Genomic DNA, 72,089 nt, shown 5'->3' with positions numbered 1-72,089 from the left:
CAACATGATTCAACCCACAATTCAACCATAACCAATCATCAAGCATATATCACAACATGCATATTCCTCATACATCATACCATCAAGGCATCATTAACCATCATCACATATATGACCACATCATATATCTCAATCATTTAACAACATCAACCATTCAATGCCTATCTTAGGGCCTCTAGCCTAAGTATTTCCTACCACATTACATATTAGATACGGGAAACCGAAACCATACCTTAGCCGATTTTCCCAAGCTCAACCGGAGCACTTCCAAACTACTTATCCACAAGCTCTCAAGGCCTCAACACATCCAAGAACAGATTTTTCACCACCAAACCCTTTCCAAGCTTTTCAAAATCACCAATCAAGCTCCAACATCCACACATACAAAACCTAAGCCACAACCATCATACCCATACACAACATCTCAAAACCCAAACATCATAAAATCACAAATCACACTAGGGTTGAGAATCTTACCACACCCAAGGTCCAAGGAGACAAGATTAACCTTCTCCTTCAAGAGAGTTGGGTCCTATAACATCAAAGAACCCAAAATCTCAACATTTCACCCATGAAACTCGAAAATAAGGGCTGGGATTTCGAACAGAAACTTGTGGCTTACCTCAAGATTGATTGTATGGGTTTTGTAGAGCTCTCCGCGGTGAACGCGTGGCCGCAAACGGAGCGGCAATCGGAGCTCTAGATCAAAAGTTATGGTGGTTTGAAGATCAAGTGAGAGAAAGAACTTGAGAGAGTGTTCTTCCTCCCCTCTCTTCAATTTCAGCATGTATTAGTGTTGTGTGAGGAGAGAGAGTGCTGAAAACTAGGGTTTTGGTTTAGTTTAGTTGGGCCAAGGGCCCACTTTGGGTCCGGTTGGTCCGGTTTGACCCGTTTGGTCCAATCTTGGCCCGAATTCTATAAAATTAGTACCAAAATTCTCGTCTCAATCTCCTCTATCACATTTAGCCATAAAAATCACATTTTAGGCTTTCTAGAATAAATTCTCATTTATGGGTTAATTAGCCGTTAATTAACCGGGTCTTACATTCTACCCACCTAATTGGGAATTTTGCCCACAAAATTCAAGTGCAATTACCTGAGAATAAATGCGGATAATCCGTTCGCATCTCCGACTCAAGTTCCCAAGTGTGTTCCTCAACACCGCATCGACTCCAAGCCACTTTGACTAATGAAACATCTTTTCCACGCAACCGTTTAATACTAGTATCATCAATTCTGACTGGAGCCACTGGAAGCGTCAAATCTTCCCTTAACTGAACTGACTCAGGTTCTAACACATGGCTAGCATCAGGAGTGTACTTCCGAAGCTGCGACACGTGAAACACGTCGTGCAGGTTCGAAAGATGAGGTGATAGAGCCATCCGATACGCCACTGGTCCAATCCTCTCCAGGATCTGAAATGGACCAATGTATCGAGGATTCAACTTCTTTGCCTTAATCGCCCTACCTACTCCCGTAGTCGGAGTAACCTTAAGGAAAACATGATCTCCTTCCTCAAATTCTAAGGGCTTTCACCTCTGATCGGCGTAACTCTTTTGACGACTCTGTGCCGTAAGCATCCTATCACGGATTTTCTTGACTTGTTTAGTAGTCTCAGCTATCATTTCCGGCCCTAACAAGCCTTTCTCTCTAGCTTCATACCAACATAGCGGAGATTGACATTTCCTCCCATACAAGGCCTCATACGGAGCCATTCCAATGCTCACATGATAACTATTATTGTATGCAAACTCCACTAATGGCATATACCGATCCCAACTCGCCGGTTGGTCCAAAACACAAGCTCTCAACATATCCTCTAGTGTTTGGATCGTCCTCTCGGATTGACCATCGGTTTGAGGATGGTAAGCCGTGCTCAAGCTTAATCGGGTTCCAAAAGCTTTCTGAAATGCACCCCAAAACCTTGAAGTGAAATGAGGATCTCTATCAGAGATTATAGTAGCAGGTACACCATGAAGTCTCACAATCTCCTTTATGTATAACCGTGCTAGCTCCTCAAGGGTGTAAGTCATCTGATTGGGCAAAAAGTGAGCTGACTTCGTCAGTCGGTCCACAATCACCCAAATAGCATCAAAACCAGCCCTAGTCCTTGGCAATCCCGACACAAAGTCCATTGCAATACTTTCCCACTTCCATTGTGGAATCTCTAAAGGTTGCAACATCCCGGAAGGTCTTTGATGTTCAATCTTTACCTTTTGACAAGTTAAGCACTTTGAAACATATTCCGCCACATCATTCTTCATACCCGGCCACCAAAACATCGCCTTTAAATCATGGTACATCTTAGTACTTCCCGGGTGAATGGAGAATCCACTTTTGTGTGCCTCCTTTAAAATATCTTGCCTCAAAGTGCCAACATCCGGCACAATGATCCTACCCTTGAATCTCCATAACCCATCTTTTTCTTCCGACACTCTCCACTGTTTTCCTTGCTCAATAGCCGGTAACACCTTCCATAACGCTTCATCATTTAGATGAGCCTTTAGGAGTTCGGACTTAAAGTCACTTGAGATTTATAATCGGCTCAAACACAAGGTTCCAAATACTTCTCGAGCACCAATTTTCAGACTCTCAAATCCCTTGAGCAACTTCTCCTCTTGAAGCATCATCCAAGCCGCATATAACGACTTTCGACTTAAAGCATCCGCTACTACATTCGCTTTTCCCGGATGGTAATGCAACTCAAAGTCGTAGTCCTTCAACAATTCCATCCACCTTCTCTGCCTCATATTAAGCTCTTTCTGATCAAAGAGGTACTTCAAGCTCTTATGATCAGAGAAAACTTGGAACTTAACCCCATAGAGGTAATGCCTCCACACCTTCAAGGCAAACACAACTGCAGCGAGTTCCAAATCGTGCGTAGGGTAACTAACTTCATGAGGTCTCAACTGTCGTGAGGCATACGCCACCACATTACGATGCTGCATCAGCACGCACCCTAGACCCTTCAATGAGGCATCACAATACACCTCAAATGGCTCATTCGGCTCGGGTAACACTAACACAGGTGCAGTGGTCAACTTTTTCTTCAATGTCTGAAAGCTCTCCTCGCACTCAGGAGTCCAAACAAATGGAGTGTCTTTGCGGGTTAACTTTGTCATTGGCAAAGCTATCTGTGAAAAGCCCTTGATAAACCTTCGGTAATAGCCAGCTAAACCCAGAAAACTCCTTATCTCTGTTATGGTGGTTGGTTGCTTCCAATCCATCACAGCCTCCACCTTAGTTGGATCTACAGCTATTCCCTTCTTACTCACCACATGGCCCAAAAACTTCACCTCACTCTTCCAAAACTCACACTTCGATAGTTTTGCATAGAGTTTCTTCTCTTTTAGAATCTGCAACACGGTCCTCAAGTGTTCCGCATGCTCTTCTTCAGTCTTGGAGTAAATCAGTATGTCATCAATGAAGACAACAACAAATTTATCCAGAAACGGACAAAAAACTCTATTCATGTAATCGATGAACACCGCAAGAGTGTTCGTCAACCCGAAAGACATTACAGTGTACTCGTAATGACCATAACGAGTCCTGAAAGCGGTCTTAGGGATATCCTCACCCCTCACCCTTATCTGGTGATAACCGGATCGCAAATCGATCTTGGAGAAAACTCCAGCTCCTTGTAACTGATCCATGAGATCATCAATTCTCAGCAATGGGTACTTATTCTTTATTGTAACCTTGTTCAACTGCCTGTAATCCACACAGAGCCGCATACTCCCATCCTTCTTCTTCACCAGTAACACTGGAGCACCCCACGGAGAGACACTTGGTCGTATAAAATTCTTTCCCAACAAATCTTCTAACTGAGACTTTAGCTCGTTCATCTCTAACGGTGACATCCTATAAGGAGCACTTGAGATTGGTCCCGCCCCAGGCACCAATTCAATCGCAAACTCAACCTCTCGGTTAGGTGGAAATTCATCAATATCATCAGGAAACACTTCCGAAAACTCACACACAACTGGAATCTGTTCCAACCTTTGATCATCACCCAAAACGCCCGCGGTTAACAACAGGATACCCTGACATTCGGTTCCGGAACAGTTCACCATCATCGAATTCAAGTAATAATTATTCACCACGACCGGCCCTTCAGTATCTTCCGGCATAAAGTACACTGACTTTGTAGAACAATCTAGCAGAACATGGTTCTTAGATAACCAGTCCAATCCCAAGATAAGATCAAGACCGATCATCGGCAAGCAGACTAAATTATGAACAAAATCACGCTGCTTGAACCTAAAGGAAACTTCCGGGCATCCTAGCCTAGTTACCATGGCTTCATGGGTAGCATTGTACACTCTTAGATCATAACCTAAAGTTACAATCTTCAGTCCTAACTCATGGGCTTTCTCAAATGCAATGAATGAATGTGATGCTCCCGAATCAAATAAAGCATTTAAGGTTTGACCATCTATTTCACAGTTACCTCTAATGAGTGTCTCAGATCCCTCAGCTCCTACAGCTGAAGTGGTGAACACCCGACCAGTCTGTTGTGCCTTCCCAGCACCTTGTTTCTGCCTCTCCGGACAACTTGCGGCTTTATGCCCCACTTTTCCGCAATTGTAGCACAAACCCCATCCGGTCTTGCATGGTGCTCCCGGATGGTGACCTCCACACCTAGTACAAGCTTGATCATTCTGAGGCTGCTTCCCAAACTTCTTCCCTTGGAAATTGTTGTTGTTGCTGGGCCTCCTAAAAGAGCTTCCCCTTTTGAAAGACAGACCTCTAGGTGCAAAACTCTTCCCTCGGTTCTGTGGGAATGATCCTCTGTGAATCCCTTTCTCAGCAGTTGCCCTTTTCACACACTCCTCAGCAACCCTACACTTGTTTACCAGCTCGGAGAAGGTCCTAATCTCCATTGGTCCCACTGAACTGAAAATATCACTCCGGAGTCCTCCTTCATACTTAACACACTTCCATTCCTCATATTCCACCGGAGTCCCTTGGCACATACGAGAGAACCTGAACAGCTCCTCAAACTTGTCAGTATACTCTGATATGGACATAGTACCCTGCTTCAGCTGTAACAATTCAAGTTCCTTAACCGTCCTAGCAGAAGTCGGAAAGTACTTCTTATAGAACTCCTCTTGGAAGACATTCCAAGTAATATAGTCATCACCCTGCTGCAGAAGACGTCGGATACCTTACCACCAATGCGATGCTTCACCTGTGAGCATATAGGTGGCAAACTCGACACGCTGCCCTTCAGGTACCACTTGTGCTTGCAGTGCTCGCTCTATAGCCTTGAAACCATGTATCAGCCTCAGTCGGACTAGTAGTTCCCTTGAACCTAGGTGGATTAACCTTTAAAAAGTTTGCTAGTGTCATCGGGCCCTGAACTCCACCTCCATCATTACCATGGTTGTTCATCTGTTGACCAAGAGCCTCAACAGTGGCCTGCATAGCAGCAGCCATGTTCTCCAACGCAGTCATAAAGTTCACCGGGTCATTAGGGTTATTCTCCGGCGCACGAGCATTCGTACGACCTCTCGCACTACCTCTACCGCGTCCACGAGGCGCCATCTGGTTCCTATACATACCAAACAATAGATATTAAGTTGATCAGTCTCAATATCGGAAGTCTAGTACTTCAAAGTCCCAAATGCATGCTCATGAACGTTTATGCCAAATATATCAAGCAGATATACTAATAGCACATAACACACACAGAGAATGCACAGAAGCATAATCAGTCCATCCCTCAGGCTCTACAGGAACGAACTGCTCTGATACCATAATGTAACACCCTACCATACAGAGTCTTATGCTTAAGTCATAATTCAAAGATGGCAAGGTATTACGACCTCTAAAATAAAAGTTCAGTACATATAGTAGTATGAATGATTGACTATAACTAGGAGCCTTTGTAGAAAAAGGGTAAACAAAAATCGCAACTCGAAAGCGCAACACTCCGATCGATAACGTAACGAACAAGGATAACCAATGCGTGATTATATATATACAAAGGAGTGTCAGAAACAGGAATATCAAGACTCAAGATCCGGCTGCGAAGATAACCGGTCCGAGCATAACAATATATACATATGATAAAAATAAGGAAAACCCAAGGAAACCCAAAGGGACACCAATACATAAAACCTATTCTCCAAAATTCTCCCATAAGAGGAGTCATCACAGTTTGTATTATTTAATGGAGATAAAAGTGTCTAAGCAAAACATATAAACCAAAACATAGCCCCGAGAACAAGGATCTTCGCAACTCTAGAAGTCTCCAGCATGCCTCAGCGAGAAACCTCACGTCCTGCATCTGAAAACCACAAAATCCGCATGGGTGAGAACCAGAGGTCCCCAGCATGGTAACAACTTCCACATATATAATACATAATAATGGAGGAAAGCCGAAGGCAATCCTAGAACTTCCTCCAGATAATATCAAAGCTTATAAACAAGCTAAACCATAAAGGGCATCTGACTAAAGATACTTCAGTCTAACTAATACTTCCCTTTCCAATTCCTTCAGACCTCCCAACCACCAGCAGGAGTATAATGTAGCAAACACAGTTATATCAAACAAGAAATATACAAATAGGAGCAATTAAGGCATTTAGACAATTAGTAAATAGTATGCAGTCAAGTAGGCAATCTCAAACAATTCATATAGTATGCATATGATGGATGCCTGTCCCTAGTGGCTGATGATATCATCTTGTCGGTTATAGAGCCAACCCGACAAGTCTTGGTCGCTAACCATTGGACTGTCCCTCTGTCATGCATCCCCAACTCGAGTTATACTCATCATAAACTTGATCATAATCATGATCTATATCCATCACCTTCACTGGTGAATATTTACGGGGGCGAGCTCATCCGGGTCTTTCACAGTGCCCGGCCACACTTACGACATAGGGTCAGCAGAGTATCAAGTCTCAACCTGGAGCACGTGGTGGCTAGCCACTGCTACTACCCAGGGAAACTCGTATCTCAGATAGTGGAAGTGCAAATCACAATTATCAATAATTCAGCATAAACATGCATGAATTCTCATCCATGGATCAACATCCATATCAGCCATCCGGCTCACGGTTAAATCCATAACCAGCCAATATTCATAGCATACACAGCTATTCCGGCTCACGGTTCAATCCAGAACCAGCCAATTCATAAACAATTACGGCTCTTCGGCCAATGGCATAACAAGCACTTCCACCACCATCCTCCACATCTCACATAATCATCAATGATCCTCATTGATTATTCATTTTCCCTTGCTTCACTCGCAAGTTACCACATCCACTAGCTCCTTCTCTCATAGCTAGGCATATCATAATGATTTAAGATATAAGTGGTGAGATCGGAGGCTTAGAAGTATGAAATTTGGCTTTTAAAACTCAAAAATCAACTTTGGGATGAACACAGGTCCACGCGTACGCGCACTCCACGCGCACGCGTGAATGGCCTCAAAACTTCATCGATGCGCAAGCGTCATGCATGCTAACGTGTGGATTAAACATTTGCCAATCGACGCCTACGCGTCAACCACGCGTACGCGTGGGTGTTCTCGTGCCCCAGGCACAACCCTAGCACAATTCTGGCATGACTCTCTGGAAAATGGCTGGGCATTGGGTGCAGCACCATCGGCGCGCCCGCGCACATCACGCGCACGCGTGGATGGCATTTTTGGGAAGAACGGCGCGCACGCGCCAAGCGCGCCCACGCGCAAGGGGTCATTCTGCTAAAGATTTTTCTAAGTTAAAAGCTGCAGAATTCACTAATTTAAACCCCAATCTTCTAACGGACATAACTTTCTCATTTTAAATCGTTTTTCACTCGTTCTTCGAACGGCACGGACATTCCGGATCCAATTTCATTTCTAAAAAGATTTGGTACAAAACAGAGATCCGTAGTCTAAGTTATGTCCCGCCAAAATATGCCCAAAAACCATGTTTTTCATAAAAACCACAAAGTGCCATTTGCAAACAAGCCATTTCCAACTCTTTTCAAAATCAATCAAAACATGCCATTTTCATCCCTTTTCTTTGAAATCAATCAAAAATATATCAATTTCAACATCAAGCCTCCTCAACCCACACATTGAGATTTTACCACAATATACAAAATCACTATTTCATCATTCTAACCCACTTCACCCAAGTGGCTCAAACTCAAATATATTGACATATCGTATACTCTTACTCATGCCAATTCTCAACAACACCAATTCTAATAAATCATCATTGTACACAATCAATATCATACTCACCATCAACATGATTCAACCCACAATTCAACCATAACCAATCATCAAGCATATATCACAACATGCATATTCCTCATACATCATACCATCAAGGCATCATTAACCATCATCACATATATGACCACATCATATATCTCAATCATTTAACAACATCAACCATTCAATGCCTATCTTAGGGCCTCTAGCCTAAGTATTTCCTACCACATTACATATTAGATACGGAAAACCGAAACCATACCTTAGCCGATTTTCCCAAGCTCAACCGGAGCACTTCCAAACTACTTATCCACAAGCTCTCAAGGCCTCAACACCTCCAAGAACAGATTTTTCACCACCAAACCCTTTCCAAGCTTTTCAAAATCACCAATCAAGCTCCAACATCCACACATACAAAACCTAAGCCACAACCATCATACCCATACACAACATCTCAAAACCCAAACATCATAAAATCACAAATCATACTAGGGTTGAGAATCTTACCACACCCAAGGTCCAAGGAGACAAGATTAACCTTCTCCTTCAAGAGAGTTGGGTCCTATAACATCAAAGAACCCAAAATCTCAACATTTCACCCATGAAACTCGAAAATAAGGGCTGGGATTTCGAACAGAAACTTGTGGCTTACCTCAAGATTGATTGTATGGGTTTTGTAGAGCTCTCCGCGGTGAACGCGTGGCCGCAAACGGAGTGGCAATCGGAGCTCTAGATCAAAAGTTATGGTGGTTTGAAGATCAAGTGAGAGAAAGAACTTGAGAGAGTGTTCTTCCTCCCCTCTCTTCAATTTCAGCATGTATTAGTGTTGTGTGAGGAGAGAGAGTGCTGAAAACTAGGGTTTTGGTTTAGTTTAGTTGGGCCAAGGGCCCACTTTGGGTCCGGTTGGCCCGGTTTGACCCGTTTGGTCCAATCTTGGCCCGAATTCTATAAAATTAGTACCAAAATTCTCGTCTCAATCTCCTCTATCACATTTAGCCATAAAAATCACATTTTAGGCTTTCTAGAATAAATTCTCATTTATGGGTTAATTAGCCGTTAATTAACCGGGTCTTACAGCCTTTAATGAAAGGCATGCTACCAAGAAACAAAAAGGAAGTGGACATTTAATTTATTTTGCTTAAATTCTTTAGTTAATGTTCATAACTTCCTTTCTTCTCTCTTTTGCTTCTAACCTTCGGTCATAACACAGAGAAACCATGGAAGCTAAGCATAGCCACCGAAGAGAAAAAGAAGCACGCAACAAGACCATCAAAATGATGGCACGAAAAAGAAAAAGAAAAGTATGTTGTGGCTAAGATCTTCTTCACTTGTGGTAAGATTTTGTGATGAGATATTAGCCTCTTCATACCAAAAATGGTAGAAGGATATTCGGCCAGCAAGGAAGATCTTTGGAGGATGGCTTGTCTCTGATTCTGCTCAACCACCACAGAAAGTAGCTAGAGTGGCGAAGTGATGGAGGAGGCAGAGATTGGAGCAGATGAAGCCATCATCATCATGAAGCATCAAGGGCCAGAAATCCATCTTGGAGAGCAAGCCAAGGATGGAGCACTCGGATTGATGAAGGGTGATGACCAAGGAAGGACTAGAGGTACTTGCATGTTGGTTTTTGCATGGATAACCTCCTCTCTCTTTCTGGCTGAACCGGTTTGTTCTGCATGGAGAAGAAGTTAAGCTTGGTTTGTTTGGTTTCAACTGTGGAGGCTTCACTCTTCTATAAAAAGGGTGAACAGCCATGGTTTGAAGCAAGGAAAGAAAGTGAGAGTGCAAGGCACAGAAGTCTCATAGCTACCTAAGCTTACAGATTTTCTTCTCCTTCAATGTATTCTGTTTAGTATTTTTCTGTTTAATTTTGTCATGTCTTGAGTCTCATGGAAAAAGGCAAACAGTGAGGTTTGTATGAAAAAGCCATAGAGCGGAAAAAGGCAGAGAGTGCAAAATTAAAAGAAAAAGCCATAGATGTCTTAGAGTTCCTTTGTACGTCTATGTTGTGTTTCATGATTCTGTGGGAATCCCCTTGTAAGTTGGGTCAGCACTTCACAGTTTGTAATCTAGAAGATTATAGTGAAATTCCATCATGTTTGTGATGGAGACTGGATGTAGGCTGCACTGCACTTAGCGGCTGAACCAGGATATATCTGGGTGTAATATTCTCTCTCTACTTCTTCATTTCTGTTTCTACTACACAGGAGCTAAAATCACAAATGTCTCGTGCCAAGTGACGAGACAAAAGTAAAAAGTCTCGTGGCTAAGGACGAGACAAAAACAGAAAAGTCTCCTCAAAGACCAGAAAGTGTAATCAAGGAAAAGGGGGCTAAGATTCAACCCCCTTCTCTTAGCCACTAAAACCATCAATTGGTATCAGAGCTTTGTCTCAAAGAGATCAAGCTTTGCAACTTGGAGAAAAGATCCTCATGGCAGAAAGCAGTGGCTCAAATCTGGTATCCTACAATCTCACAGAGGGACAGTCAAGCAACAGACCTCCTCTTTTCAATGGGAAAAACTATACCTATTGGAAGGAGAGAATGAAGATCTTTGTGCAAGCAGTAGACTACAGGCTTTGGAAGATCATCCTAGAAGGACCACAGTTTCCTACTAACACAAGTGTTGAAGGAGTAGTCACTCTTAAACCAGAAGCAAGCTGGACCGTGGAAGATAGGAAGAAAGTGGAGCTAAATGCCAAGGCCATAAATCTACTCAACTGTGCTATCAGCTTCGAGGAGTACCGACGGGTATCACGACGCACAACGGCAAAGGAAATCTGGGATAAATGACAAATCACTCATGAAGGAACCACCATTTTAAAGAAGACTCGGATAGACATGTTAAACATGGAATATGAAATGTTCACAATGAAGGAAGGAGAATCTATTGATGAACTGTTCGAACGGTTCAATACCATCACTGTTGGCTTGGATGCTATGGGAGTAACACATTCCAATTCTGTGCTTGTGAGAAGAGTGCTGAGATGTCTCACTAAAGAGTGGGAAACAAAAGCTTTGATTATTTCTGAGAGCAGTAATCTTGATTCCATGACACTTGATGATTTGAGAGGAAACCTTCTTGCTTTTGAAAACACTTATTTGAAAAAAGAGTCAAAAAAGAAAGGAATTGCATTTTCTTTTGTAACTAATCCTATGGATGATGAATCCAGTGATAACTCCTCTGAAAATGAATTTGTGTTGTTTGCCAAAAAATTCAGGAAAATGGTGAAGTTCAAAGGCAAAGGTGGCAGCTCAAGGAAAATGAAGAAAGACCTTAGCAAAGTGACTTGTTTCAACTGCAAGGAAATGGGGCATTTTAAATCTGATTGTCCCAAGTTAAAAAAGGAGGAGAAGAAAAAAGGAGGAAAGAAAAAGGGTCTAATGGCATCATGGGAAGACTTAGAAAATGACTCAAACAGTGATGAAGAATCTGAGACCAAGTCACAGCCTTGCCTCATGGAAAATTATGTAGATCAGGTATTTTTTCAAAATCCTGACACTGAAGACCTTCATCTTATGATAGATCACCTTTCTGAAAAAATAAGATGTTTTCTGACTGATAATCAAGATCTTGAACAACAAATTTTCATTCTTAAAGCTGAAAATGATTTTCTCAAAGAAAAGCTAAGGGAGGCTGAAACTGCTTGTGATCTTGTGGAAGAAAATAAGCAGTTGAAAGCTCAACTTAGAAGCTGTAAAAGTGATCACTCGGTAGTTGCATATGTAAACTGTTTAAAGGAAAATGAAGAGTTGCTGAAAAAGGTCAAAAGTCTTGAAAATGACTTAGCCAAATTTACTCAAAGTTCTGAAAATCTAAATCAAATTTTGGCTAGTCAAAAATCACTCTTTGATAAAGCTGGTTTGGGGTTTTATAAATCTGATAGGAAACCTTCTTTTAAAGATAAAGCTTCTTCATCCAGTGACACAAGGTTTCAAGATCCCACCAACTTTAACAAAACAGCAACTCCAAGGTTTTGTAGGTTGTGTAATCGAAGTGGTCATTTTCCCGTTCAGTGTTTCTTTGGTGAAAGAATGATTAGTGATAAAGTTTACAAAGTTATTTTTGATTACAATGATTTGGGACATAAGAGATGGTTTAATGTGAAAGGATCCAAGAAGATTTGGATACCTAAGGTCACTTGAGCTTATTTTGTAGGTATGCCTAGCATCCAAGAGGAAGGAAAATATGTGGTATATGGACAGTGGATGCTCTAGGCATATGACCGGAAAGACAACCTTCTTCATAAAGCTTGATGAATATGATGGAGGACTTGTCACTTTCGGTGATGATGGTAAAGGAAAGATAGTGGCCGTTGGAAAAGTTGGTAAAAGCTTTTCATCTTGTATAAATGATGTTCTTCTTGTAAATGGTTTGAAACATAATTTACTTAGTGTAAGTCAATTGTGTGATTTAGGATTTGAAGTGATTTTTAGAAAGTTTGTGTGTTTGGTAGTTTGTGAAAAAATTGGGGATATTCTTTTTGAAGCTAAAAGATGCAACAATGTGTATGGATTAACTCTTGAGGACTTGAAAGAACAAAATGTAACATGTTTTACATCTCTTGAATCTGAAAAATGGCTATGGCATAGAAAGTTGGGTCATGCTAGCATGTACCAAATTTCTAAGCTAGTAAAGAAAAATCTGGTTAGAGGAATTCCTAAAATTAAATTTGATAAGGATCTTACTTGTGATGCTTGTCAATTAGGCAAACAAGTCAAATCCTCTTTTAAACCAAAAGATGGAATTTCAACCAAAAGGCCATTAGAGATGTTACACATTGATCTTTTTTGTCCAACTAGAACACAAAGTCTAGGAGGCAAACACTATGGCTTGGTGGTGGTAGATGATTACTCTAGATTTGGTTGGGTAATTTTTCTTGCTCATAAAAATGATGCTTTCCATGCTTTTTCAACCCTTTGCATGAAAATTCAAAATGAAAAGGATTTAAAAGTAGCTCATTTGAGAAGTGATCACGGAAAGGAATTTGAAAACCAAGACTTTGAAAAATTCTGTGATAACTTTAGAATTTCTCATAATTTTTCATGCCCTAGAACACCTCAACAAAATGGGGTTGTTGAAAGAAGGAATAGAAGCCTTCAAGAAATGACTAGGGCTATGTTATGTGAGAATGAGGTTCCTAAATTTCTATGGGTTGAAGCTGTAAATACAGCATGTTATATTTTGAATAGGACAATAATTAGAAAAGGGTTGAAAAGAACTCCTTATGAGCTATGGAAAGGAACCCTTCCAAATCTTAAGTACTTTCATGTTTTTGGATGCAAATGTTTTATGCTTAACAACAAAGAAAATCTTGGTAAGTTTGATCCAAAATCTTATGAAGGAATGTTTGTTGGATATTCTACCACTAGCAAAGCCTATAGGATTTACCTTAAAGAACATAGAACCATAGAGGAATCCATACATGTTACTTTTTGTGATTCTAACTTAATTCCCAGTACTGTGATAGATAGTGATTCGGATTGTGAAGGAGCTAGAACAAGCAAAGAAAATCCCAAGTCTGCCCAAATTGAAGAATCTGCCAGTCCAGAATTGTGTCGTCAGATTGGATGAGACATTTCTATTTTGTCTCCTGAGCCAGCACGAGAAACTGAAACAATGAGACCAACAAAAACTCATCAAAGTTCAACACCACAAAGGAAGCCTAGAGAATGGAAGTCTATGAGGGGTTATCCTCATGACTTCATCATTGGTGATCCCTCCCAAGAAATGACAACATGATCCTCAACCAAAAGACAATCCAAACCAAGCAACTTTGCACTCTTGTCACAATTGGAGCCCAACAATGTCAAATAAGCTCTTGAAGATCCATCATGGGTCAAAGCTATGCAAGAGGAGCTTGCACAATTCGACAAGAATGAGGTTTGGACACTAGTACCTCATCCGGATGGTAAGAAAGTTACGGGTACTAAGTGGGTGTTTAAAAATAAACTTGGTGGGAATGGACAAGTTGTTCGTAACAAGGCTAGATTAGTGGCCCAAGGTTACGATCAAGAAGAGGGAATAGATTTTGATGAGTCTTTTGCTCCAGTAGCTAGAATGGAAGCAACTAGGTTGCTTCTTGCCTATGCTGCCCATAAGGGTTTCAAAATGTTTCAAATGGATGTCAAATGTGCTTTCCTCAATGGCTTTATTGATAGAGAAGTGTATGTGGCCCAACCCCCCGATTTTGAACATAAAGATTTTTCAAGTCATGTTTTCAAACTTTCAAAGGCTCTTTATGGCCTTAGGCAAGCTCCAAGAGCTTGGTATGAAAGGCTTAGTGCCTTCCTATTAGAAAATCAATTTCAAAGGGGTACCACGGACACAACTTTATTTATTAAAGCATCTAATGATGATATTCTTCTAGTTCAAGTTTATGTGGATGACATTGTGTTTGGTTCGGCCAATGAGTCCTTGTGTGAAGAGTTTGGAAAACTCATGACTAGTGAGTTTGAGATGAGTTTAATGGGAGAGCTTACTTTCTTTCTTGGCCTCCAAATTAAACAAACTCCTAGTGGTACGTTTATTCACCAAGGAAAGTATGCAAAAGAACTTATCAAAAAGTTTGGCCTAGAAAATTCTAAACCTATGGGAACACCAATGCATCCAAACACTAAACTTGAAAAAGATGATAATGGAAAAGATGTGGATGAAACACGGTATAGAGGAATGATTGGTTCACTAATGTATCTTACATCCTCTAGACCGGATATTGTTCAAAGTGTGGGTGTATGTTCAAGATTTCAATCTCATCAAAAAGAATCTCATCTTTCGGCTGTTAAGCGCATCATTAGGTATATTAAGGGAACAAGTGATTATGGCTTGTGGTATCCAAAATCTGATGACTTTTGTGCAGTAGGGTTTTGTGATGCAGATTATACGGGAGATAGAGTGGATAGAAGGAGCACCTCCGGCATGTGTTGCTTCCTTGGAAGCTCACTCAACATGTGGTCAAGCAAAAAATAAGCCACATTAGCTCTATCCACAGCTGAAGCTGAATACATATCTGCTTCTGCATGTTGCTCTCAATTAATTTGGTTAAAAACACAGTTGGAAGATTACAAATTAAAAATCAACAGTATACCATTATTTTGTGATAACATGAGTGCTATAAATATTTCAAAAAATCCTGTTTTGCACTCAAGAACAAAGCACATTGAAATCAAATATCATTTTATTAGAGAACATGTGCAAAAGGGTACTATTGATATTCAATTTGTAAAATTTGAAGATCAACTTGTTGACATTTTTACAAAATCCCTCTGTGAAGACAGATTCTGTTCACTAAGAAAAAGCTTGGGAATGTTTGATTTATGTTCTGTTGATAATTTGTGAATCCTTTTGATTCTGTTTGGTTTTGTCTCGTAGGAAAGCAGGAGACAAATTTCAGGATGTGTTGAACGGGCCATGATACAGGGGGAGACTGAACTGAAGTTAATTATTTTAGGCCCCACCAAATCTCTTTGACCTCAATCGGACCAATTCCTCATTTTTTTAAATTATACTTTTGGGAAGTTATCAAATCAAATCAAATCATTATCCTTCCCTCATCCCTTGATTCTAGGAACCTTTTTCACTTGTCCTGAATTAGTATGGACTGCATTGCTTTTTTCTCATTTTTTTTGCAGGGTCCCTCCTTGATAAAAAAAAAGGCAGAATTGAAACTGTTTTGTTTCATTGATTTGTTGCACTATTTTACAGACCTGTTTTGCTTTATTTTATGATGCTTTGATCTGGTTCTGTTTTGAGAACTTTTGTTAGTGGATTAATTTTGAGTTAAGCTTTGATTATCATTTGCTCAAATGCATGTGTTCTGACTGGACCATTGTGTTTTGATAAAAAACAAATATTCTGCCTTTTGTATGTTGTTTTCATTTATTTTGCAAGTGCCCTTTGATGCCAAAAGGGGGAGAAATGGTGCTGAAAATTAAAATGGAGAAAGTGCTGAAAATTGAAAGTGAAAAATAAGGGATGAAATTCTCTTGTCAAGAGAATTCATGATCACCTTTTTTAGAATAATTTACTTGATATGCTTGATTGATGCATCTGTTTTGATTGTGATGATGATTATAATTGTGATGCATCAGTTTTGAATATATGCTGCCTGATTAGTTTGCTTGTGATTTATCTTGATGAATATTCTATCTTTGGCAGTTTCTTTAAAACATTAAGCATGAAAATAATTGTTGAAAGTTGCTGTGGTCTTGCTATGATTGAAAATATTTTCTTACCATAAGTATGTTGCTCTATTTTGAATGGAAAATATTTTTTCAAAAGAATTTTGGTTGAATTAGTTTGAGCAGAAAATTAAACTTGTGATAGCAAAAAAGGTTTTGTATATCATTCAAATCTGCTCATAAATCAAGCATTTAGCATCATGGAATGAATATGCTAAATAACATTGTTACTTGAAGCTTGATTATATTGTTACAGGTATAAAGCTTCCCTTGGTAAATATGACATATATTAAGAGGGAGCCATGTGACAATTTGAAAGGGGGAGAAATTCAAAATATTTAAAGGGAGTATTCTATACTCTAATCTTTTAATTTCTTTTCATTTCAATTTTTAATAATGTTTGTCATCAAGGGGGAGATTGATGAGTTTGGAAAACTCTAAATTACTATTTGTGATGACTAAACATTATTAATTATATTAATTACAAAATTATTAATTTGATTTTCATTTAACACATGTTAATTAATAATTTTGTGATGCAGTTTATTATTGGGCCGAAAATAAAATATAATTGCTACAAGCCCAAGTGTGATTTTATTTCTAATTCAGCTTTGATTCAAAATGTTCAAAGAAGTATGGCTGAATTGTTGTGATATTATTTAGGCCAAATTGAAGCAATTATTGTTACAAGCCCAAATTAATATTGATGTTACAAGACCCAATGCATGATCCGAATCCACTAAGCATAGAAAGCAAAGTTCCATTGCTTCCAACGGAACTCTTTTACTCATCATGAAGTGGAATTCAAAACTTTATTAAGTAAAGCTAATAAATGCATGGGAAATATGAGAGAGAAAGTTTCATTGATTTGATTGATGGCCTTTAATGAAAGGCACGCTACCAAGAAAGAAAAAGGAAGTGGACATTTAATTTATTTTGTTTAAATTCTTTAGTTAATGTTCATAACTTCCTTTCTTCTCTCTTTTGCTTCTAACCTTCGGTCATAACACAGAGAAACCATGGAAGCTAAGCATAGCCACCGAAGAGAAAAAGAAGCACGCAACAAGACCATCAAAATGATGGCACGAAAAAGAAAAAGAAAAGTATGTTGTGGCTAAGATTTTCTTCACTTGTGGTAAGATTTTGTGATGAGATATTAGCCTCTTCATACCAAAAATGGTAGAAGGATATTCGGCCAGCAAGGAAGATCTTTGGAGGATGGCTTGTCTCTGATTCTGCTCAACCACCACAGAAAGTAGCTAGAGTGGCGAAGTGATGGAGGAGGCAGAGATTGGAGCAGATGAAGCCATCATCATCATGAAGCATCAAGGGCCAGAAATCCATCTTGGAGAGCAAGCCAAGGATGGAGCACTCGGATTGATGAAGGGTGATGACCAAGGAAGGACTAGAGGTACTTGCATGTTGGTTTTTGCATGGATAACCTCCTCTCTTTCTGGCCGAACCGGTTTGTTCTGCATGGAGAAGAAGTTAAGCTTGGTTTGTTTGGTTTCAACTGTGGAGGCTTCACTCTTCTATAAAAAGGGTGAACAGCCATGGTTTGAAGCAAGGAAAGAAAGTGAGAGTGCAAGGCACAGAAGTCTCATAGCTACCTAAGCTTACAGATTTTCTTCTCCTTCAATGTATTCTGTTTAGTATTTTTCTGTTTAATTTTGTCATGTCTTGAGTCTCATGGAAAAAGGAAAATAGTGAGGTTTGTATGAAAAAGCCATAGAGCGGAAAAAGGCAGAGAGTGCAAAATTAAAAGAAAAAGCCATAGATGTCTTAGAGTTCCTTTGTACGTCTATGTTGTGTTTCATGATTCTGTGGGAATCCCCTTGTAAGTTGGGTTAGCACTTCACAGTTTGTAATCTAGAAGATTATAGTGAAATTCCATCATGTTTGTGATGGAGACTGGATGTAGGCTGCACTGCACTTAGCGGCTGAACCAGGATATATCTGGGTGTAATATTCTCTCTCTACTTCTTCATTTCTGTTTCTACTACACAGGAGCTAAAATCACAAATGTCTCGTGCCAAGTGACGAGACAAAAGTAAAATGTCTCGTGGCTAAGGACGAGACAAAAACAGAAAAGTCTCCTCAAAGACCAGAAAGTGTAATCAAGGAAAAGGGGGCTAAGATTCAACCCCCTTCTCTTAGCCACTAAAACCATCATATCTAATTAATGATATAAATCAAGACAGGACTAAAGGAAAAGTTTTGTAGGCATAAGATATGAGAAATATGATATAAGGTACACTTCTTTATAGATGATAAATAAATTAAAAAATAATCAAATAATAAATATCTAATACAATCAATATTTAATCTTTAATATATTATTTTATAAAATTCAAGTTTTTAATATATTTATTTTATAATTATGAAAGTTAAAAATTTTATTTATGATAATTTTTGTGTCATAAAAATAGATATTAATTAGTTAAACGCATAATATAAATATAAGTGAATTCATAATTTAGATTTAGCTTGAGTTTTCTCTTTAATACTAGGTCAAGTGTATAATGATAGAATATTTCTAAGTCAGCAGTTATTGGATTTAGGAAGAAAAGATTGATGAAATGATTCAATATGCTTGTAAAGTTGGTCACGGAAAAAAAAGTGGAAGGTGATTTTGAATCGTTTCTTTGTCAAGTATAATAATGTTATTTGAATATTAAAAAAATACTAAAAAGTTAGTAGAATTTATTATTTTTTATATTTATTTAGTTAATAATATTTAAAAATATAAGTTAAAAATATGTTATTGAGTTGCTAGATTAAAGAAAGTAAACTAATAATGTCTAAAATATTAGTAAAAAATAATAAATTCTGTTAATTTTTAAATTTTTTTAATATAACATTATTTATAAATAATATATAGTATCAATATATTTTTATTATTATTAAATAAGATATCTATAAAATCTAAATTAATATTAATAAACTAAAATTGTTATCTCTTTGTTTAATAATTAATAAAAATTATATTGATAGGAAACCATATTGGTAGAAATCTAAATTGATACTATATTTATTAATAACTAACATTAATATGAATGACATTTTTTATTATCAATACAAGCAAAGATCAAAAGGGAAGGGGTAACAAGGGAACATGTAAGCTGATGAGATTTTTGTCTGTGTGAGCAAATCATTTTGATGGATATGGTATGCAGAAATGTGTGCTGAAAACTTTGAATGACACCAAAAAGAGATTTTGACTAAAATGGCGACATAAATGGCCGACATCTTTTTCCCCGGACCCCATATCCCTTTCATCTCTCTTCTTCCCTCCTTTCCTAGCAACTATCAGTTCTCTCCTCTCGGTTGGTGACCTCTCGTTTTCTCTATTTGCCATCTTTTCTTCTACAAAGTTTTTACTTTGATTTTGATGTGTATATGCTTATATATCTTTATATATAGCTGGTTCAGTGAGTGGACTGTGGACTATACTTCTGTGTCAGGAAACGTTGAATTGATGATTTTGAACACGAACCATACATGCTATAGTCGACCACCTATTTTAATTAAGTAATCATACTTTTCGGGATTGCATATCATCATTTAGATCACAGGATTAATGTTGAACGCCACATGTGAATAACAAGCTAGGGGATTATAGTTACATTCCCCGTCACAATTTATGAGAAACTTTTCAATAAATTCTTCATTTATGAAGTTCAAAATTGTTAACACTGAATGCAGGCGACAATATTTTTTTAGTATTTCTTGTAGCTTTTGAGAGAAATTATTATTACGATTATTTTTTGCTTTAAGTACGTAGGTATTTACAGTTTCTTCGATATTTCAAGTGAACTTTTACATGTAAAATGTTATTATTAGTTTCAGGTCACTATTTAAGTGTCCTGTACTACTGTTCATCAATTCCATTATTTTTCCATGACTTTTAAAATGGTTATATTAAAGTATAAAATACTTTTGATAATAGTATATTCGATAATATATTCAACAATGAGAAACACCAAATTATAGGTTCGCCAAACATTTTTGTAATATATCTATAGCTACATTTCTTATGAATTTTCTATACATCAAAATACAATATTTTTATTTATTGTTTTATTTAAAAAATATTTAATAAAAATACGATTGTACAGAAAGTGTCAACAAGATGTTAGTCTACATTAAAAGAGAGACTTTATGATAATGGAATATACCTCCCATTTGAGTTAATTGAATTATGACTAATTGTAGACAAATTTTTAGACGGTCTTTAATAAATAAGAATTATTTCGCTTCTTTTTAATTAAACAATTTTTAAACTTTTTTTTTATATTTTATATCAATGGTTTAAATTTAGCTTTTAGAATTTAGGATTTAAATTGAAGAGGAATCTTATAGTATCGATTAAGTTATCTCTGTGTGACTCCAAAATTACATGTTCAAGTCATAAAAATATTCACTAATTTAATTATTAGGTTAGACTACATATAATATACTCATTGAGTAGACCATTTTTTACAACCTACATTAATACAGAATGTTTGTGCACCAAATTATTTTATTTTAGAGTTTAGAGTTTAGATTTAGAATTTAAAGATATTCTATATTTTGTTTTTTTATTTTTTTTATCTTTAATAAAAGATTAATTTTAAAGAATGTGTACTTCTCATTTTTTTTAAATATATTAGTATTTGTCCATTTTATTTAACCTTATTAATTTACTCATTTATTTAAATAAATATTAAATATTAAAATTTTAATTTATGTATACAACAGTTAACTCACTACCTACATATTTTTAAATGAAATTTTAATTTATGATAAATTAATTTTTGGTGCATTAGATTGAGAAATACTTTGAAAAATAAAACATTAGCATTTGCCATAATAGTCTAATTATATTCTAAAGGTCCCTAAAATTTAGGAATTTTACTATTTTAGTCACTCATATTCAAAATTTACTATACTGATTTCCGAACTTCAGACACCATATTAATTCTTGGACTCTTTCTAACATTGAGTTAATGAATAGAATGCTGAATTAGCTCTTACTTGCAACGTTAGACACATAGTTAAATAATGTCTTTTCGTTTTAACTCTTAAAAAAGATAAAATTGAGGTTATTTTGAAGAATGGAGGAAGATATAATGATTTGTACATCATATAAACTTTTTTTTGTTTTTTATTTTATTTAAGTGACAAAATAAAATAATACTATTTAATCATGTATCTAGTACAACAAGTCTGAGTTAATTCAGCATTAAGTTCGATTTAGTACTAAAATAAATTTAAAAACTAATATAATACGCAAAATTAAATCTCAAAAATTAATATAAATAATTTTAAATTTAAAAAATTAAAATAATAAAAATGATAAATCTAAAAGACTACTTTACAGATTTAAATACTCCCAATATATCCATCAAATCAGCTATAGGAGGAATGGTACCGATGGTGGATTTGGTATTACCGTATTAGTTAATTTAGAGACGTTTATGCTTTTTTAAAATATGGCTGGATCACTAGGAGGTTTTGGCTTAATAATGTTTCTTAAATTCCGCATAACAACAACAATCATTCATAAGCAAATTTTACACTTTTGGAGAAAAAAATGAGGACTTTCTTGAAAGGGAAAGGAATAAAGAAAAAAGAAAAGAAAAAGATGATTATTATATACTGTATTTATGTAAAGCAACATTATTATCATTATGTTATTATATATTATTGTGTTTAGTCGGCATTCCCTTGCTGCATTGGGCTAAAGACATATGTGTAATTCCCTTAAAAGCACATCACACACACAAATATCCGAGAGACTTCATTGTTATGCATTTCAACTGATTCCTCCTTACTGAATGACACATACTTTCTGTCCCCCTCCTTTTACTACTTGCCTACTTGCAATAAATTTAGGTTTAATTATTCTGTTATTTTTTATAATTTTGTAAAATTTTTAATTAAATTTTTATATATTTTTTTAATTAAATTTTTATATTATTTTTTTTAATTAAATCTTTTTTAATAGTAATTAATTTAATTGTATAAAAATTCAATTAAAAAAATTGATACAGAAACTCAAATAAAAAAATATATAAAAATTCAATTAAAAAAAATTTGGTGTAAAAATTCAATTAATAAAAAATATAAGGACTTAATTAAAAATTTTACAAAATTATAGACACAAAGTAATTAAAAGTAAAATTAAGTAATTAAAGATTTTTATTTTTTAGATAATTCAAAGTTAAAAATTTTATTTTTACATTTTTCCAAAAAAATACCTTGATTAATTCCTTTTAAGTATTCCTTTATTATTTGTTAATTTTTTTAACTAGCAGATTATGACAAACATCCAACTAATTGTGGTGTGTGAAGTACCCGTAAGGAAAAATATTAAGAAATCAATATTTTTTTATTAATATTAATTAATTTTTAAATTTATATTTTATTTATATTACTAAAATTTAAGATTTAAAATTTAAAATTTTATAGTGTTTAAAATTTATTATATTTTTTAAATATTACGGATAAAAACAAAAAATAATAATATTTTTTTTGTCATATAGCATTATTCTCTTGTAAATTTAGATAAGGAAGAGTATGATAAATTATAGATACACAACAAACTATTCATAAACAAGGCAGGACGAATACTCATAAATATCATAAAATGAAATACAGCAAGTTACATAATTTTCTAGAATCAAGGCCACCCTATATTATCCTTGCTTTGAAACCCTTATAGCTGGTGCTCAAGGTAAATAACTTAACCACAAAAATATATCTTATTAGACTTAGTCCTACTAAAATGTGATCAGAATATTATGATACCAATCCAAATTTCTTAATTTGCTTGTATTTATTAGGGATTGGATAGATTCAAATGCTAGCTAGAGGAGAGGGAATGGATAGAGCTGATGACTGTATCATTGCGTTCATACTTATATCGAAAAAAAAAAAGAAGACTTTCAATATATAGAAGATAAAAGGGATTAATAATAATAAGATTTATTAGTAGTTCCACAAACTGTCTCCTCCGCCGGAATAATTTTCCGGCGAGTCGGGCGACGACGGACTCATTCTGGGTGGAGAAAGCAGCATTCCCTCTGCCATATCGACCAGCAAACTCGGCAAGGAGAAAATTGCTTCTTCGTCCAAAAACTCAACCGGTCCATCATCATACAAAGGAGCAGCACTATCATTATTAGTGTTATTGTTGTCATTATCATTATTATTATTATTATTATTATTATTATTATTGTTTTCATTATCAATATTAGGCTGAACTGCATTATTGTTGGTTGGTGATGCAAGTTCAGCCATAATCAGCTGCGCCGCGGCGGTGGCAGCGCTGCGGATGTCAGCTGCGGAACTAGACGCTGGCATTGGATACTTCCCTACCATGGCAGGGAAGTTCAAGGGTGCTTCTGCACCCTTGAGTGCCAGTGCTGCCACGTCATAGGCTGCCGCAGCCATCTCCGGCTTCAGAAAGGTGCCGAGCCATATTCGGGTCGTCTTTCTCGGCTCTCGGATCTCGGATACCCATTTCCCTCCTCGGCACCGGATTCCGCGGTACACTGAATCCTTCTTAGAAGATGAAGACAAAGAAGAAGAAGCAGAAGCAGCCATTATAATTAAGCTCAAGGAAATGTTGACCTAATTGAATATTTGGCCTTTTCAAATAGATATAGGTTGGTGTTTGTAGGAATATGAATGAAATTTTTGTGAGACTAGTAATAAATAGGGTCAATGCAACTACATTTAATTATATAATATGAGAGTGGTAGGTAGAAAAGGATTGTGGATTTAAGAGGCAGTAACGAACTAAAGAAGATGATTATATATATGATATGAATTCAACTAGGGATATAATAATTTATGTATTGGAAGTGAAACCGTGGGGATGTCGCGGATTAACTGAGTAAAAGAGACTTTAGTTTGTTGGTATGTGAAGAATGGTGGCGCTTAGTTGGGTTCCAATGTATAATTGCTATTGAATTGAATGAAATCTTGGAGACCAAATGAATGGAGATAAGAGACTTAGTGAGAAGTAATTGTGGGAGAATGACAATGACAAACTATAACAATGACTTTCTTAGTACTCTTTTTTTTTTTGTTAATTAGGAAATAAAATGCAAAAATAATATATGAAATTAAAAATTAAGCACAATATATTTATATTATTTTTACGTGCTTTATATTTTTTTTCAAGAGAGTAAATAATTGTTAATGTTAGCTAACTTTTTAATGAAAAAATTTAATTTTTTCATAGCAATATAATTAATTATTTTTGTAAATATTGAATTCAACAAAGAATTAATCACCACTATGTATTTTTTATGTTTATTTGTTTTAGTTTAATTTAATCATATTTATAACGTTTGATTATAAATATAAATTTAATTTCGTTATATTATTTATAAGATTTCATTATAAATTTAAATATAAAATAATTTTTACTATTTTATAAAAATGATTAAATTTTTAATTAGTATCCTTGCTATATATATAGTTGAATAAAAATATTAGTTTTTATGTTACTACTACATAGGCGAGGCAGATTTCTTAATTGTATACACTGGTAATTGATACGCATATTTGACGCTGGATAGCCACACTTAGCTATAATATAGATAGATACTTTTGATGTTCATAAAGTCCTCAATTTCATATTATTCTTGTTTTATAGTATACATATAAAACATCTGGATCGGATATCGTTATCCTTAATCTTGCAGTGTGATATTCATCTGACCTGAAGAATTGCTCACATTAGGAGCGGTTTGATTGATTTATAACTATCTAAAATTCTTAATAGATGGAACAGTTAAATCTTAATAAGTTTAAAAAAGAGATTTTTTTTTTCTTGTCTTGTACAACACACACAATTCTTTTTTTTTGTTTTTTTTTTTTTTATACACACTTCTACCATTATGGATTATATTCTACTTTTTGAACTTGACACAGAATTCAAGTTTGGTGTAATTATTTAGGATTTCAATTTTATTAGATAAATAATAACCTTTGTGAACAATGAAATAATAAATTTTAGGATTGGTCAAATAAGGTAAAAAAATACTCCACTTCCAAATTACTCCCTAAACTCTAAGTATTACAATAACCATCCGCATATGTATTACAATAACTATCCAAATACCTGGTAACATTAGGATAATGATGCACGAAAACTTGTCTCTCAACAAATTCTCCTTCGATAAGTATACCGAATTGTCGTCAAGTAAAAACTCACAATAGAGTGAGGTCGAATTCCACAGGGATTGATTGGTCAAGCAACTTTAGTTGGAAGAATATGCTAGTTGAGCTAAATAGAGTGTAGTTGATGTTGCAGGAAATTAAATAGCGAGAAAGTAAATTGCAGGAAATAAAGTGCAGAATCTTAAATGGGGAATCGGGGAGATGAACATGAAAATAAATGGCAGAAAGTAAAGAGAATGGGTAAGATCAGAAATGGGGAATTTATTGGGCTCAGGAGATGTTGTATTCTCCGGATCAAATTCATTTTCATCTCTTCCTCAATCAAAGCATCTATTGATCTCCTTGGCAATCTTAAGTGATTGGATTCCAATTCCTTGGTAACCCAATCTCTCTAAACTTGAACAATTGTCCAATTCCTTGATTTAATTGCTCATAGGAAGAGATGAAGTGTGGTCACAGATTATACCACATGTATTTCCAAATCAAAGTGTTGGGAGGATTACATGTCACTGTATCCGCCCAGACCCCAATTTGGTCCAACATGAGAAAGCATTTCTAGCATGATCTCCTCATCCCTTTTCCAAGGTTCAAAGGAGATCCAATTATGGAGAGTTTCTTTTCCAAGACAACTAACCAATTGAATTAAGATCGAAAGCTTTCTAGTAAATCAAAAGAGAAGAAAGAAGAAGAAGAATGAAAACTATAATTGATCCATCAAATTACAACAGAGCTCCCTAACCCAATGAAAATGGTTTAGTTGTTCATAGCTCTGGAAATGGGAAATGGCAGAAAAGAATACATGCTTAGCTAGAAAATGCAGAAAAGTAAATATACAGAGGGTAGTTCTCCAAAGTGCCCAGCTTCTCTATAGTTCACAACCACTCCTATATATACTACTCTTCTTGATCTTCTAGTGAGTTCTTCAAGTCTTGGATGTGGGCCTGAGATCTTGAGTTGAAGCAGTTATAATCTTTAGTGGGCTCAGCTTGCAGAAAAGTGTGAGTTAGGCATGGGCGTTAGTGATGTTAACGTTAAGTGAGAATGTGGATTCGAGAACGTTAGCGGCAATCACCTTTTTCACTAACGTTCCAACCTCATATAGTCCACGTTAACTTCAACGTTAGTGGCACTAACGTGATCACTAACGTTGCCTTATGATCCTTCGCAAGCGTTATTGGGAATCACCTTTTCCAATAACGTTGCCTTGTGCCCCTCTTTCCCTACGTTAGAGTTCACGTTAGTATAACTAACGTGACTCTTAACGTGGGCATGCCTATCTTCGAGAGCGTTAGTGACACTTACCTTTGTCACTAATGCTCTAAATGCCCCTCCTCTCCACGTTAGAGTTCACGTTAACTAGGTTAACGTGGCCACTAACGTGGTAGTGAATGCCATCTCCAACGTTAGTGACAAAGGTGAGTGTCACTAACGTTGGCATTGTCTTCCCTTCCACGTTAGAGTTCACGTTAACTAAGTTAACGTGACTCTTAATGTGGCCAATTGCCACTTTGTAGCGTTAGTGGTGTTCACGTTTACCACTAACGCTGGAGCTCCCTTTATCTCCACATTAACTACCACGTTAATGTAATTAACGTGGCAATTAACGTGGGTTTATGATGGCTTCGCAGGCATTATTGTCGACCACCTTTTTCATTAACGTTGCAAGCTCATTTCCATTCCACGTTAGTGGTCATGTTAATTAGATTAACGTGGCTACTAATGTGGTTCTTCCTTGCTTCCTTTGTCCTGAAATCAAGCAAATAAAGTGCATCAAAGCCCTAGCCCAAGTCATGAGATTATGCATAATCAATTTGTCATTCAATCCTTGCAAAATTCTCATGAAATCATGTAAAATTCACAATAGTTGCTTGAATCAAGGTGTAAGTGTATTTTCATCCAAAACTTGCCTTATTCACTAAGAAAATGCATGAAACTACCCTAAAACAGTAAAGAAAAGGTCCGTGAAACTGGCCTAGATGCCCTAGCATCACAACACCAAACTTAAAGCTTGCTTGTCCCTAAGCAAGTACTGAAATATAGGAAGAATGAATGAAAGAACAAGATAACGAAACAATTATAATAGAAGTCAAATTTTTGGTTTATAGGGTTTCATGCATAGAAACTTAGGTTCATTCCTTTACTAGGTTTCAGGCCTTTATCATGCCCTTGAACACTCGTTTGATTGCATCCCTTGAGACTTTCTAATTATTGATCCTCCTTTCTCTTTCAGGATTTATTGCATTTCTTTTTAGGCTAAGTGCTCTGTAAGAGGGCGACTCTTTATGATAAGCTTTCAACCAACACTTCCGAACCAGTTGGTTCAAGGTGCTAGGTGTTAAGACACCCCTAAGGACTTACTCCCTCAAGTCTCTTTTCCCTATACATACACACCACAGGCACATGGTTAGTTATTTTTCCTTTCTTGAGACCTTGGTGTCCAGCACCTCTTTGGGTTACTAAGTGCTCTGTGACAAAGGTTACTCTTGATAGTGGACTTTCAGCTGATAATCCCGGATTAGTTAACCCAAGTTACCAGGTGATAAGGCACCCCTAAGAGCTTATTCATCCAAGTATATCCTTTGCACATGAACACCACAGACACATGCCTCAATATTCAAACTATTGATGCCTAGCATTATTTCTTATTGTTTTTCTTTCCTTTTCAACTTTTATTGCTCTTTCTCTTTTCTTATTGGGATCTCATTATTTGGTTAGCCTCATAGGATGTGTTTCAAGCATAGGATTCAGGATAGATAGTTGCCTTCTTACCTTGTTGGTGAACCAACTTAGCTAATTGATCACCTTACCACAAACATTCAAAATTCACTTCACAAGATAACTCCACTCTTGTTCTTTTCATAACATTTTCTTTTTGATTGGTTTAAAGGACAATCATACATATAGGCAAGATGAGAAATGCACTAGGGACATTTAGACTGGTAAACATAGACCTAAACAATGAGATTTTAAAGCCATAATTGAAGGTTCCTAAACTACTATGGAAGCATGTTCTATTTCATACATGATTTTCCTTATTTAAAGCTTTGAAAGAGATAGAATTAAAAAGGAATTCCACCACCTTTCACTTATTGGAATGCTCATGTTCTTTTGCTTCCTTATCTTCTTTATGTCTGGTGGACGAAATTGTGATCACTATTTTGTGCCTTTTGGTATCATTGTAAAATTATGGAATTTAAGAAATTGGCATGAGTGGACACAATTCCGTTCAACTAACCAGCAAGTGTACTGGGTCGTCCAAGTAATACCTTACGTGAGTAAGGGTCGAATCCACAGAGATTATTGGTTTGAAGCAATCAATGCTTATTTTATTAATCTTAGTCAGGAGGCTAAAGAAGTTATTTGGATTTATTTGTAAAAAGCCAAACTACAAATTTCATAAAATTGTAAGTTAAAATAATAGAGTTACTTGATTTTCAGTACTGGGGAATATGTTGGAGTTTTGGAGATGCTTTGTCCTCTGACTTCAACTCTTCCTTGAAATCCTCTTCTCACACGCAGGTTCCTTCCATGGCAAGCTCTATGTAGGGTGTCACCGTTGTCAGTGGCTACTTCCCATCCTCGCAGTGAAAACTATGCTCACGCACTCTGTCACAGTACGGCTAATCACCGGTTGGTTCCCGCTCCTACTGGAATAGAATCACTCTTTTGCGTCTGTCACCAACGCCCAGCAGGTTAAAGTTTGAAGCATGTCACAGTCATTCAATCCCGGAATCCTACTCGGAATACCACAGACAAGGTTTAGACTTTCCGGATTCTCATGAATGCTGCCATCAATCCGGCTTATACCACGAAGATTCTGTTGGGGAATCTAAGAGATATTCATTCAATCTGATGTAGAACGGAGGTGGTTGTCAGGCACACGTTCATGGGTTGAGGAAGGTGATGAGTGTCACGGATCATCACCTTCTCCACAGTTAAGCGCGAATGAACATCTTAGATAAGAACAAGCGTGTTTGAATGGAAGACAAAGGAATTGTATTAAATCATCGAGACGCTGCAGAGCTCCTCACCCCCAACAATGGAGTTTAGAGACTCATGCCGTCACAAAGTATGTACTTCAGATCTGAAAATGTCATGAGGTACCAGATATGTCTGTAAAAGTTGTTTAAATAGTAAACTAATAACCTAGGGTTACAGAAAATGAATAAACTAAGATAATTGGTGCAGAAATCCACTTCTGGGGCCCACTTGGTGTGTGCTGGGGCTGAGACTAAAGCTTTCCACGTGCAAAGGCCTTTCTTGGCGTCAAACTTCAGGTTATGACGTGTTTTGGGCGTTCAACTCCGGATCATGACGTTTTTCTGGCGTTTAACTCCAGACAGCAGCATGAACGTGGCGTTTAACGCCAAGTTACGTCGTCTATCCTCGCTCAAAGTATGGACTATTATATATTGCTGGAAAGCCCTGGATGTCTACTTTCCAACGCCGTTGAGAGCGCGCCAATTGAACTCCTGTAGCTCCAGAAAATCCATTTCGAGTGCAGGGAGGTCAGGATCCAACAGCATCAGCAGTCCTTTTTCAGCCTAAGTCAGATTTTTGCTCAGCTCCCTCAATTTCAGCCAGAAAATACCTGAAATCACAGAAAAACACACAAACTCATAGTAAAGTCCAGAAATATGATTTTTGCCTAAAAACTAATATTATTTTACTAAAAACTAACTGAAACATACTAAAATCTACATGAAATTACCCCCAAAAAGTGTATAAAATATCCGCTCATCAATGTCCACTTGTGCTTCCTTTCATCCGATTCATTCTGGCTATTTTCCAATCTTCTAGTGCCTTCCTTACTGATTCATGACTCTTTTCGGCCCTTTCTCGTTCCACTCGTGCTAATTCATCCTTTACGTCCTCATATTTTGTGATCCCAGGATGTAATACAGGTAGTTGTCCGACTAAGTACCCAATCCTGGCTTGGGTGTTTACATGATATCCAGTTTCACTCATGTAAACCCCTTCTGAAAATGCTCTGTATTTATCGAAAAGATCTGCCTGTTCTCTTTGTTTCCTATGCATCTCATGAATGTGTGCACCTTGATGTGCTTAGATGTTGATTAGCTTTTGGATGGCTTCTTGTTGTTGATCTTGCTTTTGGTTCAGGTAATGGAAGTACTCACTCCATTGTCTTCCTTGTTCCAATTGCTGTTCCATCAATTATTTTTGCCATTCTCGTTGCTGATTCATCCATCTAGAGAGTGATTCTTCTTGGCGGTCTATTATTTCCATTTGAAGCTCCTTCTGTGCCCCTTGATTTTCCATGCATTGCCTTGACAAGGTATCAATAGCCTTTTGTAATTGGTGCATGTCTAAGGTGGCTGGGGCTTGCTCCTATGGATGCTGTCCTTCTTCAGCTCGATGGACTGGCCTCTTTCTTAGTCTTCATTGAGGTAGGGGAGGTGCAGCAGCATGCATCCGACGAAAAGTAATTGGAAGGCCAACTTTGATCTATTTGGGATTTCAATCTTCGACACCACCCCAGCCTTATTGCATAGACGGAGAATAGTGTTGGGGTAGCCTAACCTTCCTCCAGAATCACTCTTCTCAGCCATCTTCCGAATACCTTGGGCTATGAGTTCATGAACCTTGATTTTTCCTCCCTTCATTATGCATTGCACCATTGTTGCTCTCTTAAGGTTTACCTCTGAGTTATTTCCGGTTGGGAGGATGGATCTCCTTACAATTTCAAACCACCCCTTAGCCTCAGGAAGGAGGTCTCCTCTTTTTATGAATCTGGGTTTCCCATGGGGGTCTCTGTCCCAATACGCTCCCTGTACACAGATGTCTTTCATAATCTGGTCGTGGTTGGGGTTGTTATCTATTCTTGAGTGATAGCTCTCTTCTGCAAAGGGTATGGTTCGCAACTTTAGCACTCTCATGATGCTCATGGGACTAAAATCCACCATTACCCCTCTCACGAAACCTGTATAGGATTAATCTGCCTTATCATGTCTAATCGTATTTGCATAAAACTCTCTTACTAGAGTTGTGTTCACCCTTGTAATCGGATCGGTGAGGAGCTCCCATCGACGTTTTTCCACCTTCTCTGTGATTTCGGGGCACTCAGTTTTTGTGACTTGAAAGCCTAACTCATATATGACTTCTTTATCAGCCATCCACCCAAATTGTAGTGCATGGTAAAAGGTCCTAAATTTTTTTCATCAAATGGAGGCTGCTCTATAGGTTCCTTCCCTTTTCGCCTTTTAGAGCTAGACGATGCCATGAGTGAATGTTGATATGGTCGCGGCTCACAAGACGTGGCTAGGAGGGTGTGTATGAAACTTTTGGTGGAGGATGAAATGTGTGTGTTCGAGAGAAGAAAGGGGGATGAATGAGAATAACAAGTGTGTACGGAGAGGTTGTAAAATGGGGATCATTTATATAGAAAGATGGTGGGTGTTTGAAGGGTGTGGATTGATGGTGTTGCTTATTGATGGACGGTTGGGGCTTGGCATTGGATGAGCACAAGGATCACCCCTTTTATGAGGGTCTTGGTTCGGTCTCCAAGGCTATCCAACTCCCAATGTTGCATGACAACACTTCCAAAGATACTCCCCTTGAAGACAAGTGTGTAGTCTCCCTGGTATGGTGGCCGAATCTCCCTTCTTTGATTGTCCTATCAAGTACCACCAATACCCTTCTTGATTTCCTTTACAAGACAAAAGGAATGCAAAAAGCTTAATTAAATTTTTGGTGGGAGAAATTAAAGTGTGAGATAGCTACTGTTAAAATCTTTTTCTTTTGTTTTTAAAATAACTAATGCCTTTTCATGAATGCAAATCAATCGAACCACTCAATTTCCCATGCATGCATCTTGTTTGTGATCATATGGTGCAACAAGATTCGAAAAGAATATCATATCATGAAGTGTGTTCAAGCCCTTCTTGGTGTGCCTTGAACACCAAACTTATCATGTACTATATGTTGCATGTAGGGATTATTATATTGTTTGTCGAAGTTGATTTAGAATCCATAAACTTTTCTTTATTACTACTATTAGAGATTCAAGAGAGAGGGTATAGAACATGGGTTGCCTCCCATGAAGCGCTTCTTTAGCGTCATTAGCTTGATGTTTGGCCTTTGTCAGGGTGGTTGGTAGTGCTTCAAGTCTTCCCCCCTTGCAGTGAACCTGTTTCCATTGGATTTGTTAAGAAGTTCCACATGTTCTAAGGATAAGATTTTGTTGATGGTGCACACTGGAGGCAGCTGAGATGGAATAATGGGGAGATGAGGTGGTATAGATGGGAAGTAGGTAGAGACCACTTCATCTCCTGGAGAGAAATCTTCTGTAGGGATCTTCTTATTTTTCCATCCCCTTGGGACCTTTTTTCTTGTGTCCCTTGGTGTCACTTTGCTACTTGTGGTTTTCTCTTTAAGGAAAGTTTTGTTGCTTGTCTCATATGACTCTGGTGGGTCTGATTCCTTTTGGATTACATTTGGGTATTGCTCCTTCTGATCACATTGGTTGTCACCGATGGGGATTTTCAGGTGTGGTACTTGTGCTCCCATGCTTGCCTCTTCTATCAACCCTTTATTGTGCTCTTCCTCTAACTTTTTGTTATCATGATCTGCTTCTTGTGAGGGTTTGAAAACACTGAAGGTGAGCTGTTCATCGTATATCCTCAATAATAGCTCTCCTCGCTCCACATCTATAAGTGCCCTGGCTGTGGCTAAGAATGGCCTTCCTAGAATGATGGGGTGAATGGGATTCTCATCCATTTCCAGGATAACAAAGTCTGTGGGGAGGAAGTAGTTCCCAACCTTTACTAACACATTCTCAACCACTCCTATTGCCTATTTTTGAGTTTTGTCAGCCAGTTTGATGATTAGGTCTGTGGGTGTTAGCTCATTGATTTGAAGCTTTCTCATGAGGGACAGAGGCATTAAGTTGATGCTTGCTCCCAGGTCACAGAGCCCTTTATCAATCATTGTCTCTCCTATAGCATAGGGAATGTGAAAACTCCCTGGATCCTTCTTCTTTATAGGTGGCTCTGTTTGAATGAGAGCACTGCACTCCCTGTTAATCTTTATTGTTTGTCCCCCCTTCAATGAACTCTTTTTGGCTAGTAGCTCCTTTATATACTTGATGTAGGAGGGCATTTGCTGGAGGGCCTTAATGAATGGTATATTTACATCAAGAGATGCAACACATGTTGAGGAACCTTGAATACATTCTCCCTGCTACACCATCCTTTAACCTCTGGGGAAAGGGTGCATATGGGTTCAGGATCTCCCTTTTCTTTAGCTCTTCCCTGAGTGTAGGTTGGGGTGCATAGTTTCTTTCTTCATAATTTTCCTTTGGACTATCTTGGAGGTGTTCTGTTTGTGTGTCTACTTCCTCCACACCCCTCTCATCACTTGTGGTGATCATCTTGCATTCTTCCGACTTGACCTTCCTTGTTTCTCCTCTTGGATTCTTTTCTGTGTTACTGGAAAATCCATCAGTGGGTTTGGGAAACTGTTGAGATAAATACCCTACTTGGGATTCTAGTCTCTTGATGGTTTCCCCTTGGTTTTTGATATTGGCTCGCACTTCATCCTTAAAAACCTTGTTGTCTTGGACTTCTTTACATATGTCTTCAAGTAGAGCATCAATCTTGGAAAGTCTATCCTCAGTTAGTGATGGTAGGTTGAGATTAGGTGGTTGTTCATAGGATCTATATGAGGGATGTTGGTGAGTTGCATTGTTGTTGGGATTGTGGTTGTTGCGTATCTGGTCTTGGCCTTGGTCTTGCTGATTTCCCCACCCAAAGTTAGGGTGATTTCTCCATCCCGCATTGTAAGTTTTGGAGTATGGATCATGGATTCGTCTGGGTGAGTTTCCAACATAATTGGCTTGTTCCCAGTCACCTTCTTCTCCTATATTCACTCATTCTTGAGCTGGTGATGAAGTGATGACTGCTGCAACTTGGTTTTCTTCCACCTTCTTGGTGAGATCTGCTAGCTTCTTGGTAATCATCTTATTTTGAGCCAGCAATGCATCCATGTGGTTCAGCTCTATTACTCCTCGAGTGTTGCTTCTTTCAGAAGCATAGAAGTAGTCATTCTCAGCTACCGTTTCAATGACATCTATGGCTTCTTCAATGGTTTTCTTATTGTTTAGAGAGCCCCTGATGAATGGTCTACAGCTTTCTTTGACTCATAAGAAAGACCTTCATAGAAAATGTGAAGTTGAACCCATTTATTGAACATGTCTCGTGGGCATCTTCTTGTTAAGTCCTTGAACCTCTCCCATGCCTCATAGAGAGTTTCACCATCTTGTTGCCTAAAGGTTTGCACCTCAACTCTCAGCCTGTTAATTCTTTGAGGAGGGTAGAATCTTGCCAAAAACTTGTTCACCACGTCTTCCCAATTTGTTAAGCTCTCCTTTGGGAAGGATTCAAGCCACTTAGATGCTTTGTCCCTGAGTGAAAAAGGGAACAAAAGCAGCCTATAGACATCCGGATGGACTCCATTAGACTTCACAGTGTCACATATTCTCAGGAAGGTGGTTAGATGTTGATTGGGGTCTTCTTGGGCACTTCCTCCAAATGAGCAGTTGTTCTGAATAAGGGTGATGAGCTGGGGTTTTAATTCAAAGTTGTTGGCATGTATGGTGGGCTTTTGGATGCTACTTTCACAGTTTCCTGGATTTGGATTGATGTAAGAGCCTAGAACTCTCCTCTCTTGCCCAGCATGATTTGCAGGGCCTTCTCTGGCATGTTTGTGAGCTTTTCCTTCATGGTTGTTTTCCAAGTTCTCCTCCATGTTTGTTTCAAAGTATTCTTCCTCTTCCTCAGCACCAAAAACTCTTTTCCCTCTTGCTTCCCTCCTTGATCTATGGAGGGTTATCTCAGGTTCTGAATTAAAGGTAGTTGAAGCTCTGCCTCTTCTCCCTGTTATACAACTAACAGAGTACACAGTAAGAGATAAAATGAAGTGATTATTCTTGCTAGAGTGATTGTTAGTGTGAGTGGTGTAAATTATCAAACAGTTAGTGGGTTAGTGAGCAGAATTGTAAATAACAATCAAGGAAAAAAAAGAATAACAAGGGGTGAGGGGAAGAGGAAGAACTTAAAGAAACTGAAGGTAAATGACTAGAGAAAATAAACAAACAAAAGAAAAATGCTCAATCTAGTGGACTTCCAACTTAATCATTGTTGATACAAAATCAATCCCCGGCAACGGCGCCATAAACTTGATGCACAAAAACTTGTCTCTCAACAAATTTCTCTTCGACAAGTATACCGAATTGTCGTCAAGTAAAAACTCACAATAGAGTGAGGTTGAATCCCACAGGGATTGATTGGTCAAGCAACTTTAGTTGGAAGAATATGCTAGTTGAGCTAAATAGAGTGTAGTTGATGTTGCAGGAAATTAAATAGCGAGAAAGTAAATTGCAGGAAATAAAGTGCAGAATCTTAAATGGGTAATCGGGGAGATGAACATGAAAATAAATGGCAGAAAGTAAAGAGAATGGGTAAGATCAGAAATGGGGAATTCATTGGGCTCAGCAGATGTTGTATTCTCCGGATCAAATTCATTTTCATCTCTTCCTCAATCAAAGCATCTATTGATCTCCTTGGCAATCTTAAGTGATTGGATTCCAATTCCTTGGCAACCCAGTCTCTCTAAGCTTGAACAATTGCCCAATTCCTTGATTTAATTGCTCATGGAAAGAGATGAAGTGTGGTCACTGATTATACCACATGTATTTTCAAATCAAAGTATTGGGAGGATTACATGTCACTATATCTGCCCAGACCCCAATTTGCTCCAACATGAGAAAGCATTTCTAGCATGATCTCCTCATCCCTTTTCCAAGGCTCAAAGGAGATCCAATTATGGAGAGTTTCTTTTTCAAGAAAACTAACCAATTGAATTAAGATCGAAAGCTTTCTAGTAAATCAAAAGAGAAGAAAGAAGAAGAAGAATAAAAACTATAATTGATCCATCAAATTACAACAGAGCTCCCTAACCCAATGAAAGGGGTTTAGTTGTTCATAGCTCTGGAAATGGGAAATGATAGAAAAGAATACATGCTTAGCTAGAAAATGTAGAAAAGTAAATATACAGAAGGTAGTTCTCCAAAGTGCCTAGCTTCTCTATAGTTCACAACTAGTCCTATATATACTACTCTTCTTGATCTTCTAGTGAGTTCTTCAAGTCTTGGATGTGAGCCTGAGATCTTGAGTTGAAGCAGTTACAATCTTTAGTGGGCTCAGCTTACAGAAAAGTGTGAGTTAGGCATGGGCGTTAGTGATGTTAACGTTAAGTGAGAATGTGGGTTCGAGAACGTTAGTGGCAATCACCTTTTTCACTAACGTTCCAACCTCATATAGTCCAGGTTAACTTCAATGTTAGTGGCACTAACGTGACCACTAACGTTGCCTTATGATCCTTCGCAAGCGTTATTGGGAATCACCTTTTCCAATAACGTTGCCTTGTGCCCCTCTTTTCCTACGTTAGAGTTCACGTTAGTGTAACTAACGTGACTCTTAACGTGGGCATGCCTATCTTCGAGAGCGTTAGTGACACTTACCTTTGTCACTAACACTCCAAATGCCCCTCCTCCCCACGTTAGAGTTCACGTTAACTAGGTTAACGTGGCCACTAACGTGGTAGTGAATGCCATCTCCAACGTTAGTGACAAAGGTGAGTGTCACTAACGTTGGCATTGTCTTCCCTCCACGTTAGAGTTCACGTTAACTAAGTTAACGTGACTCTTAACGTGGCCAATTGCCACTTTGTAGCGTTAGTGGTGTTCACGTTTACCACTAACGCTGGAGCTCCCTTTATCTCCATGTTAACTACCACGTTAATGTAATTAACGTGGCAATTAATGTGGGTTTATGATGGCTTCGCAGGCGTTATTGTCGACCACCTTTCTCATTAACGTTGCAAGCTCATTCCCATTCCACGTTAGTGGTCATGTTAATTAGATTAACGTGGCTACCAACGTGGTTCTTCCTTGCTTCTTTTGTCCTGAAATCAAGCAAATAAAGTGCATCAAAGCTCTAGCCCAAGTCATGAGATTATGCATCATCAATTTGTCATTCAATCCTTGCAAAATCCTCATGAAATCATGTAAAATTCACAATAGTTGCTTGAATCAAGGTGTAAGTGTATTTTCATCCAAAACTTGCCTTATTCACTAAGAAAATGCATGAAACTACCCTAAAACAGTAAAGAAAAGGTTAGTGGAACTGGCCTAGATGCCCTGGCATCAGATAACCATCTGCAGACCTAATGAATTTAACATCTAACCATTGTTAACTGTGCATGAGTAAACCAAATCAAAATAAATAACCATCCATTTAAGAATCAACAAAACCGTCGGTTGAATGAGAAAAATTGTCATTCGTGAATGACGATAGGGCATCACAAAGTAGTTCATCCAAATTGGACTCGTTTACATGCATGTGACGGTTATGCACGTAAGAAAATGTAGCAACACATGTATAACACCCTACCACACAGAACTTTACACCTAGGATGTAAAACAGAGGTGGCGAGGCGTACGACCTCTATAAATAAAATATAAATACGTATAATAGTCAAAGGAAGGTAGTATACTAGGAGCCTTGAAGAATAGATAAAATAAATCACAAAATTTAAAAGCGCAACTCTGATAAATAAGGTAACTTGCGTAAGACGAAACTACGGTTCTTAAACACACACATATATATATATATATATATATATATATATATATATACACCATAACCCAGAATACATAAAGGCAACCCTCATAGAACAGAACAGAACAAAAACAGAACAAAAGGTATAATTCCAAAAATCTATACATTAGGAGAATCTATACATTAGGAGAATCTATACATATATATAACATATATATAACAAAAGGTATAATTCCAAAAATCCCACTTTGCTGCGGAGGACTCCAAACGCCTAGCGAGGTGCCTCTTGACCTGCATCTGAAAAATACAACATTGTATGGAATGAGAAACAAGGGGTTCTCAGCATGGTGAAGGTGCCACGCACATAAGATATAAGGTCTTGGGAATGCCAGAGGCAATCCTAGAACACCGACACTTAGATTATAAGACTTAAAGAACTAAAACAGAAATCATAAAGTAGGGTGGTTTTCTAAGGATTCTAACTAAACCAAACCTTAAAACTTGACTAAACTCCCTAACTTCCCGCATTTCCTCCGATCCTCCAACACCAGTGGTACTGCACACACAAACAAGCAAGCAAGAGCAAACACAGCTAGTATACAAGTACTGCAATTAGCGAATATAACAATTAACATAGTAAGTTCACTTAGACATTCACAATTAATGCATAAACAAGCAAGCAAACAATATGCACATGATGCATGCCTGTCCTATGGCTGATGAGTCTCATCTGTCGGTTATCAAGCCAACCTAACAAGTCCGGCTGCTAAAGCCTGGACTGTCCCCCGTCGCGCATCCCCGTGAGTATATGCATAGCTTTTTCTCTTCTCATTCATAATTCATTTATATATATAAAATTGCTCATGGGGGTTAACCTTCCTGGGAATTTATAAGTGCCCGGTCACCTCTTACGACGTAGGGTCAACAGAGTATCGAGCCTCAACCTGGAACACATGGTGGCATGCCACGGTACTTTACCCAGGGAAACTCGTATATTAGATAATTATTTCACATTCATTCATTACTTACTCGTCATATAATTTCACTTTTATACATAACTCATTAGAACCCAGAGCAAGTGGCGCGAAACCACAACCCTTGCGTCTACCCGGGGAACTTCTATACTTACCAACCTAGAGCAAGTGGGGCGAAACCTCAACCCTTGCATCTACTCAGGAGGTACATTCTCATATGCCCAGGAGGAACAAAGGAGGGGATCCTAACCTCCCACTATCTCGTTGGAGGCGATTTTAAATACAAGAAAGAACAAGGAAAGGGATCCTCACCTTCCACCATATTTTGGGATCGCACTTTCGAGAAAAGGTAATCAGACGTAACATTTATTTCTTTCTTTAGCCAGTTTCATAATTCAAGTAGTATATATATATACACATATACATATTCACCCTACCTCCTCATACCTAAATCATCACTTCACAAACTTCTTTTATCGCCAAGTTTCTACCTATTCCTAGCTTCATCTCATTATGAGGCTTACTAACAACATCTAGGGTCGAAGGAAATGAAAATAGAGGTTTAGAGGATCCAAAATTAAGCTTTAAAAAACAAAACTCATTCGCTGAAAATAGGAGTCACGCGTACGCATGGGCCACGCGTATGCGTGGGCGTGTATTTTGGCCCATTTCGCGTACGCAGCCCCCTTTACGCGCACGGATGCGTGTCAAACAGAAACGCATGGTCGCGTAAAGGAGATTCGCGTACGCAAAAATCTCAGGTCATGCGTACGCGTGGACCACGCATACGTATGGGCCTACGTTTTATCAAAAATTTTGGGTAAGTCTAAAAACATGCAGAATTTCAATTTTGAATCCCAAACTTCTGACGTGCATAACTTTTTTATTTTAAATCATTTTTCTTCCGTTCTTCGAACGGCATAAACTTCACGGACCCAATTTTCATATAAAATAGATTTGAAACAATTTAGAGGTCTGGAAGCCAAGTTATGGCTCGTCGAAGTTCGGCCAAAAATCTATTTTTCACAAATAAACTCAAACCTCAATTTTTATCAAAACCAAACTCAGTGCACACTTCCCATACATATATTCAGCATAGAAACATGTCATAGGATACCAATACTGCCCTAATATCTACTCTTCATACCACAATCAATCATGCTTCACTCTTATCCAATTCACACCCTAAGTTTCTCACTTCCATCAACAAAATTACCAACATTCGATCATATATACATATATAATCAATAACATCAACTTGTCAAACAATATCCAAACACCAAATGGCATTATAATTCCACTATCACAATGATCATTAACACATTCTTAACTTATATCATCAATCAATATTATAAACACTAAACATTCAACATACTTAATCATTCCAACCTATCCTATTGGTCATCTAGCCTATGTTTTCACAAGGCATTATATATTAAATACGAGAAACCTAAACCATACCTTGGCCGGTTCCTCCCTAAGCTCAAAAACACCAAGAATTCAAGGTTTAAGATTTCCAATCAATTCCAATTATTTCAGTCGCCAAGGATTTATTCCAAAAGCTCCAATTCACCAATTTAAACTCCAATTTAACATAATTTCAATCTAATTCATACAATTCACTAAATTAGCACAAGGGTATACAAAATTGGACAAACCACAAGATTTTAGAGTTTGCTTACCTTACCCATTGATGATTGGAGTATAATCCAACAATTATCCAATGTTAGATTGCACCTAAACGACCAAAATTATCAAAATTGCTCAAAACCCAAACTAGTTTCATAGAGAAAGAGGGCACAGAAAACTAGGCATGAATTAGAGAAAAACTTATGAAATTGTTCAGATAAAATTGAAGAGGACTTCAAGACGAACGTGTGGCCACAAACGACTCGTCAATCGGAGCTCTGGATTGAAAATTATGGATGATTGAAATAGAACCAAAGGTTGTGAATTTGTTTTGTTCTTCCTCCCTCTTGTGTTGGGTTTCAGCATGGCTTGCTGAATGGAGGAAGAAGAGTCAATGCTTCTTTAAGTTTGTGGGCTGATTGGGTTGGGCCATGGGCCCATTTCAGTCCCAGTTCGATCGGTTCGGCTCGTTCGACCCAATCTTGAGCCAAATTCTTTGAAATTAGTGTCAAAATTCTTGTTTTAATTAGATCTATCTTATTTTACTATAAAATTTTTATTTCTAATTTATTTTATTAAAATTTAATTTATTGGCTAATTTTTACGGGGTTTACAACATGGCGCTGGACGTCAACGACACTACCATGCACGGTGGGGTTGCGATGGGAACTGTACGGCCGGTGGCAGGTGGGTAGTAGGAAAGAGGATGCACGGGGCTGCTGCGGCACGATCTCACATTGCAACGGAGCGTAAACGAGATGAAGAGAAGCTGGGTGGTGTCGCTGGGAGGCTAGGCAGCATCGGACCAGACAGCGGAGAAGTGTAGCGGTGCCAATGTGACTCTGTAGACTGGAGATCGCAAATGGAGAATGGGAGGTTAGAGTTATATTGGGAGTAACTGTATTAATTGTGATTTGGTTCAATTGTAAATCCTTATTTTTCAAAATTCAAAATATAAAATTAAAAATAATTAATTAATAATCTAATTTATAATTTCTTTTTTTGAAACAAAGAAACTCAACACAAAAGGGGAGTGAACAAGCCAGAAAAACAATAAAACAACATCTATAATAATCACCTAGTAATTTTCAAACCAATAATTTATCCCAATCACTACAATATTTTTGGTCTATGGCCACGGTAAAAAACCGTAACCATAGAGGGTCTATGGTCATAGTTTTTTACCATGACAAAAAATCTATGGTCACGGTTTTTTAAAAATAGGTGACCATAGAGTACCTATGCTCATGGTTTTTTAAAAAATGGTGGCCTAAAAGGTTCTATGGTCACGGTTTAGGGGGTGACCTAAAGGGATCTATGGCCATAATTTTTATGGGTGACCAAAAAGGTCTATGATCATGATTTTTCAAAAAAGGGTGACTTAAAAGGGTCTATGGTCATGATTTCGGGGGTGGCCTAAAGGGGTCTATGGTCACGATTTTTGGAAGTGACCTAAAAGAGTCTATGGTCACAATTTTGGGGTTGACCTAAAGGGGTCTGTGGTCACGGTTTTTCAAAAAATGGTGACCTAAAAGGGTCTATAGTCACGGTTTTTGTGGGTGACCTAAACGTATGTATGGTCACGGTTTTGGGGGGTAACCTAAAAAGGTCTATGGTCATGGTTTAGTGGGTGATCTAAAGTGGTTTATGGTCACGGTTTTTGGGGGTGACCTAAAGGGTTTATGGTCACAGTTTTTGAGTGTGATATAAAGGTATCTATGGTCACGGTTTTGGGGGTGACCTAAAAGGGTATATGGTCACAGTTTTGGACAGTAATCTAAAAGGATCTATAGTCACAGTTTTGGAGGGTGACCTGAAAGGGTCTATAGTCATGATTTTTTGAAAAAGGGTGACCTAAAGTATCTATGGGCACGGTTTTTTTCCAAGGCCTAAAGTGGTCTATAGTCACAGTTTTTTCAAAATTTTTCTTAAACCCTGCCCCTTCCCAAGCAATGTCGTTTCTTCCATTTTCAATCCCCCCAACTCTCCAATTTGATCCCCAATTCTCCCCAAATCCTATTGTCTTTTCAAAAAAGAAAATAATGAACCTTAGCGAACCTATCCCTCCGAAATCCCCTCTCTATGAAGAACTCTACCCCACCACCACTCTTTCACCACCACCAAAACAATCGCCGCTGCACTCTCCACTCTCACGTCAAGTCCCTCTGTGATAAACCACTATTTTATGATTTATATTATGCTCAATTGAGTGGTTTCTATCAAGTCTTTGCTCACTTATTCATATAAATTGCATGGTTTTACAATTCCTTCCTTACTCCTTAATATATGTGAAAATATGTTTTCTAGACCATAAAATTATTAATTTTAATTATCCTTTATTATCATTTGATGCCGTGATCCGTATGTTGAGTATTTTCAGACTTTTTAGAGCAGGAATGACTTAGAGAACAGGAAGGAAACATGCAAAAGTGAAAGGAACGCGCAAAAATGAAGTTTTGAAGGAAATGGCAGCGATGCGCACACATGGACGATGCGGACGCGTGACTCGTGCAGAACCCAAGCAACGGGCACGTATAGAGGACGCGAACACATGCCTAGTGCAAAGCACAAGCTACGTGTACGCGTGACTGACGCGTACGCGTAACTGACGCGTACGCATGACAAGTAAAACGTGCAAAAAGTTGCAGAAAACATCCCTAGCGATTTCTGGACTCCTTTTCGTCCCAAATCCAAGCCTAGAAAACACAAATTAGAGGCTATAAAGTGGGGGAATGCATCCATTCAAGAGGGAGAACATTCATTGAACATTCATGATACACAATTTTAGGTTTTAGATGTAGTTTTCTAGAGAGAGAGAGAGAGAGGCTCTCTCCTCTCTCTTAGGTTTTAGGATTTAGGATTTCTTTTAGGATTTAGGATTTCTTATAGGATTAGGATTTCTTCTTCATTCCAGGTTCAATGTTCCTTTAATTTGGTTTCTCTTCTATTTTCATTTATTCTGTTACTTTGATTTATGAATTCTCATGTTAGATTTGATTTTATATTTAATATAATTTGAGGTATTTCAGATTTATGATTTCTTTCTTCTATTTATGATATAAATAATTTGGATTTTTCCTCCCTTTTCTTTGGTTGAGTAATTGGTGACACTTGAGTTATCAAGCTCAGCTGTTGATTGAAAACTAAAATTTGCTGATTGATTTAGATCCCTCTAAAGCTAGTCTTTCCATAGGAGTTGACTAGGACTTGAGGAATCGAATTGATTTGTCCATTTGATTTTCCTTTATTTAGTAAGGGTTAACTAAGTGGGAGCAATAAACAATTCTCATCACACTTGATAAGGATAACTAGGATGGGATTTCCAGTTCTTATACCTTGCAAGGGTGTTCATGATAATTAATTTACTTTATTATTAATTTATTTTCTTGTTCCCTATTTCAAAAACCAAAAATATACCTTTTTCTATAACCAATAATAAATCATACTTCCTTGCAATTCCTTGAGAGACGACCTGGGGTTTAAATACTTCGGTTTTAAATTTTATTAGGTTTGCTTTAGTGACAAACAAGTTTTTGTACGAAAGAATTTTTGTTGGTTTAGAAGCTATACTTACAATGTGAACTTCTTTGTGAAATTCTAGACCAGGCAAGAATCCGTTCGTCATAATGGCGCCATTTCTGGAGAATTGCAAATGTGTGCCTTATTATTGGTTATTGTAAATATTTGCTTTTTGCTTATTTATTTGTTTTTGTTTTTAATTTTTATTAGCTACTATGAGTTCTCACCCCTCTGTCTTTAAGTTTGGTTCTAATGTTGTTGCAAGGAATGGGAGCTATAGTAGGAACATGCATCAAGGTCGAAACAATCAAAGATGGAAGGATCCACGAGGATCTGATCAACCCTTTCGGCAATAACACTTTCCAAAGTACCATGGACAATGACCATTCTACGATGCATACCAAGACAATAGTTATGGTGGACCCCTTCGTGACAAACTACCTCCATCTAATTACTATAGTCAAGAGTCATTCCGAGGAGCGTACCAAGATGATGGATATGGTGGACCCCCTTGTAGTTACCAACAAGCCCCACCATATGTTTATGAACCACCTCCTCAACATAACTTTGAACCACCATACTCACAAGCCAACTACAACCATTCACCTTCTTATGACCCTAACCCGTATCCGCCCCAATTCCAACCCAACTACTCCCAAGAACCACCACTTCCATATGCACCATGCTCATATCCAATGGAACAAGAATCAAAGGATCGTCTCAAGGAAACAGTGAACCAATTTCATGCAACTCTTCACCAATTGGAGCAAGCGATAAATCGATTAGCCTCCTAACCTTTGGACGTTCAAGGAACCCCCATGGCTTCATGTGGGGAATCTAATGAAGAACGTAGCATGAAAGAGACACTAGAAGCCCTGATAGACAGTAAAGAGCATGACTTTGTACTAGAATAAGTAGAGGAAGCCAAATATATAGAAGAAGAAGAATTGGTTAAAGACTTAGGAGACGCTTAACCTCCATGGGAATCAAGAATTGCATAGAATTCCGCCAAGAAAATTAGAACTGATGCCAAAGAGGATAGTGCACAACCCCCAAGGCATGTATCTTATGAAGAATTGGACGGAACAGATCAAGAAGCTAATTCCCTTGGCAGTGATGATCATGAATCAAACTCTTCTAGTAATGAACTTGCATCCACAATTGAACTCTTTGAGCTTGGAGAATCCTCCCCAAGTGAATACGAAGCCGATGTGGAGGTAGAATTTTCTCAACCTCCAACTTATGACTTGAGTGATGAGGAAGAAATCAAAGACTTAATCAAGACGTGGTTATAGTTGAAGAGGTTTATCAAGATTTGAAAGAATTCACAGAGGAGTACAAGAAAGTGGAGCCTGCAAAGCCACTGAAAACACCTATTCCAAGGCCATTACCACGCAATACAACCTTCAAATGGGTAAAATTCTTAGCCTTTATCTTCACCTTTCCACTTGAATATGGTTTGCTTGAAACCGATGGCCAACTTAGAGCTCTTTGTGGCTTTAAAAGTAAGAGGAAAATGATTAGTGATCGGAGTCTGTATGCAAGATGCGATAAGGTTCCACACTTCAATTTAAGGTGCAAGGATTGGGATAAAGCTCGATGAATGGGTCTCAGCAGACGTGTGCTCATCTTAATGAGAGTTCAAATTCCATACTGTCCGGCTGGAAAAATGTAGATCAAATCAAGGACAGGTACAAAAGCAAGGTTTGGGATCCTGGAATTCATTCTGATAACCAAAACCCCTGGAGCCCGATCACCTGCTTTAACTTGCTTAAAGGCTTTACGTGCCTAGTTTGGGACCCTGGAGGATATTGGATTTCCAAACGTTGGTGGAGATTTCTGGATGAGTTCAAGCATAAGCCACCATAAAAGGAGCTCATCAGATGTCCAACTTAAGGACTTTAACTAAAAGTGCTAGGTGGGAGACAACCCACCATGGTATGATCATTCTTTTTCAATCTTAATTTTCTTTTCTTTTGTTTGTTTTTAGTTTAATTTTATTTTTCCCCTAGTACCATTCATAACATTTGCATCAGCATCTTCATATTTGCATTATGCATATATATATATAAACCACACCACGCGTACACGTAGGCCACGCGTAGGCGTCGATTCCAAATTGGTGTCTCCATCCAACGAACAGAAAGTTGGGCTGCAATCGTGCAGCTGGGGAGCGATAAGCACAAATTAGGCCGTGTGTGCGCGTCCATGATGCGTCCGTGTCGCTTACATTTTTGGCACATCATGCGAGAGCCCCTAAAAACTATTTGTTCCCTCAAATCAAACAGAGAGTTGTGCCAAAATGGCGCTGGAGTCGTGCGTTTAGCACAATTTTGGTCAACGCGATCTGGTACTTTACGCGGGCGCCTCATCTTCACCCATCCCTACCCACATAGTCGCGTCAATGACACTTCCGCGTTGTTGCACTTTCACCTCATCCACGCTCTCACGTAACCCACGCATCCGCGTGGATTTAAATTCACTAACACCCCTGACGCAGAAACCCTAATCTTCGCATGCCCACTTTTCCACCCCTTTCCCAACGATCCATCTCCACTCTCCTTTCCTCCATTTCTCCCATAACTGCCACAGCCCACCACCACCTCCCACTGGAGCAGCCGCCGCCCGTTCCGCCTTACCCCTCATTCTTCTCCTCTTTTCCTTCTCCTTTTCCCTACCCCCTCTTCTCACCCCTGCCCTGTCGCCGACCCCAAACCCGCCGCCGTAGCACCCGGACCGCCGTGCCGCCACCGTCGACGACCCCTGTCGCCACCACAGTGCTGCCATACCACCCCTCCCTCTTTGTTCCATTTTTTCACTGCCCTAACAGGTTCCACTGCACTTCGATTCCTTTCCCGTTCAAGTTAGTTAATTTCCATTTTTTTCAATTTTGTTCAATCTAGATTAGTTAGATATGCATGTTCGCAGTGGATTCTAGGTGGTTAGGTAACTACGATGTGGTAAGAGGATTCTAAGTCTGATAATTGCTCCGTACTTGCTGTTTGAATTTTCTACTTTTTACTATTGGTTGACTATTGTTGTTGCTGTTTCACTGTTTCATGGATGCGATAATGTTCTGCCACATGCCATCATTCTTATATGTTGCATTTGTTACTGCTGCTTGCAATTGTTGCTATGCATTATCTTGAAATCCATGTGCTGATTAAAATTGATATCCTTTTGCATAATTTCTGTTCCTGCCTTTTTGAAATTTCCTATGATTAATCAAGTGCTCCATTTCAATTTCCATTTCAATTCCGCACTTGTACCTTTAAACTAAACCAGGCTTGATTGTTGATTGCCTTAATCTTATGCTATTGTTCTGGTATCCATTCTGCCTTGAACCTATCTTGATTGAGATTTCTACTCAATACCATTTTACTTGCTGGTTTGATATAACTTGTTTTGAGACTCTTATAAATTGCTAATTCTGTTTGAGAATTGCTACTTGCATTATTATGCTGTTTGATTTTCCGGGAACGTTCCTTTTACTGCCGGAATACTGCCCAATTTTCCTCAGAACCAGTTTTCCTTAAATTGCCATTCATGACTTGCCTTTGGTACTTTTCCGTTGTGCTTTAATTGGTTTAAACCAAAGTCACCTCATGACATGCTGGGCTAGCATTCACTATCTATTTTGGTTCCCTTCCAACTTCAATTGCATTATTGATGATTATTAATCCTTTTCATGCTTCTTTTATTTTTATATTTACCATCAATAATCTGCATTTTCTGCTTGAATGTGAGTTACTTGTTCTTCAAGTTTGTGCATTTCTGTTAGCTGGGAACTACAATACCATGCCACTAACTTTAACTTCCCTTTTTAACATTTGACTTCATTACCTTTCTAACTTTTCTTTTGGTTTACACTAACCCCTTTTAACCCCTTTCATGGCATGCTTATTGTTGTTTCCTGCTAAACAGGCATTGTGCATTTCAGTTAATAGTTTTCGGATTGTGATTTTTAATTGAATTCTTTGAATTTTATCTTGCCTTTAGTCCAACCTTCTATATCTTTCTGACTTACTTCATGCTTTGGATTTTATCCCTATTTTGCCCATCTATGCTTATATTGCTTGAATCCTATTCGCCTTCCTATTTTTCTGCTTTAAGTTGATAAATTGTATCTTGAAACTTCTATTTTTCAGGATGTCTGATCCAAAGGGGAAAGGCAAAGCTAAAGCAGGCACGGGTAAAAGAAAGAGAGGAGAATCATCTACTGCCCTGTTAGATATCCTGCATGATGATTCCTGGCGTGAGAAGAACTTATCTCCGTAGGAAAAAGCAGATCAACTACTGCCTACCATTGATCTGATCAAGTTCGCAAATCGTTATTGTGAACTAAAATATGATGTATTTGGGACTAAAAGGCACCTATACTTGGAAAAGACCCTCCGAATTCCAGCTGAACTATAACCGTACACTACAGAACAGATAAAACAGAGAGGCTGGTTCTTTTTGGAGAGGGACTTGATGGAAGTTAATGCATCCTGGGTGCGAAAATTCTATTGCAACTATTACAAGACAACCCTGGATGCAGTACAGCTCAGAGGAAAATAGATACTAGTCACTGAGGAGGCACTTGAAGATATCCTCCAGTTCCTGCCTAAATCCGATCAGCCAGATGGCTATCAGAAGGTGGTGCACGAAATTGTAATTTACACGTTTCACAACTCCAGTGCCACTAACCAGCAAGTGCATTGGGTCGTCCAAGTAATACCTTACGTGAGTAAGGGTCGATCCCACGGCGATTGTCGGCTTGAAGCAAGCTACGGTTATGTTGTAACTCTTAGTCAGGATATCAATAATAATTCTTAGTTTTATTTGTAAAAAATAAAAGAACATGAAATAAATAATACTCGTTATGCAGTAATGGAGAACAGGTTGAGGTTTCGGAGATGCTCTACCCTCTGAGTTTCTACTTTCCTACTGCCTTCTTCTTCAAACACGCCTGGCTCCTTCTACGGCAAGCTTTATGTTGGTGGATCACCGTTGTCAATGGCTACCATCCGTCCTCTCAGTGAAAACATGTCCACTATAGTTTTTCGCATGGTTAATCATCTGTCGTTTCTCACTTGTGTTGGAATAAGATCCATTGATCTTTTTGCACGCTGTCACTGCGCCCAACAGTCACGAGTTTGAAGCTCATCACAGTCATCCCTTCCTAGATCCTACTCGGAATATCACAGACAAGGTTTAGACTTTTCGGATCTCAGGAATGCCGCCAATTGATTCTAGCCTATACCACGAAGGTTCTGATCTCACAGAATTGAATGCTCTGTTGTCAGGAGAGACAATCAAATTCGTGAATCAGGAGCCCAAGAGATACACACTCAAGCTGTTGCAGGTAGAAAGGAAGTGGTTGTCAGGCACGCGTTCATAAGTTGAGAATGATGATGAATGTCACGGATCATCACATTCATCACATTGAAGTACGAGTGAATATCTTAGAACAGAAGCAAGCGTGATTGAATAGAAAATAGTAGTAGTTGCATTAATTCATCGAGACACAGCAGAGCTCCTCACCCCCAACCATGGAGTTTAGAGACTCATGCCGTCAAAGGTACAATAAGGAATGTAAAAATATCATGAGGTACAAAATGAATCTCTAAAAGTAATTTTTATACTAGACTAGTAACCTAGGTTTACAGAGAATGAGTAACTAGATGCAGAGAGTGCAGAAATCCACTTCTGGGGGCCCACTTGGTGAGTGTTTGGGCTGAGCTTCCTAGCTTTCACGTGCTTGTGCTATTCCTAGAGTTAAACACCAGTTTTGGTGCCAGTTTGGGAGTTTAAGTCCAGTTTTGATGCCAGTTCTGGCATTTTACGCCAGAAAAGGGTCATTGGTGGGCGTTTTGACGCCAGTTTGGACCATCAAATCTCGGGCAAAGTATGGACTATTATACATTGCTGGAAAGCCCAAGATGTCTACTTTCCAATGCAATTGAAAGCGCTCCAGAAAATCTACTTCGAGTGCAGGGAGGTCAGAATCCAACAGCATCTTCAGTCCTTTCTCAACCTCTAAATAAGATTTTTGCTCAGGTCCCTCAATTTTAGCAAAAAAATAGCTGAAATCACAGAAAAACACACAAACTCATAGTAAAGTCCAGAAATGTAATTTTTGCATAAAAATTAATAAAAATATAATAAAAAGTGAGTAAAACATGCTAAAAACTATGTGAAAATACTACCAAAAAGCGTATAATTTATCCGCTCATCACAACACCAAACTTAAACTGTTGCTTGTCCCCAAGCAACTAGACAAATAAAATAGGATAAAAAGAGGAAGGCTATGGTGCAATAAAGTCTCTGAGTCTTTAATGAAGCTCAAATTCAAACTAGATGAGCGGGGCTTAGAACTTTTTGCTTCTAAATAGTTTTGGCATCCCAATTTATCCTTTGAAATTCAGAATGATTGGCATCCATAAGAACTCAGAATTCAGATAGTGTTATTGATCCTCCTAGTTAAGTATGTTGATTCTTGAACATAGCTACTTATGAGTCTTGGCTGTGACTATAAGCATCTTGTTTTTCAGTATTACCACCAGATACATAAATGCCACAGACACAGAACTGGGTGAACCTTTTCAGATTGTGACTCAGCTTTGCTAAAGTCCCCAGTTAGAGGTGTCCAGAGTTCTTAAGCACACTCTTTTTGCTTTGGATCACGACTTTAACCACTCAGTCTTAAGCTTTTCACTTGGACCTTCATGACACAAGCACATGGTTAGGGACAACTTGATTTAGCCGCTTAGGCCATGATTTTATTCCTTTGGGCCCTCCTATCCATTAATGCTCAAAGCCTTGGATCCTTTTTTTACCCTTGCTCAATTTTATGATTTTTCAAATTATCAATAATATTTATCTTTTTTCATTATTCTTTCAAGAGCCAACAATTTTAACATTCATAAACTTCACTATAAAAAATATGCACTGTTCAATCATTCATTCAGAAAGCTAAAGTAATGCCACCACATATAAATAATTTGAAATTTTCTTATTTTGTACTCGAAATATTTGCACCCTTGCTCTTCTAAAAAAAATCTGCTATTTTATTCATGTTTGATGATGATAAGAAAGTTAAATTATACCCAAATTGATAAAAATAATACTAATGCTCATGCAATTATAATACTAATAATCATGCAATCCTAATACTAATGCTTATGCAACTCTTAATATAGGTCTCTAATGACAGAAGTTATCACAGAGTTAGGACTCAACAACCTTGATTTTGGGAGATGGGTGCTCCTTCAATCTGTGGGACACCTGGCTCTTCAAGGGATAACCTCTGGCGCTTCAGCTTCTGTAGCTCACGCCCTTGCAGCTCTTGTTCCTTGAGCAATTTGCAAAGCATGCTGTTCTGGTTCTGCTGCTCTTCTTTGAGTTTATCCATAGCTTCTTGTAGCTTGGTGACAGATGCTTCCAAGCGGGCCCACTAGTCAAATTAGGGGATTTCTGGGAGAAGCTCATGTGCCCTCCTCTTGATGGGGTTGTTTTGAGCTTGAGATCCATCCATTATCTTTTTAGTGATTGAGTGCTCAGTTGGGACGAACTCATCCACTCCCATCTGTACTCCTGCATCCTTACATAACAGATAGATCAAGCTTGGGTAAGCCAATTTGGCCTCAATAGATTCCTTTTGTGCAATTGTGTACATTTCACAAGGAATTAGCTGATGAACCTCTACCTCTCTTTCCAACATAATATAGTGAATCATCACTGCCCTTTTTACAGTAGCTTCAGAACGGTTACTTGTGGGAAGTATAGAATGCCCAATGAAATCCAGCCAGCCCTTAGCAACTAGTTTGAGATCTCCCATCTTTAGTTGGTTTAGGACACCTTTTATGTTGGTTATCATCTTGGTTCCAGGGAGGCATATGTCCTCTAGAACTTGATCCAGCTTTTTATCTTTAGCCATTCTCCTATTAAAGGATTCTGGATCATCTTGCAGTTGAGGAAGTTTGAGGACTTCTCTTATTTTGTCCAGGTGAAAGTAAATAATCTCCCCCCTGACCATAGTCCAAAAGGTGTGGAAGGCAGCTCCCTCCATTCTTTGTTTATCAGTTAGCCACAGATTTCCATTAACAATGAACTTTTTATCAGAGTCAATATCATGAAGCTCTACATATCTTTATGGTGACACACCTGTAATCACATATGGACCTTTACACCAGGATTTTAATTTCTCAAGGAACAATCTGAGCCTAGAATTGAACAGCAAGACCTTCTGTCCTGGCTCAAAGACTCTAAATGATAGCTTTTTGTCATGCCACCTTTTTGCTTTCTCTTTGTAAATTTTGGTATTTTCGAAAGCATTGAGTTTGAACTCCTCTAGCTCATTTAGCTGGAGTAATCTCTTCTCTCCAGCTAAATTAGCATCAAGGTTTAGGAATCTGGTTGCCCAGTAGGCCTTGTGTTCCAGTTTCACTGGCAGATGATAGGCTTTGCCATACACAGGCTGGTATGGAGAGGTCCTGAAGAGAGAACTTTTGTGTGGTCCAGAATTCAGAATAAATTCCCGTTGCAAGTATAGTTTCTAAGCCAACAAAAGTCCTTTCTTACAAACGTTTTGGTTGTCACAAGTAACAAACCCCTAAATAAATTGATAACCGAAGTATTTAAACCTCGGGTCGTCTTCTCAAGGAATTGCAGGAAAGTATGATTTATTATTGGTTATGGAAAAGTATATTTTGGGGTTTTGAAAAGGGTTGAACAAATAATGTAAAATAAAAAGTCGTTAAAATAATAACTAATAAAGCTTTTGGCAAGGTATGAGAACTGGAGGTCCTATCCCGATTATCCTTATCAATTGTGATGAGAATTGGATTTTTCTCCCACTAAGTCAACTTCTAACTATGAAGGTAAGTCAAGTGGATGAATTAATTTTGATTCCTCAGGTCCTAGTCTTTCCTTGGGAAAGGCTAGAGTTATTGAAACTCGAATTAATTCTTGAAGAATTCCGATTTTCAGTCAACAATGAGTTTGATAACTCAAGAGTTACCAATTAATCAACCAAAGCCAAAAGGGAAGAAAAATCTACTTGAATGAAAATAAATTGGATAAAGCTAAATCATCCATAACATATAAGTCTAAAATACCTCAATTTATATTAAATAAAGAAAATCCTAACATGAATGGCTCATAAGCCAAATAGGCAACATATGTAATACAAACATTAAAGTATCTGAAAATAAAAGAGAAATACAAAGTAAAAGGAATATTGAACCTGATGAAGAAGATGAAAATATTTCTAATTTCTAAAAATCCTAATCCTAATACCTAAGAGAGAGGAGAGAACCTCCCTCACTAAAAACTACATCTAAACTATGAAAAGTGCTTTCTAAAATTCGCTCCTCGATTGTTCACTTTATTCCTCCTCTTTACAGCCCTTGGTCTGTGTTCTTTGGGCTTGGATCTGGGCCAAAGAGAGTCCATAAACTGCTGGGAAATAGATCTGTAATTTCTGGTGCGTGGCCTCTGTCATGCGTCTGCGTGGGTTACGCGGTCGCGTCATTTGGAGTTTTCCTTCTCACGCGGTCGCCTCAGTCATGAGTTTGCATCATATGCGTTTCACTTATGGCGCGCGATCGCGTCAATTACGCGGTTGCATCACTGCCATTTTGCGCTGGCATGCGGCCGCGTCATCCATGCGTTTGCGTCGCTGTCAGTTTCTTCAAAAACTCCATTTTGCACTTTCCTTCCATTTTTGTATGTCTCCTTTCCATCCTTTAAATAATTCCTGCCTTAGAAGATCTGAAAATAATTAACACACAAGTCACGGCATCGAATGGCAATAAAAGGTAATTAAAATTAATATTTTTAAAGCCTAGGAAACATGTTTTTCACATACATCACATAATAAGGAAGGGAAAGTAAAACCATGCAATTTTACATGAATAAGTTGGGGAAGGATTGAATAATTCACTTAAATTCAGCACAAAATATATCAGAAAAAATGGGTTTATCAACCTCCCCACACTTAAACAATAGCATGTCCTCATGCTAAATCCAAGATAAAGAGTAAGGTAAAGTGGTGGAATCTCATGCAATGCAATCTATCCTAGATGCAACTACCTAAATGAGTCATGCAAATCTAGTTATTATTCACCTATATATAAAGCTTTACATGTAGTCAAATTAATTCACATTCTCAAGGAATCATATATGCATAGCCAACCTTAGATAATGTTAAAACACTTTTACAATTGAGATTGGTAAATAAAATATTTTTCAAACTTTCAAGACAATTAGCAATAGAGATAGAGATATATGGTAATGAGCTATTGAACCCTCACTGGATTTTGTGTTTACTCTCTAGTCACTCAGTGTTTATTGGGTTAATCACTCTATTTTTCTTTTTATTCTTGTTTTCCATAACTTTGTTCTTCATCTAACCAATCAATAATTATAGAATATAGGCATACAAAAATCATGAGGTCTTTAATTAAGGTTGTAATGGGGCCAAGGTAAAGGTAAGGGTATATGTATAAGGTTAAGTGATCTAATTAAGTGAATCCTTGATTAGTCTAAGATCTCACCTAAGATACATATTTTGTAAAGCAAAGCTTCTTTACCTATTTTCCCATATTTTTTCACCTTTTACATTACATGCTCATATCTTAATTTTTTATTTATGTTTATCCCATGTGCGTCGCTTTTTGCGTTTGGGGAATTCTTTTTATATCTCCTTTATTCAAATACTGAAAAATAATTTTTTTTTGTTACACATGGTAATTAAATTATTTTGACTTCACATGAGCATGCTTCCCAAAACTTTTAAAATTAAAAATTTTTTTTATTCTTTTTGACTTTCTACCTTTTTGTTTCTATCATCCATGTTCCCATAAGGTTCCCACACTTACACAATACACAATTTCTATCTTAAGCTAACTAAGGATTCAACTTGGGATTTTTATTTTGTTTTTCTGTTTAAGGCTAGTAATGTGGTTATAAAACAAGATGGGATTTAAAGGCTCAAGGGGGCTAACAAGGGTGATGTAGAAGGTAGGCTAATTTGGGAATGGTGAGCTAGAATCAAACAATAGCCTCAATCACTTTCTTGGTATGTATCTATATTTTATAATCGGACATATAGATTAAAACAAAGTAAAGAACACCAGAATAAATAAGAAGGGCGGAACACACAGGAATAAAATATTATGGTTTAAATGTAACCATGCAATTAAGCTCAAAACTCACAGGCTGTGTGTTCTCTAACTCAAAAATCATATATCACTTAAGTATGTCATGCAAGTAGAAATTAAGAGTTCCCATTATTCTCAATGTAAAATATATTGGATGGCTTTAAACTTTTAGTGTTCCTCCTTGATGAAATGTTGTTAACTAACTAACATGTAATGCTATATATATAAGGTGTGGATTGTTTTTATTCTGTTAAAGTCTCTAGCTTACTTCCTTTTTCTTTTCAATCTAAGCTAAACTATCATATGCTAAAAAGGGTAAACTATACTAATTAATCCACTTAAAATATAACTAGTAAACTAAGGTGCAAATCAAGCTAAAATATCCAATATATTATACATATAGCTCAAAGCGCATAATGCAAAAAGTACAATAAAAAGCAAAAAGAGAAAAATGTGCAAAAATACAGAAAATGGACAAAATAAGAAGAGAGTTTGTAGTGGTTCACCAAAATAAACAGATGCCAGAGATGGCAACCTCCCCACACTTAAATAATAGCATCGTCCTCGATGCTCACTCAAGCTGGGTGTGAAGGAGTGTCATCTCCGGAAGGATGGGCTGCTGGTGTCTTGGTGGTGGACTGAGGATCTGTCTGCTGTGGGGGAGGCTCTGACTGGATAGGAATCTCTGTATCAGCGGCCTGAAGCTGCTGCGGCTCCTCCTGCTGTGGCACAGCCTGCTATGGTCCGGTCTGCTCCGCCGGGGCCAGTGTCTCCTCCTCATGAGCGCTCGCCTCTGCCTTAGATGTGTCAGAAGGGGTGTCAGGCTCAGAGGGGATGTCGCCGTCAGATCGGATCATCAACTTGAAGTGCTCATAGCGTCGTTTGTTGCGACACTCCATACGGTCCAAACGGGCGAAGAGGCAATGCACCAAATGGTAGATGGGCTCAGGAGCAGGTGGGGGTGCAGTGGGTGGGGCAGGTGCAGCAGTGGAAGAAGAGGGGGCAGCTGAAGGTGTGGCTGTCTCATCAGAAGCGGGAAGGAATGGAGGTCTGTAGCCTAAAGCCAGAAAGTTTCTACTGTGAGGGATGAGCTTCCTACACTCCGCAGCAGGTGGCCTCTCATCGGCATCCTCCCAAGGCACGTAAGCTCGACGGCCTAGCTGAGTGACCAGATAAGGGAAGGGGAGGGTGCCTCGGACATGGACCCTGGCCATATAGTGCCGGATGAATCGTGGCATGTACAGGTCCTTACCCTCCATCACACACCAGAGGAGGGTGATCATAGCAATAGGCAGCTCTGTCTCATGAGTGCTCGGCATAATAAGGTTACTCAAGATTTGGTGCCAGAGCCGAGCCTCATCATTCAAGTATATCCGCTTGATTCCTTTAGGCATGGTAGTGTTCTTACCCATGACCCAAGGGACAGTAGGGTCAAGGGCTATCCTCTCCTTGACAGCATCCCAGTCAAATCTCAGAAAGCACATGTCCTCTTCAGCCTTTTGGTAACCGTTAGGCTGATCTGACTTAGGCTGTAGGTGCAAAATATCCTCAATGGCTTCTTCAGTGACTAGTATCTGTTTCCCTCTGAGGTGCATTGCATCCAGAGAAGTCTTGAAATAATTGCAGTAAAACTCTCTTACCCAGAAAGCATTTACCTCAGTCAAGTTTCTCTCCAAGAAGAACCAGCCTCGTTGTTTGATCTGATCGGAGGTGTACTGCTGTAGTTCTTCGGGAATTTTCAAGGTCCACTCTAGATACAGATTTTTGGAGGTAGCAAACACGGGAAACTTCAGCTCACAGTATCGGTTTACAAACTTAAATGGATCATTGGTAGGGAGGAGCATGTCAGCCTTCTCTTGTGTGGTAAAGTGTTTTTCCCGCCAGGAGTCATCATGCAGAAGCTCCAGGAGAGACATAGAGGATTCACCTTGTTTCCGTTTGCCAGGGGTTGCCTTTCCTTTTCCCTTTCCTTGTGGCTCAGACATCCTTAAAGAAAACAGAAATCTAGGATATAATAAAAATGGAAAAACAAGTTGGCAGATAACAAGATAAGCACAAAGTGGCAAAGGAGCAGTGGGGTATGAAATGAGTTGAATAATGGTGCATTTTGGATTGCTTAGGAATTAAAAAGCGGAGATGGGAAATTTCAAACCAAAATGTAATATAAATAGAATTCATGTTGATTAGGAGCAATAATAATCATGCCATGAGTTAAGAAGTGGAAGGAGTTAGTCAAATATTAGAAAGTCAAGAGTGGTTAAAGTTGAAAAAGGGGTGAGAAGGCAAAAATCAGTGAGTTAGTAAAAAGAAAGTCAGAGTAAGTGGCATGATGATTGGTTCCTAAGTAACAAGAATTTCACAATTTAAAGCAACAGTCAACTCATATTCAAGTAGGAAAAATAGGGTATTGATGATGATTCAGATAGATATAGAAGTAGTAAAATGTAAAATCAAACCATCAATAAATCAATTTATTAACCAGGAGATCAAACGTAATAGGAATGCTGGCCCGTGCACTCAAGAATAGGTTTAGTATGCGTGGATCAGTTCAAAAATGAGAATTGCCAAACCAATACTTGAATGTAGAAGGAAAAGTAATTTGCAGAAAATTGGGCAGCATTCCGTCTAAGATTGGAAGTTCCTGGAAAACAAATAACAAGAATAGTTCATATGTAGGGAAATAAGGCTGCACAAATTGCAAGAATAAGAAAGAGTAGTGTAACAGCAGCATGTAACAGTTAAGAGCAACATATGAACAGGATCAACATCATAGCCAGAATAAATTGCAGAATAGATAAACAAATAACAGGAACGGTGTAATTATCAGGCCTAAATCCACTATCCAGATCCTAGCTACCTAACCACCTAGAATCCACTACAACATTAATATCTAACTAGCCTAATGATGAACATAAACAAAAAAATATGCAATTAACTAGGAATTGAAAGAAGAATGGCGTTCGGCGAAACCTGGTAGGCGTGGGAAAGAAAGTGGGGCAGAGAGATGGCTGGGGGATGGTGGTGGTGGCTGACGCGGAGGTTGAGGGCGGCGTGGTGGGCGTGGTGGTCGCGGAGGGTGGGGGGTTAAGAGTGGTGGAGGGAAGAAGAAGAAAGAGAGGGAAAAGAGAGAAGGGGGGCGTTGCGGTGGTGTCTGGGTGGTCGTCGGAGGTGCGGCGGCGAAGGGCAGAGAGAGAGGGGGTGGTTGTAGGGAAGAGGAAGAAGAAAGGGGTTGGGGGCGCGATATGGGTAAGGTTCGCATCACAGGGGGTTAATAATTTGCAATCCACGCGATCGCGTGGAGCACGCGGTCGCGTGGCTAGTATGGAATGGGGTTGGTGCAATCGCGTGGGGCACGCGGTCGCATGGAATGGGTTGATAATAAAGGACGCGATCGCATGAAGCATGCGATCGCGTCGCTAGACATCGTGCAAAACGCACAATTCTAGCGTCGGTTCAGCGCAACTCACTGTCTCCTTTGGGGTGGTGTGCAATCCATGCGATGCGATCGCATCGCTCATGCTGTCGTGTGGGATTGGTGTTGTGCAAGTGACGCGGCCGCATCAATGACGTGACCGCGTGGGTCGTGCTGTGCGAAACGCACAACAGCCGCACGATTCCAGCCCAACTTTCTAGACGTTGGGTCTTTACGCCGATCTCTAGGTCACGCGGCCGCGTGAATGATGCAGATGCGTGGGGAGTGTTTTTCGCAAATGACGCGAACGCCCGAGTGATGCGGTCGCGTCACACGCCTTCTTTTTTTTATGCAGATATGCAAGGCTAAATGCAATATTATGAATAGCATCCAGATTCAATAAAAAATACAAAATCATAAAAAAAATCAAACAGTATGAAATAAAGAAACTGAGAAAGAAACGACCATACCATGGTGGGTTGTCTCCCACCTAGCAACTCTTTTTCTGTGGTTGTGTAATTCTTTTGGGCGTCATTTAAAACACAGCTAGCATAGTAAATGACATATAGAAGCTTGTCATGCCTTTGTCCCAATACTGCACCAATGGCATGGTCACTGGCATCACACATCAGTTTAAATGATAATGTCCAGTCTGGTGCAGAAATGACTGGTGCTGTGACCAGCTTAGCTTTCAAAGTTTCAAAGGCCTACAGACACTCTATGTCAAAGACAAATGGTGCATCAGTAGCTAGCAGATTGCTCAAAGGCTTGGCAATTTTTGAAAAATCCTTTATAAACCTCCGATAGAATCCTAAATGCCCCAGAAAGCTTCTGATTGCCTTAACATTGGCAGGTGGTGGTAATTTTTCAATTACCTCCACTTTAGCTTGATCCACTTCTATCCCCTTGTTCGAAATTTTGTGCCCAAGGACAATTCCTTCAGTCACCATAAAGTGACATTTTTCCCAATTTAAAACTAGGTTAGTCTCTTGGCATCTTTTTAGAACAAGTGCTAGATGGTCAAGACAGGAGCTGAATGAGTCTCCAAATATTGAGAAGTCATCCATGAAGACTTCCAGGAATTTTTCTACCATATCAGAGAAGATAGAGAGCATGCATCTCTGAAAGGTAGCAGGTGCATTGCACAGACCAAAAGGTATCCTTCTATAGGCAAATACCCTAGATGGACATGTGAATGCCATTTTCTCTTGGTCCTGGGGATCCACTGCAATTTGGTTGTAACCTGAGTAGCCATCCAAAAAGTAGTAGTAATCATGACCTGCTAATATTTCTTGCATCTGGTCTATGAATGGTAAAGGAAAATGATCCTTTCTGGTGGCTGTATTGAGTCTTCTGTTGTCAATACACATACGCCACCCTATAACTGTTCTTGTAGGAACCAATTCATTCTTTTTATTATGTATCACTGTCATGCCTCCCTTCTTAGGGACAACTTGGACAGGGATTACCCAAGGGCTATCAGAAATGGGATAAATAATCCCAGTCTCTAATAATTTAGTGACCTCCTTCTGCACCACCTCCTTCATGGCTGGATTCAGCCGCCTCTATGGTTGAACCACTGACTTAGCATCATCCTCCAACAAGATCTTGTGCATGCATCTGGCTGGGCTAATGCCCTTAAGGTCACTTATGGACCACCCAAAAGCTGTCTTGTGTGTCCTTAGCACTTGAATTAGTGCTTCCTCTTCCTATGAATCTAAAGTAGAGCTTATGATCACTAGAAAAGTGTCATCTTCTCCCAGAAATGCATATTTCAGAGATGGTTATAGTGTTTTGAGCTCGGGTTTAGGAGGCTTCTCCTCCTTATAAGGAGTTATCAGAGGTTCTTCTGTTTTCTCTGATTCCTCCAAATCAGGCTGAACATCTTTAAAGATATCCTCTAGCTCTGATTTGAGACTCTCAGTCATATTGATCTCCTCCACCAGGGAGTCAATAATATCAATGCTCATGCAGTCTCTTGAAGTGTTTGGATGCTGTATAGCTTTGACAGCATTCAACTTAAACTTATCCTCATTGACTCTCAGGGTCACTTTTCCTTTTTGGACGTTAATGAGAGTTCGTCTAGTTTCTAGGAAAGGTCTTCCTAGAATGAGAGTTGCACTCTTATGCTCCTCCGTTTCCAGGACTACAAAGTCAGTGGGAAAGGCGAATGGCCCAACCTTGACAATCATGTCCTCAATCATGCCTGATGGCATTTTAATAGAGCCATCAGCAAGTTGGAGACATATCCGGGTTGGTTTGACTTCTTCAGTCAAACCAAGCTTTCTGATAGTGGATCCAGGTATCAGGTTGATGCTTGCCCCTAGATCACATAAAGCTGTCTTGGTACAAGTACCCTCTAATGTGCATGGTATCATAAAGCTTTCGGGGTCTTTAAGCTTCTCTGGTAAGCTTTTCAGAATGACTGCACTGCATTCTTCAGTGAGGAAAACTTTTCAGTTTCTCTCCAATCCTTCTTATGACTTAAGATCTCTTTCATGAACTTAGCATAAGAGGGTATTTGCTCAAGTGCCTCTGCAAACGGAATCTTTATTTCAAGAGTCCTGAGATAGTCTGCAAAGCGGGCAAATTGTTTATCCTATTTTTCTTAATGGAGTTTCTGAGAATAAGGCATCTTGGCTTTGTATTCTTCAACCTTAGTTGCTGTAGGTTTATGTCCTATAGAAGTGGTTGGAGAAGCCTGCTTAAGGGGGTTGTTATCAGCACTTGTAGGTGTCTAAACCCTTGTTGGCGTTTGAACGCCAGAGCTGGCAGTAGAATGGGCGTTTAACGCCAGGTTACTACCCTTTTCTAGAATTTGAATGCCAGAACTGGTTGCTGAATGGGCGTTTAACGCCAGGTTACTGCCCTTTTCTGGCATTTGAACGCCAGAACTGGCAGCAGAATGGGCGTTTAACGCTAGGTTACTGCCCTTTTCTGGCATTTGAACACCAGAATCATTCCTCTCTGGTCTCTTATTGTCCTCAGAGGGATTTTTGGCAATGAATTGGTCATCCTTTGTTAGCTATTCTTTTTTAGCTTTTTGATGCCTTGAGTTGAGATATCAAATGTCTTTCCACTTCTTAATTGAATAGCTTGACATTCTTCTGTTATATGTTCAGATAACTGCTGTCTTGTCTGATCCAATTGTGCTTCTATATTTTTGTTAGCATTTTTAGTATCTTGTAACATTTCTTTGAACTCTGCTAACTATTTTGTTAGAAGAAGTATTTGCTGGTTAAGTTTAGCAAGTTGTTCTGGAGGACTAATTTCAGTGGATACTACTTTAGCCTCTTCTTTCATGGAAGATTCACTATTTAAATACATATGCTAATTTCTTACAACTGTATCAATGAGCTCTTGAGCCTCTTTAATTGTCTTCCTCATGTGTATAAATCCACCAGTTGAGTGGTCTAAAGATATCTGGGCTTTTTCTGTAAGCCCATCGTAGAAGATATCTAACTGCACCCATTCTGAAAACATTTCAGAGGGGCATTTCCTTAGCATCTCTCTGTACCTCTCCCAGACATCATAAAGAGATTTATTATTTCCTTGTTTAAAGCCTTGGATGTCCAGCCTTAGCTGTGTCATCCTTTTTGGAGGAAAATATTGATTCAGGAATTTGTCTAATAACTGCTTCCATGTTTGTATGCTTGCTTTGGGTTGGTTATTTAACCACATCTTAGCTTGATCTTTTACAGCAAATGGAAACAGTAGTAATCTGTAGACATCCTGATCTACTTCCTTATCACGTACTGTGTCATTATTTGTTTTTGCTCACTTATCCCAAATAGCCTACCCTTTTAAATCACCCTTGTTAGCCACCTTGAGCCTTTGTATCCCCATTTATTCTGAATTTTACCATATCATTAGCCTTAAGCAGAAAAATAAATTAAATATCCTAAATTGAATCTTTGGTTAGCTTAAGATAGAGGTTGTGTATCAATTAAAGTGTGGGGAGCTGTCGGAACTTGGGTTGATAGGAAGGCATTGAATTGGTAAATTATTTGAAATTTGGGTGCGTGCTCATGTAAGGCCAAAATAATTAAAATACCATGTGCATTGATATGTTGAGTTTATTTATTTCAGATTTAAAAAAATCCATATGATCAAATAATTAATGGGACAAAATTACCCCAACATTAAATCTAGTAAAAGATCAATGCACGTGTGATAAATTCTAAAACAAGTTGGTACATGAGTATGTGATACAAAAGTGAGAAAATTGGGTAGCTAGGCATAATTTAAAAATTGTATAGAATATGTATATGTTAGGTGAGATCTTAGACTAATCAAGGATTCAATTTATAGCTCACTTAGCCTTATATATATACCCTCACCTTTACCTTAGCCCCGTTACAACCTTGAAAAGACCTCATGATGTTTGCATGTATACATTAAATATTTGTTGATTGGTTAGATGAAGAACAAAGTTTTAGAAAGCGTGACTAGAGAAGAGTAGAGTGATTAACCCCAAACACTGAGTGATTAGAGCGTAAACACAAATCTAGGGAGGGTTCAATAGCTCAATTCCATATATCCATGTTTAATCATTGCTTGTCTTACAAGTTTATGAATTCTTTTGATTAGTTCAACTCAATTGTGAATATATTTTAATATGGTTCACCTTTGTTATGCATATATGATTGCTTAAAAAATTTGGCTTAATTTGACCACATGTAAGCTCTAGGAGTATATAGGTGGATAGAAATTAGACTTACATGATCCATTTAGGTAGCTTGCATTTAGATAAATTGCATTGCATAGATTCCACCATTCTATATTTTTTCTTGGATTAAGCATGAGGACATGCTAATGTTTAAGTGTGGGGAGGTTGATAAACCACTGTTTTATGATTTATATTATGCTCAATTGAGTGGTTTCTATCAAGTCTTTGCTCACTTATTCATATAAATTGCATGATTTTACAATTCCTTCCTTACTCCTTAATATATGTGAAAATATGTTTCCTAGACCATAAAATTATTAATTTTAATTATCTTTTATTACCATTCAATGCCGTGATACGTGTGTTGAGTATTTTCAGACTTTTTAGGGTAGGAATGGCTCAGAGAACAGGAAGGAAACATGCAAAAGTGGAAGGAACGCGCGAAAATGAAGTTTTGAAGGAAATGGCAGTGACGCGCACGCATGGACGATGCGGACGTATGACTCGCGTAGAACCCAAGCGACGCACACGCGTAGACGACGCAAACGCATGCCTAGCGCAAAGCACAAGCGACGCGTACGCGTGACTGACGTGTACGCGTGATAAGGAGAACTTCTAAATGACGCGCACGCGTAACCCATGCGCACGCGTGACCGACGCGCACGCGTGACGGACACCACGTGCAGAAAATTGCAGAAAACATCCCCAACGATTTCTGGACTCCTTTTCGGCCCAAATCCAAGCCCAGAAAACATATATTAGAGGCTATAAAGTGGGAGAATGCATCCATTCAAGAGGGAGAACATTCATGATACACAATTTTAGGTTTTAGATGTAGTTTTCTAGAGAGAGAGGCTCTCTCCTCTCTCTTAGGTTTTAGGATTTAGGATTTCTTTTAGGATTAGGATTTCTTCTTCATTCCAGGTTCAATGTTCCTTTACTTTGGTTTCTCTTCTATTTTCATTTATTCTATTACTTTGATTTATGAATTCTCATGTTAGATTTGATTTTATATTTAATATAATTTGAGGTATTTCAGATTTATGATTGCTTTCTTCTATCTATGATATAAATAATTTGGATTTTTCCTCCCTTTGCTTTGGTTGAGTAATTGGTGACACTTGAGTTATCAAACTCAGCTGTTGATTGAAAATTGAAATTTGCTGATTGATTTGGATCCCTCTAAAGCTAGTCTTTCCATAGGATTTGACTAGAACTTGAGGAATCGAATTGATTAGTCCACTTGACTTTCTTTTATTTAGTAAGGGTTAATGATGAGCGGATATTTTATACGCTTTTTGGGGGTAATTTCATGTAGATTTTAGTATGTTTTAATTAGTTTTTAATAGAATTTTATTAGTTTTTAAGCAAAAATTATATTTCTAGACTTTACTATGAGTTTGTGTATTTTTCTGTGATTTCAGGTAATTTCTGGTTGAAATTGAGGGAGCTGAGCAAAAATCTGGTTTAGGCTGAAAAAGGACTGCTGATGCTGTTGGATTCTGACCTCCCTGCACTCGAAATGGATTTTCTAGTGCTACAGGAGTTCAATTGGCACGCTCTCAACGGCGTTGGAAAGTGGACATCCAGGGCTTTCCAGCAATATATAATAGTCCATACTTTGCGCGAAGATAGATGACGTAAACTGGCGTTCAACGCCAGTATCATGCTGCTGTCTGGCGTCCAGCGCCAGAAATAGGTTACAAGTTGGAGTTCAACGCCCAAAACACGTCACAACCTGGCGTTTAACTCCAGAAACAACCCAAGCACGTGAGAAGCGTTAGTCTCAGCCCCAGTACACACCAAGTGAGCCCCAGAAGTGGATTTATGCACCAATTATCTTAGTTCACTTAATTTCTGTAAACCTAGGTTACTAGTTTACTATTTAAACAACTTTTAGAGGATTACCTTGTACCTCATGACATTTTCAGATCTGAATTTTGTACACTTTGATGGCATGAGTCTCTAAACTCCATTGTTGGGGTGAGGAGCTCTGCAGCGTCTCGATGAATTAATGCAAGTGTTTCTATTCCTCCATTCAAACGTGTGTGTTCCTATCTAAGATGTTCATTCGCGCTTAATTATGAAGAAGGTGATGATCCGTGACACTCATCACCTTCCTCAACCCATGAACGTGTGCCTGACAAATACCTCCGTTCTATATAAGATTGAATGAGCTTCTCTTAGATTCCTTAATCAGAATCTTCGTGGTATAAGCTAGAATTGATGGCGGCCACTCTTGAGGATCCGGAAAGTCTAAACCTTATCTGTGGTATTCCGAGTAGGATTCAAGGATTGAATGGCTGTGATGAGCTTCAAACTCACGATTGCTGGGCGTGATGACAAACGCAAAAGGATCAATGGATCCTATTCCAACATGATCGAGAACCAACAGCTGATTAGCCGTGCTGTGACAGAGCATCTGGACCGTTTTCACTGAGAGGATGGGAGGTAGCCACTGACAATGGTGACACCCTACATACAGCTTGCTATGGAGGGAACTTTGCACTTTTCTATGAATGGAATATTACATTACAGAAATTCAGAAGACAAAGCTTGACTAAGAATAATACACGCTCTTTTATTTATCTAATAATTCCTACTGATAATTTCAATTGAGATCCTGACTAAGAATAATAAAATAAACATAGCTTGCTTCAAACCAATAATCTCCGTGGGATCGACCCTTACTCACGTAAAGTATTACTTGGACGACCCAGTGCACTTGCTGGTTAGTTGTGCGGAATTGTCAAAATTGTGATTTTCAATTTCGTGCACCAAGTTTTTAGCGCCGTTGCCGGGGATTGTTCGAGTTTGAACAACTTAAGGTTTATTTTATTTCTTAGATTAGGAATAATTTATTTTTGTTGTTATAGAGTCATTAAATTCTGATAGGATAATTTCTTTTTTTTAAAAAAAAATTTCAAAAATATTATTTTTCTTTATCAATTTTAATCTTTTTCGTGAGTCTAGTGTCTTGTTATAAGTTTGGTGTCAATTGCATATTTTATATTTTTCTTTAAAATTTTCGTATTAGTGTTCTTTGTTCTTCCCTGATCTTCAAGTTGTTCTTGTTTATTTTTCTTGTTTGATCTTTAATTTTTCTTGTTCTGTGTCTCTTCTTGTTTCACTTGTGTTCTTTTTAAAGCATTAATCTTCCAAAAGGAATATACATATTTAGAACAAGTGTTACATTTACTCCCAATTGGCTAGAGCGTTGGTCTATGTTCTTGGCAATTGGGCATCTTCTTTTTAAAATCTTTTTTTCAAAAATAATTTTTCTTGATTTAATCTTGTGCCAAACTTTAAGTTTGGTGTTTTCTTGTTAATCTTTTCATAATTTTCGAAAATTTTATTAAAGTCTTCTAAAAATTTTAAGTTTGGTGTTCTTTCTTTTGTTCTTGGTGTTCTTGTGAATCTTCAAGGTGTTCTTGAGTCTTTCTTGTGTTTTGATCTTAAAATTTTTAAGTTTGGTGTTCCTTGGTATTTTCCCTCCAAAATTTTTGAAAATAAGGAGCATTAGATCTAAAAATCTTAAGTCTTGTGTCTTTTATGTGTTTTTCTCTTTCATAATAAAATTCAAAATTCAAAAAAAATATCTTTTCTAACTAATTTTAAACTATTTTTTCGAAATTTTCATATAAAAATTCAGATTTCAATTTCAAAATTTTTCAATTCTTATCTTTTTTAAAAAAAAATTATTATTATTATATCTTTTTCAAAACAAATTTATCCTTTTCAAATATCTTTTATATCTTTTCAATTTTCAATTATATCTTTTTCCTATCATATTTATCTTTTAAAATCTTATCTTTTTCAAAACTCCCTAACCACTTTTTATCTCTCTTCAATTTTCAAAAATTATATCCAATTTTTTTAAATCTTTTCAATTAATTAATTAGTTTTGTTTTCAATTTTTTTCTATTTGGTTTTCTAATTTTTGAATTTTTATTTAGTTTTTCACTTACTTTATTTTATCTCCCTTTTAATTTTTGATATTCAAAAAAAAATATTTTTAATAAAATAGACAATATCAACATACATACCATCTCCCTTGCTCCATCATGGAACCAAGTGGAAATGAACAGTCTAGGAGGACTCTGGGGTCATATGCTAACCCCACTACTGCTTCATATAGGAGTAGTATTTGTATACCCTCTGTTCATACCCTGGGTCGAGCTGTCCGACCCGGGATGTTTTACAGGCAAAGCGACCGACCTCTTCAGGTCAGGACAATCCGACCTCTTCTCAAAGAGCTCGGCCCAGTCACAGGAAAGCCGAAACAAAGGGCCCAAATAGAGGAACACGCCCCAAATCCTAAGGCGGCCCAAGCCTACAGGGATAAAGGCGGTTCCCTTAAAAGATAACCTCACTTAAAGATAAAAGATAAGATAAGATAACTAACTTATTTTATCCACAGGGGGCCACATCTCACCATTATAAATACACTGGAGCACCCAGGTATAACTCATACTCTGATTCTACTCAATACCTTCTTAATACCCTTGCTAACTTAAGCATCGGAGTCCCTTGCAGGTACCCCCCACCCTCCGGGGACGAAGGATCAGCACCACCGCCAAGTCCAACAGGTTGGACACACCAGCTCCGGCCGCCGTACACCTGCCGGACACGTCGGCTCTGACCAACCCAGAAGATCTCATCTGAGATCGACCTACAGTTTTAGGTAATCCCCGGAACATTGGCGCCGTTGCCGGGGAACCTAGAAGTCATCCCATTAACATGGCGGATGACCATGACAACGACCACGATTCAGGTTTGGAAGACAGAACGCCGCATAAAAACGCGGACACGATACTCAAAGATACTCCAGAAACCAACGGAGACAAAAATTCATCAAATCCAGGAGTAATAGAAGCACTTCAAAATCGATTGGAGCAACTTGAGAAAGAAGCCCAACATCAACGTGAAAAAGAAGAAGATCTACGCCGGAAAATAAGGCGACGCCGAGAGTTAGAAGATAAGCTCATAAAACTTGAAGCTGATATCAAAACTAAAGCCACTCGACCATCCACGGAGGATAATTCTCAGAAAGATCAAGATCCATTTACCAGAGAAATGATGAAAACCAAACTTCCAAAAGATTTCAAGCTTCCGAATATGACTCCATATGACGGTACCTCCGACCCCAACCATCATCTCAGCAACTTCAGAAGTAGAATGTACCTTACCGATGCTTCAGATGCAGTTCGTTGCAAAGCCTTTCCAACAACTCTCACCAAGACAGCCATTAAATGGTTCGACAACCTACCTCCAAAATCCATCTCGAGTTTTGACGACCTGGCCAAGAAGTTCCTGGCCCGATTCTCCATACAAAAGGATAAAACCAAACACGCGCCTAGCCTACTAGGGATCAAGCAAGGAGATCGAGAAAGTCTTCGCAACTACATGGAGAGATTCAACAAAACATGCATGGACATACAAAATCTGCCAACAGAAGCTGCCATCATGGGCCTCATAAATGGCCTACGAGAAGGACCATTCAGCCAATCTATATCAAAAAGATACCCGACATCCCTAGATGAAGTACAAGAGCGAGCGCAGAAGTACATTAACATGGAGGAAAATTCTCGACTTGGCGAAGCCTCAAGGTCCGGTTCTGCCTACCGAGATAAAGAATCCAAGAAAAAGGAAGATCGCTCCGGAGAGAAAATCAAGAAATATCACAACTACACCCCTCTTAGGGTATCCTTGGTAGACGTTTACAAAGAAGTCTGCCATACGGAAAAAATCCCCCCAGCTCGGTCACTTAAAGGCAAAAGAGGAGGGGGAAATCGGAATGAGTACTGTGAATATCACCGACTTCGAGGGCATTCCACCAACGAATGTTTTGACTTAAAAAAACGTCATAGAAAAATTAGTTCGAGAAGGAAAGTTAGATCGGTTCTTGGCCAACCGGGACGAAGAACCAAGGAAAAGAAGGAGAGATGAGGACGTCGGACGACCTGAACGATCGCCTCGCACACCAGAAAGGCATGTGCATGTGATACATGGCGGATTTGCTGGGGGAGGAATCTCCAAATCATCCCGCAAGCGACACCTCAAAGAGGTATACCATGTCGAAGGACAGAAGGAGACGCCAGACATCTCGGCAATCACGTTTACTAAAGAAGATGCATCCAGAATCATCTCGGGACATGACGACCCCATGGTCATCACGATCATATTGGCAAACGCCAACCTCCACCGCACACTAATCGACCAGGGAAGCTCTGCCGATATCTTATTCAAAACTGCCTTTGACAAACTCGGCCTAGAAGAAAAAGAGCTAAGAGCATACCCAAACAGTCTGTTCGGACTGGGAGATGTCCCAGTTCAACCACTGGGATACGTATCACTGCATACAACCTTCGGAAAGGGGAACCAATCCAGAACACTCAAGATAGACTACATCGTGGTCGACGTAAGCTCAGCCTACAATGCCTTAATAGGTCGGACAACGTTAAATCAACTCGGTGCAATAGTTTCAACTCCACATCTATGTATGAAATTCCCAACTGCGGAAGGGATAGCTACAATAAAGGCAGATCAAAAGATGGCACGTCGCTGTTATAACGAAAGCCTAAACCTCCGAGGTGAAGGAGGAGAGTTCCACACAATCGAGCTCGGTGGAGTTCAGAGGCGAGAAGAACTCCGACCACAACCCGAAGGAGAAGTAGAAAGAATCCAGATCGGAGATACCTCGGATAAAACAACTAATATTGGCACGATCCTAAAAGGAGACATAAAGGAATCACTAATACGGTTCCTACGAGATAATGTTGATCTCTTCGCATGGAAAGCCGCCGACATGCCAGGTATTGATCCCGGACTAATGAGCCACAAATTGGCAGTCTATCCGGGATCCCAGCCGGTACAACAAAGACGGAGAAAACTTGGACCAGAACGAGCTCAGGCTGTAGAAGAACAAGTGCAAGCACTACTCGAGGCCGGGTTCATAAGGGAAGTCAAATATCCACTATGGCTAGCAAACGTCGTCTTGGTGAAAAAGTCAAATGGGAAGTGGCGGATGTGCACCGACTACACCAACCTCAACAAAGCTTGCCCGAAAGACCCCTACCCACTCCCAAGCATCGACGCTCTAGTAGATGCTTCATCGGGATACAAGTATCTCTCATTCATGGACGCATACTCAGGGTACAACCAGATACCAATGTATCCGCCAGACCAAGAAAAAACCTCATTTCTTACAGCTAAGGCAAATTATTGTTACATTGTGATGCCTTTCGGCCTGAAAAATGCAGGAGCCACTTATCAAAGGCTAATGAATAAAGTCTTCTCAGATCACATCGGAAAAATCATGGAGGTCTACGTGGATGATATGTTGATAAAGACGCAAAGCGAAGAGACATTGCTAACCGATTTGATTCAAGTATTCGATACCATAAGGAAGCACGGCATGCGACTCAACCCGGCTAAATGCACCTTCACAGTAGAAGCAGGTAAATTTTTAGGATTTATGCTCACACAAAGAGGAATCGAGGCAAATCCAGATAAATGCCAGGCCATACTCAACATGAAGAGCCCAACCTGCGTCAAAGAGGTACAACAGCTCAATGGAAGGTTGGCAGGCTTGTCCAGATTCCTAGTAGGATCAGTGATAAGATCCCTCCCTTTCTATGCTACCTTAAAGAAGGGAAAGAACTTCGAATGGACAGCGGAATGTGAACAAGCCTTCAAAGACTTCAAAAGATTTTTAGGGCAACCACCTATCCTATCTCGACCACAAGAGGGAGAATCACTCATACTATACCTCGCAGTAGGAAGTCGGGCAATAGCCTCAGCGCTGATTCGAGAAGACGAAAGAGGACATCAACCCGTCTACTTCATTAGTAAAGCACTACAGGGATCTGAGCTGAACTACCAGAAAATAGAAAAGTTTGCCTATGCTCTGATCCTCACATCCAGGCGGCTTCGCCCATATTTCCAAGCGCATACCATTAAAGTTCGAACCAACCAACCCATAAAAGGGATATTGCAGAAAATAGATCTAGCGGGAAGAATCCTGCAATGGGCAATCGAGTTGTCCGAATTCGACCTCCAATACGAGGCACGTACAGCAATCAAATTGCAACACCTGGCCAACTTCATCGCGGAATTCACAGACATCCCAGAAATCCCCATAGAATGGAACATATATGTGGACGGATCCTCAAATAAAACAGGAAGCGGTGCGGGTGTGATAATTGAAAGCAATCAAGGAACTCAACTTGAGCTCTCCCTTAAATTTGGATTCCTGGCCTCAAACAACCAGGCAGAATACGAAGCACTACTAGCTGGTCTGAAGCTGGCTAGGGAGGTTGGAGCTCGGAAACTCAACATCTACAGTGACTCACAAGTCATCACCTCACAAATAACAGGAAGCTACCAAGCCAAAGATCCGACCATGAAAAAATATTTGGATAAAACCAAAGAACAGCTCGGACAACTCGGGGAATATAGGATCCACCACATACCTCGTGAGCAAAATGGCCGAGCCGACGCCCTTTCAAAATTAGCAAGCATCAA

General features: G+C 38.6%; 1 protein-coding gene and 1 non-coding gene across 2 annotated transcripts; one reads left to right on the top strand and one right to left on the bottom strand.

The window, feature by feature from the left end:
* Positions 1-22,986: 22,986 nt before the first annotated feature.
* On the bottom strand, positions 22,987-24,203 carry LOC112803922 (ethylene-responsive transcription factor ERF027-like). The gene has a single exon (XM_025847376.3). The coding sequence runs from the start codon at positions 23,986-23,988 to the stop codon at positions 23,371-23,373; it is 618 nt and encodes a 205-aa protein (XP_025703161.1). The 5' UTR covers positions 23,989-24,203; the 3' UTR covers positions 22,987-23,370.
* Positions 24,204-34,783: 10,580 nt separating this feature from the next.
* On the top strand, positions 34,784-34,887 carry LOC112715658 (small nucleolar RNA R71). Its single transcript, XR_003159893.1, has one exon. It is a non-coding gene; the product is annotated as a small nucleolar RNA R71 (small nucleolar RNA).
* Positions 34,888-72,089: the final 37,202 nt, after the last annotated feature.

This window comes from Arachis hypogaea, chromosome 1 (genome assembly GCF_003086295.3).
Source record: "Arachis hypogaea cultivar Tifrunner chromosome 1, arahy.Tifrunner.gnm2.J5K5, whole genome shotgun sequence".
Lineage (NCBI taxonomy): Eukaryota > Viridiplantae > Streptophyta > Magnoliopsida > Fabales > Fabaceae > Arachis > Arachis hypogaea.
This window is presented reverse-complemented; position numbering and strand designations above follow the sequence as displayed.

Excerpts from the sequence above, each read along its gene's own strand:
- LOC112803922 (XM_025847376.3), bottom strand. The coding sequence starts at position 23,988 with ATGGCTGCTTCTGCTTCTTCTTCTTTGTCTTCATCTTCTAAGAAGGAT.